The following is a 72,089-nucleotide window of genomic DNA, read 5'->3' on the forward strand; positions in this document are numbered from 1 at the left end:
TCTTTGTTCTTGTACACTGGCATGAGTATGCTTATTCTCCAGTCATCTGGGATATGCCTTTCTCTCCACATTGCTATGAGTACCCTCAAAAGCCATTTCTCCCCAATCTCACCCAACATCTTTATCATATCTACTGTGACCTCAGATGTCAGCGGCTACTGTCGACCAAGGTAGTTCAGGAATCTGGTTTAGCTGAAGTGGTTCCTTCTGTTGCTGTGGCTTTGTATTATTACATACAGATCAAGATGAAAGTACTTTCTCAATATTATGTGACATAGAAGGCCAAAATACTAGTCCTCTCACCCTCCTTTTAGTAGAATCAGTTTCTGGGTGGCCAAAATGCAAGACAGTAATATACTCTTTTTGCACGGACTTTGGAACAATGACTTTTGGACCTTTCATAACAATACCTCTGTCAGACAAAATCTCATCTCTGTAAGGAAAATATGGTTGCACTTCTTGAGGTAAACTAGATTGCTTTGATGGCCATCCTTAATTGATAAAGTGGTTGAGCTTCTGTAAAACAGGATCTGAAGCTGTATGATTTCTAAGCTCATCAAGATGTGTGGAAGAAAAAATTCTCACTTCCATCACTTCAAAATCAAGTTGCTCATTCTCATGCTGTTCAGTGGTATTTCTGAGTGATCTGGATAAAGTGTCAGCAAGATAAAGAAGTTTTTCTTTTGTGTAAACAAGACTGAAATTGTACTTCTGCAATCTCAGCATCATATATTGCAATCTGGCAGGAGCTGTATGCATAGGCTTTCTCAAAACAGTGACTAGAGGTTGGTGATCAGTTTCAGTCTGGATAGGTCTACTATAAATATAATCATAGAACTTTGAACATTCAAACACAATTGCCAAGAGTTCTTTCTCTATCTGAACACATTGCATTTTAGTTTGGGTTAGAGATCTGGATGCATAGGTAACAGGTTGTCCCTCTTGAAGAATGACTGCACTAAGACCAAATTTCAAAGCATCACAGGAAAGAGTAAATGACTTATGAACATCTTAGTATCTGAGAGTTCGTGGACTGGCAATTCTCTGTTTCAGGGCATCAAATGCTCTCTGGTGCTGTTCCAACCATGACCAGGATACATCTTTATGTGTCAACTCTCTAAGTGGTGTTGCCATTTGGCTTAAGTTTGGAATGAACTTGCCTAAATAGTTAACCATGCCAAGAAAGCGTTGAAGGGCTTGAACATTGTCTGGAGCTGGCATCTCAAGAATGGCTATTTGCTTGGAAGGGTCTGGTTGTAAGCCTGAACTGGAAAACAAATAACCAACATAAGTGACTTCTCGTAGCCTGAACTTACACTTCTGAGTATTCAGCTTAAGATTCACTTGACGTGCTCTTTCCAGAACTTTCTTGAGGTTTATGTTATGCTCAGCTTCGCTATTACCTCCTATTAGAATATCATATACTATAACAGCACATGGTTACCCAGAAAAAAATTTGCTCCATTGCACGATGAAAGACTTCATTGGCAGAATTTATCCCAAATGTCATTCTCAAAAATCTGTACCTGCCAAAAGGAGTACTGAACTTGGTTAGCAACGAAGATGTCTTGTCAAGCAAAATTTTCCAGAATGAGCTCTTTGCATCTAAGATAGAAAAACAGAGGTATTTGACATCAGAGCTGCAACATCTTTTACTCAAATCTTGTGGATCAATACATACTCTGATATCATCTGAGCTTTTCTTATGAGCTACCACCATGGAGGATACCCATTCAGCTGGTTCTTCAACTGGACAGATTGCACCTTGTTGCACCATTTTATCTAACTAAGCTTTGACTCTGTTCTGCATAGCTACTGGAACTTTCTGGACTGATCTGACAACTGGGCTGACATCTGACTCTAACTTCATGGAGAACACAACTGGAAGCTTGCCTAGTTTGTCTTCGAAAAGATCAGCATAGGTAGAGTAAATATACTGAGCAAAATTAGAGTAATGGTCTTTCAAGCTAACATGATGGACTTCCTTATTAAATTAAAGCAGTCCCATTTTCAAACTGTTTCTGAGCCCTAATAATGACTGGACATGCCTTTTGACCACAAAAAATAACAAGTTGTAGCTTCTCTCAGCAGTGTAACATAAAAGTACTACTGAGCTTTCAGTCTGAATCTCTTCACCACCATAAGCAACAAGCTTCACACACTTTGTCAAATCAAGCTTTTCACCAGCACATACTCTAGCAAATGTTTCTGCTGACATAACATTGCAGTTTGAATCTGTGTCATCTTTGAGCTCTATGGGTTTCCCATTTATCCAAAATATTTCATTCTTTGCCCATATATCTACAGCATTGACGGTTTCATGAAGCACTGGCACACTATCAACATAAAAAGTAGAGGCACAGCTTTCTAACTGATCAACGTGTTTCTTGGAATGTTCCCTTTTAATAAAATAATTACTGCACTTGTGACATTGCTGACCAAAAGATAAAAATGTTTCCCTTTCAGGCTCATGGCTTCCTCCACAATTATGACAGTTGGCAATAAAACTGGGTGGGGGCCCATTCTTTGAGTTTGCTGACTCACTCTTATGCTACATCAAGACTGTGCATGCTCTGGAATTTGAAAGAAAGCTATGGAGTTTCCCAGGGACTGTTGCAGGGTTTACAGTTGCTGCCATGTGCTTGGGCCTGTGTCTTTTAATCATGTCCTGCATACTATCAACATGGGCTTTAGAAGTTACTGGAAACATAGATCACTCATTTCTAAGCATATTTGTGTGCTTCTCTGTAAGCTCATATATCTGACAAATCTCAGTGGCCTTATTCAAAGTTAAATCACTGTCACAAAGCAAAATCTTTCACAGCATCATCTTTAATACCACACACGTCTGTCTTTTATTAACTCATCTCTCACATCATCAAATCTGCACACTTTTGCATTGTTTCTCAAATCAGTTATATATGCTGCAAAAGTTTCATCCCTTGTGTAAAATAAGTGACTTTCCATTGTAACATTTGTTTGGGGGTTACACATTTCTCTAAATTTACATTTTAAGCAGTCGGGAGCTTCCCTTGACTCAGGTGGTACCACTATATGAAGATTTTCCCCCCTCTCCTGCAAAGACAGCAGGTGCATACACAAATGAGTGCTCCCTTTCTATGGCTTCTGACCCAGCTAAATTAAGCAGAATGAATGGCTTTGTTCAGGCATCTTTATCAGAAAATGCAACCTGTATGAAAATATCATACTCTTGCACAAACACCCTCCTGTTCTCTGCAATACTAATGTCAAACACAAGTGGAGCTGGTCTACAAAATCCTTCAGCCATGCCAAAAAATTATGCCCAAATACACTGAAAAATATGGCCCTTGTAATTATATATGAACAAGCTGCTATATGTAATTGTAATAACATTCAAATGCACAATAAACTCTTTGAAATAGTGTACTTTGCGAAATATGCTCTGAAATGGCTATATTTTGCAAAATAACTGTACTGTAACACAATACAAACATGCAAACACTTCATAAACTTCAGACAACTTGAATAGCTTTAATTAATATGAAAAAGTAGTGCTTAGTGAAAAAATGCAGTCATTTCCCTTATTTTATTCATTTTATGCAAATTCTGACTTTATTTTGAACATTTTCCATAGTTATTTCTAATATATCATAGTATCAGATATTTCTGTAACTTAGGAATCCATTTAGAGAGTTCTGAATACCTCGTTTCATATTTTGCAAATAAGAAATAGTTTGAACAAATTTTAATACCTGAAATTTGTTTCTGACCTGTTTTTGCGAGTTATATGTGCAGTAAGGATGATTCACTCCTCCTGAGTGATTAAGAGCCACTTGAATCAGAAGAATCTGGATCCCATTCTGGCACCATGTCCTTTTAGACATGCCACTTCAGACATGTCACTCGTCCCTCTCTAGTATAGATGAACAAGCGGGGTAGTTTGTTTATATGATTTGTTACATAGAAACACATCAGGATGGATAGCAGCATTAAAAATATAAACAAACTGATTAACAGACTACACAGACATACATGCTTACATCTTAGCAGCTTACTACAAAATGGCAGTCAGGCTCGCGCGTGCTCAGTATTTATGCACTTGTGCAAGCCCCTAGAAAGCTTCTTAAAGGCATACATACATATTGATCTACAATTGCCATCAATAAAGCATTTGTAAAGCAATACATTATTCAGGAAAATAACAGAACAAAAGTAAATGTGTTCAAAATAGGCCAGGAACAGACAGACATAATTTGGAGCCATTCGTGACCCCATAGACTTACTACACAACTGACAAAATATTTTAATTCTCAAAACTAAAAAAAAATGTAATTAGATAAAGTAATTTCATTCATAATAATAATTATTTCTAATGTCCACATGAAGTATTTCTTTTATATACCATACAATTTCTTCTACGTTCAATACTAATAACCTTGAAATGGGTTCTAACGTTACCTGGCTAGAACTGACAAATGTTAACTTGAATGGGTTAGAACTCACAAACTACTACTTCCAATAAAATTGAAGGTCATGCATCAAAGTGTAAAATCAAGCAATACTGTATAATGATGTATGATAAAATTTTAAAGCAATGCAATATGATATAATTTTGTGAAAACATCTTACTGCACTGAAATTTTGGCAATATAATTATACTTAAGTAATGAGGAGTAAAAATATAAGGTGAAAAAATAAGAAGAGTATTCACTACACTACGGAAACTATCGAAAAACCGCTGAGATGTAGGCTGGTAGGCTGACAGCAGGAAAAAGAGGAGGTGAAGTGAAAAAGGTAAGTAAAGAGAAAAATAAAGAAGGTGAGATATGTAAATTAAAATCACTGAGAGGGGAATATGAAAAAATGTAGGTTTGAGACAGTTATTATTCTACGTGAGAAGAGGAGGAGAAAGAAGGATAAGAGGATATAAGGTTGTCTTCTGAAAAAAGTAGAGAAAGAAAAGACCAGAGTAAGATGAGGAAATGGAATGTTGAATTCATGACTCTGCACTGTTTTATAACTTTCAACAAGTGTAATCATTAATTATAAATTGCACTTTTGTACTGGAGCTTTTCTTCACAAGCCTCTGCTCAAAAAGGGTCTTCTTAGGCCAAGTTGAACTAACCCGATAAACAAATCTCAATAAATAAATAAATAAATAAATGCCCCATCCCTGACATTTAAATGTATAATAAATGACTGACACTGGTCCATAGATTTTGTCCTCACATCTTATAACCATCCTTTGTTCTGCATAAAATGGAAATGAATCGAGTATTTGTTAACAAACGTTAAATAAATAAACATTTGATAAATTTGTGCATCTGCATCTCATCTGACAAATGATTTTTCATAACTTTGCAATATCATGGCTCCAGATTGGTAAACCTTCGATGGGGACCACATCATATACTATGTTACTGTAGTATCTTAGAGCTGACTGGCATGGCGGACCTCATAAAACATCTAATTATATTGTATTGTAAGTTAAACTGTGCCTTGAAAATTAGACATTGTCTGAACTCCCAAACAGAAGCTTTAGGAGTTCTCTCACCATAGCTATCTAGAAGTCTGTTTCCTCAAAATAATACTTGAACGTGTATGACTGACTATTTAAAGAGGTACAAGATGTTGATTTGCATGGTGAACCAGGAAGCCATCTGCTAAGGTCTCTTGAGTAATTTCTGTAGTCACTTAATATGCAGTTATTAAACTGGCTGTTGAATAGAAAAAATTCTAAAAATAATTTTGAAAATTAAATATTTGAAATAAAAAGAAAATGAATACAATTCTGAAATCATTTGAAAATTTCACCATGTTTTTCATCAGTTTGGTTTTATCTCCTAATGTGAGTAGACTTGTATTTCTGTGTGGAATTATAAAACAGCAGCCCTTCTAATTACATATGTATTCAACACTGTCATTTATTCAAATCTGAGACAGCTGGTCAAAACAAAGAAAGTCAAGGCCAATGTCAAGGGCCTCTGATCAACCAAATTTGCAGATGATTGCAAATAAATAACTGTCACAGGATCCACCACTAATACTAATATTCTCCAAGAAGGGCTGGCACAGACAAGTAACTGGTTTCAGAGCCATGAAGTAAAACTAAATGCCAAGTAATGCATAACAGTATCCTTCAGGAAGTAAGCCACCCCTGCTAACTGTCATTTTGACAGTACACTCCTTAGAGTCGACCCGATAGTCAGGGACTTGGGGACATATGTAGACTGTAATCTAGCCTTCGACCATCATGTGCTACAGTAGTAAGGAACTAATTTTGTGTTCTGCAACATAGAAATAAAGGTATGTCATCTAGATCCAAGGAAGTCATTGTTCCATTGTATTTGGTATTCATCAGACCTATCACTGAGTACAATGCCTCCTTTTGTATGTACCGGACTAGGCACATCCAACAATTGGAAGGTCCACAGGGGTTTCTCATTAAAGGAATACAAGGTGTAAAATAACCTGTCCTATGCAGACTTCCTCAAAGCCCCATCCCTATATTCTGTTTCCTAGTGGCTGATGAGATGAGATCTATGCCTGGCATACAAAGCATCATCAGATCCCACTATGATGGACCTCCTGCGTATCTGCAAAACAAACAGCATCAGAACTACCTATACTAAAGACTTAAACTTTACGTGTGATATAAATAGGATCTGCTGTAGAGACAGGTATGTATCCCAGAGACTACCCCTACTCTGGGACAGGCTCTCCCTTCATGTGAAGCAGAGTTCTTCCCTAACCAATTCAAATGCAAGTTGGACAATTGGATGGAGAATAGGAAACTCATCCCTGGTACCCATGTCTCTAATGGAACAGTGGAGGATTGGGTATGCAGCTCATCACAAAGGGGGTGTATGGGTCTTGGGCAGCAAGGTGTTTTTTTTTAGGATACCTGCCTCACAGTTACAGGGTCCAGGGTTGAGTACTGATTTCCAATCAATGCTTGTGTGGCATTTTCTATGTTCATGTCTGCATGGGTGTTTTCCAAATACTTAATTTTTTTTTTCCATCTTCCAAATACATGCTGGATGACTGGATATCCTAAATGTTTCATACAAGTGTTATATTTGCCCTGTGGATTAAGTCATAACTGAAAAGGGTCTGAAAAGGATCAGTTAACTAACTTTGTTAACAATAAATAACAGCATATATATATATATATATATATATATATATATATATATATATATGGGTCTACTTGAGATTACCGAAATCTCAGTAGACTGGCATTCAAATTATCGAGCCCTAAACACCGAAATGTCACAAACCCCACACTTCACATACCTGACACACAGAACACCAACAAAAGGAAATCCCGACTTACCTCCTCCAACTTACCAAGAACAACACACACAAGCACTATATAAAGAAGAAATAAAACCATTACAAATAAAACTACGTACTCACACTCACCCAGACCCCACCCACCAACCAATAAAACTAAACCCTTAACAGTTAACACTAAATATTCATGATGGTCTCCATAGCATCAACATGAATATTCATAACAAACACAAAAAAAAAACTGCACTACAAATCTTTAGTTTTAACTTTTTTGCAGGGGGGGGCTATGTCCTCCCTGGGCTCCCCAACCCTCCTGCTACTTAAAGATACCGACTCCAAGATCGCACATGAGTGGATTTCCTGTTCTGCTCAGCTTGGACTGTCAGACATTTGGATGTCGTTATTGTGAAGTTTTGCTGATGTGAAACTTCGTGCTTCTGGGTTCAAAGATTTGAATGTTGGTCTACTGAGATTCCAGTTTCGGTAATCTCAAGTAGACCCATATATATATATATATATATATATATATATGTATATATATATATATATATATATATATATATACACACACACACACACACACACACACACACACACACACACACACACACACACACACACACACACACACACACACACACACACACACACACACACACACACACACACACACACACACACACACACACACACACACACACACACACACACACACACACGCACATATGAGAAGACCCAATGGAAATTTAAGAAGAGAATACAGGAACATTATTACTGAATTAAGTCCAATGATATGAATACTGAATGCCATTTTTATACATTCTGTTGTTTGTGACAATTTTTTATTTTAGATAAATTTTCACTTGATGGGTGGGGATTTGGGCGGCCACGGTGGTGCAGCTGTTAGCGTTGTCACCTCACAGCAAGCGGTTCTCCGGTTCTATCCTCGGCTGGGGTGCCTTCTGTGTGGAGTCTGCATGTCCTCCCCGTGGTTGCGGGGGTTACCTCCGGGTGCTCCGGTTTCCTCCCACATCCCAAAGACATGCTATAGGTTGATTGGACACTCTAAATTGGCCCTAGGTGTGAGTGCATGCATGTGTGTGCCTTCTGTGGAAGGTTGGGCGCCGGGCTGGCAACTCAACACCATAAAATTCTACTGCCAATCATGAGCGGACAGGTGATCTGCTGTGGCGAACCCTAACCGGGAAAAGCCGAAAGAAGAAGAAGAAGTAAGGGGTAGGGGATTTGGAAACAGGCCTGCTATGAAAGGAACTACACTGGCAGAATTCAGTGAATAGTGATGTTGCACCTGGATTGAATGATTATATTTCCATTGCACCATTATTCAGTAAATGATATAAGAGGCCGACCTAATAATTGACAGCTTTTTCCCCGTCCTACTTCCTTTATAAGTTTGGCCTGGCGGGAGATGTTTTTATTCTGAAGAAGTTCATATTCCTGTGAATGAAAACACTCAGTAAATTGATGTACTCGATCCAGTGGTCATTTGATGTTCTTTATTGTTTATTATTCATTGAGTAATCCCCCTATGAAGCACAGATCTGCAATGACACCACCAATGTTCACCATGCAGGTCCCTAAGATGATTATTTTGAAACTGTTGCCTGAAACCATGACATTTACCAGTTATAATTCCACATTTAGTGTGGTAAATGTGTTTGTGAATCATTTGCCATCTGTGTTGTCCTTGCTCAAGAATTATAACTACATTACTGTGCAATAAAATGAGAAATGATAACACGTACCTTTCACTCCACATGAATTCAGTATCTGGGTAAAAATTAAATAGTAAGAAAACCATGCTCATTGTCACAGGGGCATAATAAGATAGTTTTGAAGTGCATTATCAACACTTTATTATTTTGTATTTTTTCTATGTTTTGGATACTTTTGACATTTTTACTATCACAGCCATCCATCATCCTTGATTGCTTTCTCCATCTTTCCACCCCTCTGAGCAGCTCAAATCACCTTAGGTGCTTCTACTTTTTTCAGGTAAGATTAGCATTATTAGTGACTTTTCCTTTTGAGTCAATCTGTGATGATCTGTTATTTTGTTATGTCATACTTTCCAATGATCTAGTAATGCTTGACAAGTCGTTCACATGTTTTCATGTAGCCATATAGCCAATGAGGCAGCATGAATATCTTTTAAGCTATAATTATTCTGTTTAATCTTTCCCACTGATTTTGTATGTGTGGATTCTCACTACTGCACCTTTGGGCCAGATAATTACAACAATGTCATCTTGCTTCCTTAAATGCAGCCCCATGAATTAATATTACCAAAAGCTTTTCTTAATGCTCACATTCCTAAATTTGATTAGATGCATGCATAGTAGTACCAGTAAAGTGGGAATTGTCAAATGTCTTCATTTATGTTTCTAGCAGTTGTAATTTTACTCTTGGTTCCTATACATTTTTTTAGACATTCTTAAATAATTTCATTAAAAAAAAACAGTATCGCTGCCAGCATGTAAGAATCCAAGTAAAAATATTCTGATTTTATTAACAAAAGTTCATCAAAGCAGAAGTTTCTGTTTCCAAATGCTTTGGACTCATATGTCCAGTTTCAATAACACTTGGGGAAAACACAACAGAGTAGCTTTTACGGTTACTACAGTCTTTCTTGTTTTAGATCTTTTTATAGTTACTTTATTAGACTGCTTTCATTTGATGTACAAAATATACTGGATCTCAGCACTAGGAAATGTTATTGATTTTTCTATTTTTGAAATACTGCTTGGAAATCATTTAGATCTTCTGTAGTCCTTTCATGTGTGGAAAATGCTGACCAAAGCATAAAGATGTGGTTTTGTACAAATCAAAAAGATCCTCATCTCATGTAAGGGCCTTTTCATTTCTGAGTTACTTCTGGATACAAAGGAAAGATTACAACAATATATTTCTAAAGAGAAAATGTGTGTGTGTGTGTGTGTGTGTGTGTGTGTGTGTGTGTGTGTGTGTGTGTGTGTTGGGGGTGGTACTATCCATTATTTGCCAGTAAGGTGATATTCAGGAGATTAGGTATCATACAGAATTCAGCTCTTTTGTTTTAAATGCATTCATTCCTTGTTATTGGGAGCCAGATACCAAGAATATAGACTATTTTAATCATATGACTCCAGATGCAACTGGCCCATAATTTAACATAAGACTAAATATAATTTTTTGCCACTTGGATACCTGAAAAAAGCTGTATGCTAGTTTTACATTATTACAAGTGCTATAATATCAGTAGCTTTGTCACTGAGTTCCATCAGTTTGGCTCCTACTCCACAAATCATTGAAAAACTTGATATGTGCGACAAAGGGCTAATCTCAACATCATTAAAATTTTCATAGGGATATTTTTTCATGAGAATCTGCTTTTAAATAATGCTCAGTTATTCAAAACTGCATCATTTTCGGATTTGGTCTCATCCCCAGTCATTTTTATAAATGCTTTTCTCCTTTATATATAGCTGTCTTCCAAAAAGGAACCACCTCCCTCATTTCCTTTCTTACTGAGAAGCCTAAATGCTTAGTTACTTTGTTACTGTTTTAGTATTACCTAATGGAACAACATTCACTAGCTTCCAATCAGCTTCCATGTCAGGGCAGGCTGACATGTTACAGCAGTGATTTAACTGTGAGTCATTTAATGCTCCCAATGAAATCTGCTAACAGTCTTAACAGCTAATGCCAAGAATGCCCTACTTTATTTTTATTTTTATTCTGCCATGCAATAATTTGCTGGAGTTGGTTTATTTATTCAGCAATTCGTAGAAAGTTCCAATAATACATGCATTGTGTGTGTGTGTGTGTGTGTGTGTGTGTGTGTGTGTGTGTGTGTGTGTGTGTGTGTGTGTGTGTGTGTGTGTGTGTGTGTAAATACTGAAGAAGTGATGCTTCTCTACCTTCTCTTCTTCCTATATTTGGAGTTAACTGATTCCTAAAGCAAACTGTTGCAGTAACAAACAATCAAAAACAATCTCTACTTAGGTATATTTTAATGAAAATAAGGAATGAAATGATAAAGTTGATTACTGCTGAGTACCCATATAACAGATGTTGAAATCCATTGACATAAAATCAGACCTATAAAAAACATTAGATGTTATGTAGTCCAATCTCGCCTACATTCTTACCCGTGGGTTCGGAGCCGAATGTTGGCTCCGACTCGGCCATACTTTTTTTTAGCTCGAAGTCTTTCTATTGGCTGGGCTAAGATGGTATCCCATGCTGCACTGCTCTCTATCCCCAGATCTTGTTTGCCGCTAGTTTAGCTCGGATGTGGTCTCACCCTTGGCTGTGGCTAAGTACCCTTTTTCTTCTTTATCAGAGAAGTTTTTTGCAAAAAAGCTATTTTAATAGCTATTGTGTGTATTCTTGTCTGTATTGTGGAAAAGTTGTGTTTTTTTGTGGTATCCCACTAGCTGTTTCCAATGGGCTAGGCCCGTTTCATTTAGAGGACCTAGTCTGTCCCCTTGCTTTCCTTGTGTTATAAAAGTTTCCCGGGACTAAAACCTTTTAAATTAGAGGAATTAGTCCTTCCCCACCTGTGTTTGTGTCTGAGGATCGTTTAACTTAGAGATCTTGTGGTATTCTGTTTGTTGTAGGCTTTTCCCGCCTTGTGAATGTTTGACCGTTGGTCTGTTTATTCAGTGGTTAATTGTTGTTGGTTAACTATGTCCAAAGATACTAAGGAGCACAAGCCCTCGAGCTTCAAGAAATGCTCTAGGTGCAGTTATAAAATGTCCATTACCGATGGACACTCTGTCTGTGTGTATTGTCTGGGAGTGATTCATCTCCAGGAGTCGTGCAGTTTCTGTCATGCCTTTAGTCCGCGAGTTCTTCAGGAAAGGAAGAATAAATTTTTATTTTGAAAGGACTTTTGAAACCCTCTTTTGAGGAGGGTCTGGAGAGTGCGTCCAGCTCTAAGGCAAAATCCTCAAAAACAAAAAAGAGATCTCCGGCTCCATCAGTCTCCTCGGAGCCACAGGAGAAAATAGTAAAGTCTGCTTTGACATCCTCAACTTCATTCTCCTCGGGGCCGCAGGAAGTGTCAGTTGTTATGTTACCTGCTTCGGCTCCAATCTTCTTGGAACCTGTTTGGAGCCGATCACCTAGCATTAGGCCAGTATCCCCTCCTCGCAGGTCCCCTTCAGAGAGGAGGTCTCGATCTCCTTCTCTATCTTCCAAATGTTCCAGGAACTTATCAGATGTGGATGTCGATAGAGTGGTGCAGAGACTTCTTCAGTCACCGGTACTGGCAAAATTGTTCTCGGCTCCAACCCAGTCGGCTCCGGAGCCGGTCCCTCAACCTGCTTCGATTCTTCCTCCTCTGAGCACATCTCAGCTTTCGGAGCCAGAGTGCTCGGCTCCGTGTGATGTCCCTAGGTCGGTTCTGACAGCCCCTCCTGGCTTATCAGTGCCGACATCAGCACCGACCCTGTCGGCGCTGTCCACGGGGTTTAGGACTCAGGAATCTTTGGTCGGACCCGAGGGAGAGGTTTTGGGACACCTCTCAGCTCCTAGTCTCCCTCTTGGTGCTTCGGCGCGGGGAAGTCTGACTCCTGTCTTGGCTTCAGAGGCTGGTCGTTCTTCGGACTCGGGAGGACCAGCCTTCGAAAACCATGCGAGCGCGCTGGCCAGGTCATCAGCAGCATCATGTAGGTCAGTCATTCTGTCCCCTACTACACTGGTGTAGGTCTCTGATCACCATCTATCTCTAGACAGCGGAGCCCCAAGGCCTCAGGGTACCCCACGAGTGCTACCACATTTCTGAGGACCCCTCAGAGTTTTTGCCTGAGGAGCCACCCAGAAAGAAGACATGCAAGAAGAAGCACATAGATTCCCAGGATGAGTCTCTCACATCAGACACCAACCTTGAGGAATCGAAGGGGTCCCCTAAGTCATTCTCTGAGGATGTTTCTTTCTCTGACATCCTAGAGATTTTGAAACAAGTGGTGACTGGCCATCCAAAGCCCCCTCTGAGGAGGAGTCGGTCTTCCTGAAGGCCTTTGGTGCTCAGCCCTCTGCCTCCTGGGTATCTCCACCCTTCAATGAGCTTCTGGATTTGGTTTGTCGAAGGGTGTGGGAAACCCTTGACTCTGTGGAACCAGTACCCAGGAGACCCAATAAATTTTTGTCTGCTCCTCCTGATAAGGAATTTCTGTCCAAGGGAGTCCCTGTGGATGCCATGGTGGTGGCAGCTGCCACCCAGAAGGATTAGCTGAGACTTCTTCCACCATCCATCCCCCTAACAAGGAGTCTAGGACCATGGACCGGTACGGGAAGCGTACCTTTTCTTCAGCGACCTTTACCTTACGGTCACTGAATTATTTATCACACTTTACACGGCTCCATAGAGATCTCCTCAAGGAGCTTGGAGATACTCTCACAGATAACGTTTCTGAGGCGGTGGCCCAGACGGTCAACGCTCAGATGTCTACCCTCAATTCCACTGCAAGTTCCTCCATGAGGCTAATCTCCTAAGCAGCCGAGGGAGCGAGTAGGGCAGCAAGTTCAGGAGTTGCTCTTAGGAGGCAGGCCTGGATGCACCTTTGTCATTTCACAGAGGCCTTCAAGTCTTCATTCACTGACACCCTTTTGATGGTTCCTCTTTGTTCGGAACCAAGGTGAAAGACACTCTCCCTAGGTGCGAGCAGGAGGGAAAAACTCTGTCTGCCATAAGAGTCCATTTTTCCCTTCCCTCTAGGCCTTATCCCAAGGCCCAGAGAGGTGTCAAAATGTGGTTCAGGAAATCACAGAGGTTTTTTCCTGGTGCACAAGGTGAGCCCCCCTCCAGAGGCAGGGAAGGGGGTGGTTATTCAGGGAGACACTGCCCTAGGGGCAGAGGAGGCCCCCGCAACTCGGGAGACCACGATTCCTTTTGTGGTTCTCCCTACAGCTGCTCCTGATGGGAGGCCCGACTGTGCATTTCTGGAGCCAGTCGGGGGTCGAATCTCATTATACCCGGAGGCCTGGCAAGACATCACCCAGGACCAATGGGTTCTACGAATAATTTCCAGAGGATATGTCATCCCCTTCTCATCAAATCCCCCTCCAATCAAGAAAATCCCGGATGTTCCACCCAGTCAAAGGGATTACACAGCTTCAGAAGTTTCAAAGCTGCTAGATAAAGGAGCCATCCAACATGTCCCCCTCAGACCAGATCAGATTAGGGACTTACTCCAGATTCTTTTTGGTGCCGAAAAGGACATGGGACCTGAGACCCATATTGGATCTCAGTCAATTGAACACCCATGTGCAAAAGTCCAAGTTCCGAATGGTCACATTGCAGTCTATTCTCCCATTGTTGGGAAAAGAAGTGTGGATGTGCTCCATCGACCTCAAGGATGCTTACTACCACATAAAGATGGACAGGGCATCCAGAAGTCACCTACGCTTCCAGCTGGGAGCCAGTCATTTTCAGTTTCGAGCCCTGCCCTTTGGTCTCACCACAGCCTCCAGGGTGTTTACCAAATGCTTGGCAGTGGTGACTGCTCACTTGAGATGTCAGGGATTCCAAGTGTTTCCGTATCTGGATGACTGGCTCCTTACTGCCACCACCAGGCATCTACTACTTCAGACCAGGGACGCTACTATCAACTTATGTCAACAGTTGGGCATCACATTGAACTTGGAAAAATCTGCCTTGTTGCCCTCACAGCATGTCACTTTTATAAGCACCGAACTAGACACCATCCTCATGCGGGCATTTCTACCACAGGAAAGAATCAGAGTCCTACAACAACAGGTTTACACCTTGCTCCCTCTGAGAAGAGCGAAGGCAAGATGGGTCCTCCAACTGTTGGGAACAATGGCTGCTACAATTATGTTAGTCCCTCTGGCAAGGTTACATATGAGGCTCCTTCAGTGGCTACTCTTTGCCCAGTGGTCTCTTCAATGTCTTCCACTTTCTCACCCTATTCTACTCACATACAGGTGCAAACAGGATCTCAGTTGGTGGCTTCGCGCCGACAACCTGAATGCGGGAAAGCCCTTCATTCCTGCTCCCCCGGTTGCCGCGGTGACCACGGATGCCTCCCAGATGGGGTGGGGGGGCATTATCTAGGCAGGACAGTCCAAGGCATGTGGCAATAGCATGAGATGCATCTGCATATCAATGTCCTGGAGATGAGAGCTGTGCTACTAGCGTTGCAAGCACTTCAGAGTTTTCTTCCTCTCGGGACTATTGCAATCCACTTAGACAATATGTCAGTGGTGTGGTATCTGAACAAGCAGGGAGGAACCAAGTCTTATCCCCTTTGCAGGGAGGCCATGCGAGTGTGGCAGTGAGCAGTGTCTTCCCAACGTTTTCTGGTGGCAACGCACATTCCGGGGAAGTCCAATGTGATCACAGACAGGCTAAGCAGAGCTATTCTGATGCCTTATGAGTGGTCCCTGAACTGTCAAGTTGCGGAGCAGATCTTCCACAGGTGGGGTCAGCCTTGCTGTGACCTTTTTGCCAGCCCCCTCAGTGCCAAATGCAGCAGCTACTTCACACTGATCCCCCCTCAGGGGGAGTCACCCGGGACGCTCTAGTCCACGATTGGCCCTCCGGTCTACTATATGCCTTCCCCCCGGTCCCCTTGCTGTCAAAGGTTATTCAGAAAGTGCAATCCTTGGGAAACAAAATGATTCTGATTGCCCCACACTGGCCTCGTCAAATTTAGTTCCTCTTTCTCCATCCCTATCTCATGGACGCTCCTTGGATTCTGGACCCACAACCAAACTTACTGACGCACATGTCAGAGCAGCTCCATCCCTCTCTTTGGATCCTCCGGTTGACAGCCTGGCTACTCCACTTCTGTCATTAGTTAGTGTTCAGCAATTTTCACCGGAGGTGGTTCATATTTTATCTTCCTCTCATAAGCCCTCGACCGGGAAGATTTATTACAGCAAATGGAAGAGGTTTTCAATCTGGGCGCATGCCAAAAAGATTGACCCTTACACAGCTCCAATTTCATCTGTATTGGAGTTCTTGTCTATGCTCTTTAACCAGGGCTCAGTGGCCGCAACCATTAAAGTCCAATTGGCGGCGATTTCTACCTTTCATGTCGCAGACGAGCCTAGTCTGATGGCACATAGGCTCTGTAAGGCTTTCCTGAAGGGCACTTTGTTACTTCGTCCTCCGGTATCGGAACCTGTTATGCCTTGGGACTTAAACTTTGTTCTACAGGGTCTTACTTCACCCCCCTTTGAGCCTGCAGCCACTTGAGATTTAAAATTCTTAACTTGGAAGACTGTCTTTTTGGTAGCCATCATGTCAGCCAGACATGTTTCGGAGCTTCAAGCTTTATCAATCAAACCCCCTTATTTGATTTTTCATAAGGACAGGGTTTCTCTCAGACCGAACCCTCCTTTCTTCCAAAGTAGCGTCAGTCAGTAACCTTAACCAATCTATTGAATTGCCAGTGTTTTTTCCCCAGTTCTCAAACAAGGCAGAATTCAAATTTCATCAATTGGATGTGGACAGACAATTACGTTTTTATTTGCACAGAACAAAAGACTTCAGAAAATCTGATCAGTTGTTTGTTTCATTTTCGGAAAACAGAATTTGGTCTCCTGTTTCCAAAGTCACGTTGTCCAGGTGGATTTTCAGTTGTATTTCTTTCATTTATTCCTCAGGGGGAAAAGATTTACCGTTCCAGGTGAAGGCTCACTCTACTCGGTCTGTATCCACATCTACAGCTTTTCAGGCCAGATTGTCTATGGATGATATTTGTGCTGTGGCTACTTGGGCATCTCCTCACACCTTTGTTACTCATTACAAGTTAGATGTGGTATCTAGGGGCAGGTCTTCATTTGGTTCCACAGAGCTCAGGAGTATTTTCCACTAAGCCTCCCAGGATTTAGGTGCTGGGGACGCTGTCCCACGGGTAAGAATGTAGGCAAGATTGGACTACATAACATCAAGAAGTTATGTACTCACCATAACGTTCAATGTATGTAGTCCATCTCGCCTCACATTCTCACTTACTTACTTACCCCCCCTTCCTTCCCCCATCGTGGAGGATCTGGAGGTTAGGTCTAGTTTCAGAGCTCCCTTCATCTTTGGTTTGTTCTTCCTTTCCTTAGGTGTTGTTATGCATGGAAAATGAGTGCTGGTGCTCGCAGCAAACTAGATCTGGGGATAGAAAGCAGTGCAGCATGGGATACCATCTTAGCCCAGCCAATAGAAAGACTTTGAGCTAAAAAAGTATGGCCGAGTCGGAGCCAACATTCGGCTCCGAACCCACGGGTAAGAATGTGAGGTGAGATGGACTACATACATCGAACGTTGTGGTGAGTACATAACTTCTTGTTTTGGAATTCAGTCAATAAAACAAACTGAATCAGTCCATCAATCCACATACAACCATACATATGAATATATATATATATATATATATATATATATATATATATATATATATATATATATATATATATATATATATATATATACATATATATATATATATATATATATATATATATATATATATATATATATATATATACATATATACTAACAAGTTTTTAAGATGTAAATAAAATTATAAAATTGCTATATTTTATAATCAGCAGTCGCAATAATTACATATACGGCATTGTTGGTGTTTTAAAGACATCAGGCTCACAGTTTATTGTGTGTTGAAGTAGGTAGAATTTGTAAGTGTCAGTTTATGACAGATCGAAAGAGTCATACTGCGATACCCTTGCATTGTTTCTGGCATTTCAGTTTCACAGCACTTTGCTTTCCACTTCAGATCACAGCAGGATGCCTTATGTCTAGAGCCTACATCTGTTGCATGTGCCTATGTGGGTTTTCACCAGTTGCTCAAGTTTACACACACGTTCAAAGATTTGCCATAGATAGACGATTCTCCTAACTGCCCATAGCTATTTGTGTTCTTGTGCACTATGTGAAAGTGTGTGTGTGTGTGTGTGTGTGTGTGTGTGTGTGTGTGTGTGTGTGTGTGTGTGTGTGTGTGTGTGTGTGTGTGTATGTGTATGTGTGTGTTCTGCGATGAACTAGTATCCCATCAGGATTTGTTTCTCTGCCTTCTGCCACTGAGTGTAAGTATCCTAGTGCCCTAAGCCGTATTAAGCAAGTAACTGGAATGAATGAATGAACACCCTTTTAAATGCTGCAGGTATTTCTGTTTCATTTTCCATGACATAATTCAAATTTCCTTCAGTTAACAATGGAAGGAATATATTCTTTTTATTTTTATCAAATTGCTGCTGATTTGTGGCCATTTTTTTCTTGTGGCTGTGAATGTGGAAAATTGCTCACTTTAAAGTATCTTTATTAATGAATGTGTTATGTTTTATTGATAGTTTAAATGATTTTGCTGCATATTTTTTTTTACCACTAGAGAGGGATTATGGTCACATCATTTGTGTCAGATTGGGAAAGTATGCCAAAAGTATTGGATCAAGTAGACAGCTGGACAGGAAAACAAAAAAAAACTATGTTGGGAGACCAGCCAGTCTTTGTTTACAAGTCAGGTAGCAATCTGAAGAATCTATGTGAGGAAAAAAAAATCTATCCAAAAATCCAAGACTCCCAGCCACGGGACCCACAAATGTGGGACATGTCCATATTGTCTATATATTTTGGATTTAGACTGCCTGGCTTTGGACAACTATTTAGCTGACCACATTTGTTTCTGTAAAGGAAACTGTAATACAAGTGAGTGGTTTATCTGGCTAAATGTGAATCCTGCCCTGCCTTTTATATAGGCAAAACTGAATGCCCTCTTAGAAATTATATTTACGAATACCTATACGACATTTGATCTAAGAATTCTAAAAATGCTCTGTATAAGCATTCACTGTCCTGTGCTTCTTTTAACAAGTTTGTTTTTACCATCTTGGATATTGTTGAACCCAGCCCAAGGGGTGGAGTGTGGGAAACTCGTTTAGAATACAGGGAATATTATTGGCTGATTAGGCTGGATGCTAATCATCCCCTGGAATTAATGACCAGATTTCTGTTTTACCAGTCCTTAAAGTGAGGGCTGCCAAACTTTGATGGCTGCTTTTTCAGTGTTTAATTTCACTGTTGTTGTTTAGGCACTTCTGTTGACCATAGGGTTATGCTGGATTTACACTGTTATTCTCAACACCTGGCTTTGTTTAACCTGCTTTTAAAATATTTTACTGTCACATTCTTAATAATTTACTTGTTCTGAAAAGGGAACAACACAAACTAAGAACCATGCTTCCTTGAGATAAGAAAGGAGCATAATCCAGAGATATGAGAAGGGTTCTGAAGAAGTTCCAAAAAATAGGTTTTTCTCATTTATTTTGGTTTTATTAGTTGTTAAATTAAAGCTCTACACATTTTTATAAGACGTACCTCCCTGGACTACATGAAAAGAGACATAGAGGAGCTCTCTCTGATTGTGGCCAGCAGGTATGACCTAACCCTAACCCAGTATCCTTCCTTCACAAGCCTTGACCAGAAATATAGAACAGACATGATGCAAGAACTATAATTTTAACAATAATCAATGGTGTCATTCAAGGGTTCCTGTCTGCTGAGTGCTATATATGACAACTTGACAGTATAACTGCTAAAGACTGACTTGCACTCACCCTGACCCACCGGATAGAAGGGCTGGCTCCACCCCCATACTTTGGGCAGGCAAAAACTAAACCAAACCCCCCTAGAAAACAAAAAAAAAAAGAAAACAAGGGTAATGCTGCATGCTGCTAATGCTGAAATGCTAATCTCAAAAATGCCTTCTCAGTATGGAGAACATGGATGTCTGTGCTGTAACTGAAATGTCTGCTGACTGAAAAAACTACCCTCAAAAGGCACCCGGCACTATTATCATATATCATGCGTTCCGACCCCAAAACCGGGACCAACCCCAAAAAGACGGGGTGTATCCATATTTCATAATATATACACCACACCCACACCTCCAGGTTGGCACTGGAAATCTGGCAGCTAGAAACCATGCAGGTGCAACTAACCACCACCAAACTCACTTGCTACCCACGCCTTCACAGGCTCTCACACTCCCTCTCAAACAGCCACCATGATATTGGGTGGCTTCAACTGTATCTCATATCTCCAAATGGTTGGCAGGCTGACTTCAACTACCCTGAACTACATAAATTCAAATGCCCCTCACAGGTAGTCACCCTTTGGGTTCATCCTGTCCTGCCATGATTATTGTCACATGCATCCAAACAATTAGTCACATAGAGAGAGAAATCATTGGGATCTCATTGTCACAAACTGACATCACTGCGAGTATATCCCTCATTGAGTAAACATCAGTCATTGGTGACTGATCCGAAAATCATCTAAACAAACCCCCAAACAAAAGACCATAGTGAAGAACTTCTCTAAAGCAAACTTCACACTACTCAGCTACTACTCAAGACTACTCAATGCGCTGTAGTAGGCTCCAGGACCCCAAAGCTCAGAGCCAAACCTATAAAGCCAAGACTCTTTCCACATGAGACAGCGTGGAGTGCCCAGGACTGCATGGTAACAATAATAGAGCAAGAGGTTCCACTAAGGTGGACCCCAGCCATTAACAAAACAAAAATCAACAACAAAGATTATGATAAAGAAAACAATAGCCATCATAAATCAAAATCCATGATTTGAGAGAAAAAAAACCCATGGATTAAAGAAAAAACGAACAAATAAAATAAAAGGAACCCAATTTTGGAGAAGATATGAAAAGGATTAATTCACAGGAAAATCACTGAACCAAGGACGTGGGAACATACTGGAAAACTGGAGAAAGTGCAAGAAATGATACAAAAAATTAAGAATAATCACACAAGCACAACCCACTGGCACACTCTGGCAGCAGGAGTGGCCTTACTCTCCTCAAACCTCTCCCCACCATCAATGGGACGGATCAACTATCCCCCTGTGTGCTGAGCTCCGACATCTCTTAAACCTACTTGAATCAATGGGATAATCTCAAAAGTACCACGGATCGTGTCCAAGGGAGGCGTATGGCAACTGGTCTACGGCCTAAGGCAAGCCTCCTCTGGGACCCTTACAGCCTTACAGGGAGAGCTTATGGGTCTAGGGCGATCACTCCCACTGTCCTCAAGATGGAGCTCATAAACCCAGATATAGGGGACCATTGGACCCTCTGCCCCCCCATGGAGTCTGGTATGGAGAAGATTGTGCAGCACATCATAATGGAGCTCATGAACAGGACACCAAGGCCATTGAGCTTTTGGACTGATCCATACAACCTACCTTGGGAAGATTTGTCTTCGAAGAATACCCCTTGCCCCAGAAACAAGGCCATTGAAAAGGAAGTCTAGGTCACCAGATGGGTTTGCAAACACACCGACCTTGCACTTAGACGACCTTAGAAAGGCTGGCACGCCATAAACTCAAGCGAAAACTACAAACCCATATAACATTTATGGCAAGAACTGACAGGGGGCTCTGCTTCTGGGGCGGGCAGCATGGGGTCCGGCTGGCACTGTCTTGCGACGACACAGGACCCCCGGGGCTCACAGAGATGCATCCCTCCACCCCTATTGTTCAGAAGGACTAGAGGAAACAAGAGTTGCAGACAAGGACCATGGCCTTTGCATAAGCAGCCCAAAAAGGTATGAGGTACCCTTAGGGAAAAACTGGGGGGACCACATAGCACCATATAGAAGGGAATCCACTCCGCGGAAGGTTATGAAAGGGTAGTCTGACCGTTAAGCAAGTAAAATGTAAAACCACTTGCCCATATGAAAAACAAAAACCAAAGCTACCATATACCACATTCATATAGGGACAGAAGGTATCACAGTAGGTATTGTTGGCTGCCTTTCATTTTTTGGCTTTCCTGATGGTTGCTCCAGGTCACATGGTGTTAGGGAATGGAAATCAAACCAGAAGTAGACAAAATTAGGCAGCTATTAAATGTGCCAAAAACAAAAGAATGAATATAAGGAGAAGGGTCAGATGAGAAATCAAGAAATGTGGGAAAGGCATAAATACTATGTTAAGTAAAAAAAACTCCTGGAACAACTTCACATTGTTCATGATTTGATGCAGTAATGTTTAAGGAGAGGTGAACTTAAACCAAAAGATGAGAAATTAGTATTGGCAGCTCAGGATAATGGTTTATATACATGTTGGTTTGCAAAGTCCATTGAACATCTGGGAGACACAGAAAAATACATGCTTTGTAAAACACAACTGGTACAGTCGCATAGCTTGTTGCTGGGTGTAATACACAAATGGCAGAAGGCCTGTATACTGAAAGGCATAATAATGTGGCAAGACTGTTGAACTGAGAATGGGGTCCCATTATGGTATCAGAAAACCAAAAGACTTGGAGAAGTTAAAAAAAGGTAACTGTGCCAAATGTTTTGGATCGGGTGTACAGCTTCACAGGAAAACAACTTTGTTCTTATCAAATGACATATAAAAGCAGTGTATGGCACTCTTGGTAGTGGCAGCTGGTGACTTCAAATCAAGAAGGCAGGCTGCACAAAGCAACTGAATGTTGAAGCTAGCTGCAATAGGGTGGGGCTGTATTACAGCAGGTGAGTAACCTTTTCCTGTGATTAAACAACATATAGGGTCATTTACTTTCATCCACGGAGTACCTCAGTATATACATGCTCATTATAACAAATGTGCTGACTATATATACCTCAGATGTTTGCTTGCCATCAAGAAGACCAGCCTTAGGTAAAATGCAGCCCTAGAGGAATAACTCCTTGGCCCTCCTGATTTACACTAGTTCCCCATCTGGGGATTTGCAGTGATCCTCCCCCATTTTCCCTGATTCTGGCCCCATACCAACCAGACAGATTACTTTTTTCCTTTTTTTTCACACTTTGTCTTACTTTTTAGCTTCCCCCATTCTTTTAAACACACCCTAATTGGCCAGGACTCTACTGTAATAAGTTTTGAGGAAGGAAGATAACTAAACTAGGGGTCCACAAGTCATAACGTTCTAGATGGTTTAAGGTGCATTTTAGAGCTTTCTTACAACCTTTTGAATTAATAATGGCTAGAATAAATAAATCTTGACTAAGGGAAGAATTTCGGTCTTATTTATTTATTTTTATTATTTATTTTATTTTATTGTCATTTGTTTACCAGGTTGGTCCAGCTGAGCCAAATGGCCCATTTTCAGTGGAGAACCGAGGAGAAAAGCTCCAGTTGCAATTACAACATTCAAAGTCGAAATTACATCACAATAAGAATTTATACAACAAGGATGTTAACACAAATATATGTTTTTTTACAAGTTTTTGTATAAATGTATATACATATGTGTAGTACCAACATTCTAGTGAGGGTACAAGGGAGAAAAAGATTATTTACTAGTAGCGGGAGTAGGTTTGTTTTGCTAAGAAGAGCAAGAAGAGAAGAAGAAGTTTCTAGAAAAAAGTTCTAGTTTGCTGAGAAGAGATGATTGAAGGTTAGTAAGGACTGGGGCTGCATAAAGTAGCCATGGTAATAGGAGAGATGAGGCTAGGGAGGGTTTTGAGGAGGGAGAAAGACATTTTTGATTTCGGTACAAGAGGCCAAGTTTTTTGTGTTTTTTTTTATACAAAGATTGATATGTATGTCAAATTTAAGCTCATCATCAATGGTGACACTAAGCAATTTGGTGTGTGGTTCGGGTCTGATGGTGGTGTTGTTGAGGGAGATAATGAAGAATGAGGATTTATGCTGTACAAGGTTTTTATGAAGGAATATCAAAAGTTTAGTTTTTGGGGGGTTTAATATTAGCTGATTGTCAGTGAGCCAGGTCTCAGTGGAGGTGAAAGTGTTCTGGGTACGAGAAAGAAGTTCAGGGATGGTGTGAGCAGTGGTTATAAGGGTAGAGTAATCAGTATATTGTAGAAGGGTTAAGAGGTTAGTAGCAGAGTTTAAGTTGTTAGCAAAGATATTGAACAAGAGAGGACCAAGGATAGAAGCTTGGGGAATGCCAGTGGTGATAGGCAGAAAAGGAGAGGTAATGGTTTGCCAGAGTATAGATCATAGTCTGTTAGATAACTAACTAGAGAACCAGGATATAGAGAGTGAAGAAAGATGAAGGTGTGAAAGTTTAGATAACAGTTCAGAGTGGGAGATTGGATCAAAGTTCTTGGAGAGATCCAGGAGTAGACAGGAGAGAAATAGGTTGTTATCACAGGCTTCTGCCACTGTTTGGGTGAATTAGAGAAATGAGGTAGAGGTGCTGTGATGGGGTCTAAATCCGTGCTGGGTGGGAGTTAGGAAATTATGTTCAAGAAGTTTTTAAGTAGCTGGGAGTGAACACAGTTTTCAAGTATCTTGGAAAGTGAGGATAGTATAGCTATTGGGTGAAAGTTACAGGGGTCAGTGGAGTTACCTCCCTTGTGGAGAGGAATTGTGTAAAAGGATTTCCATATGTTGGGAATGAGAGCCTTGGTGATAGAGCAATTAATAAGGATATAAGCATGGTAGGCAATAGAGCTGGCTGCAATTTTAAGGAAGTGAGGAGGTAGATTGTCAGCAGAAGATGAGCAAGGTTTGAGTTTATTCAATTGGGATTTAATAAAGGAAGTGGGAACAGGTTGTAAGGAGAAAGTAATAGAGGAAGATGGATTGTGAGGTGGGGGCAGAGAAGAGGCAGTTGGACTAAGCTGGGTAAGTCTTTGAATTGTGTCTATGAAATAGCTGTTTAAAAGGGTAGCAGTTTCTGTGGCAGTATTAAGAGGGAAGGGGTTGGGGGTAGGAGGGGTACTAGGGTGAAGGATATTTTTAACAGTGGACCAAAATTTTGTATGGTTAGTATGTGTGCTGTTGTGGTTGGAAGGAAAGAAAGATTTTTTTATCTTTGATGATAAGTTTTTTTACACCTATTTTTAATTTCTTTGTGATGTTGGAGTAGAGTCAGAGTTTTATTTTTGGACCAGGTTTTCCAAGTAGCATCCCTCTGATGCATAATAGAGCATGTTTGCTTGGTGAGCCAGGGAGGGCAGTTAGATTTTATCATGATTTTTTTGGATGGAGCCATGTTGCTTAGTATATCAAGGAATGTCCTGTTCAATGCATCATTAAGGGGGGGGTTATAGAGGAAGGTCCAATTGATGTTGGCCAGTGCGTAGTTAAATTTGTTTGGATCAAATCAGGTCAGATTGTGATGTTCTCTATAAAGGTGTTGTTTGGGTGATTGTTGAGAGTATATATGGATGCAGATAGGGGAATGGTCATGTAGAGAATTGGGAAGTATGCCAGGGTTGTGAAAGACACAAGGGTCAGAAATAAGGATCCAGTCTAAGATGGAGCTTATTTTTGATTGCAAATAAAAATAAGTTGTGTCTAAAGTTTAATGTTCAAAGCTTACAAAGTAGTAGTTCCCAATAAACTGAGAATAGAAATACTTATAAGAATATATATGTTACATCCAGGAGCAGTGCATGTCTTCCTACGCCTCGAAAAAAACTTGTCACCTTCTGTATACTCCTCTGGTGTTAGGCTGTAAAAGATGGCCAGAGACATATATTATGCACCTGAGGGTGTTGGGCAAGAAACCAAAGCACATTGATAAAACTCACACAGGGAAACAGAGACAGGGAGTACATGTAGACTTAACACAGAAGGAATTACAACTAAAAACTAAACCAGAGAACCAAGCTTTGTTAAATGCAACACTACTTGATGTAAAATTCTGCCAATGATCAGCTGTTGTCACACACCTCCTGCTGAAACCACCACTGATGGCCACTTACTGTTTGCAATGCTGATGTTATATTGTAATAGAAAGTGGAAAAATTATGTCCAGCTTGTTATTTTTAGTTATATAGCACCTCCCTACATGAACACACACACACTCAGAGTAATTTTCATTACAGACCACACCGATACTCATAAATTACAGCCAATTATTGGCTATGTACACTTCAGGAATCTGATTGTGTTAAAGGAAAACTCCACCTTAGAACTAAAAAAAATCTATTTTTTTACTCTACCTCTGTTTTCTGAGTTATTTTAACACCTCAAAATCACTCTGACTGCTTCATATAGAATTTTAAATATGTATTTAGAAAATGGCAGTCAATGGGGCTTGGCATATCAATGTGATCTTATTTTTCTTCAAGCCTTTCTCTTTCCCATAATCCTTTTCAAGTTTGCTTTATATAAGTAATGCTAGAAATAAGGATGTAGTGGTGTATTCCCATGCCATTGACATATAATGGAATTAGTGTCTGCCACTGTCGTCTTATATACTGTATGCAAAAAGGACTGTTTTTTTTATTTATTGAATGACCCTCATTTGTGTGTGTCTCAGGGCTTTTTTACATAATGCTAAGTAATTATACAGCTGAAACCAAAACAGTTGCTAAATTGCAAGGCTTTTGTTCAAAGTATCTTTTTGTAGTCCAAAATGAGCTGACAGCCCCTCCCCCTACACTTTGGTAAATGTGCTGATACTTTACAACAATTACAAGAAAAAATATTATATGACTTTTCTGAAAATGCCACACACATCTTTAATACTACATTCAAGTCATCTTAAAATGTAAAGTTGTATAAACAACAAACATTTAAAGTTTAAAGCTTAGCATTTCAATACTGTGATGCTGCTTATGTAAACTTGTCTAAAGAGGTGACAACTGCCTTTGAACCACTGACTGATCTAATTGCTCTGTTTTGCTATGAAAGGCTTGGCTAGATTGGAAGCAACTGTGAATCAGTTAAGTTCTCTTCTTCTGTGCAATAAAGACAATGGAGAGCAGCTTCACACCTTTCTGTCTTGTTTACAGCAGCCTGAGCTGCTGACTACAAATTTCCATGTGCCTGTGGTATGTCATGCAAGTATATACAAATTTCTATGCAACTTATATGAGAAATTAAGCTTAAAAAAGTGGGTGGTCTATCCCTTTCTTTGATACCAAAGTGAAGAAATGAAAGTTTTATAAAGTACAATCTGGTTTCAGCTACCTACACAATAGTGGAATCAGATTGTAGGGAGAAAAGTAAGCAAAACGTTGAGTTAAACTGTAGGAGACGGTGGAGTTTTCCTTTAAAAGTACACAATGTATTGCAGCCAGCTTCATACAAATGAGCACTACATCTGTAAAACTGCAATAACGACTGCAGTCACTTTCATCCACAGACAGCCCCTGTACCCAGCAGTTAAAATCAGCTGTATACATCTTGGATATGAGGATGTTATAAAACAAAAATAATAACTCACCACAGAAATGTATTTTATACTCCCCTCACAAAACATATACACAGATGTGACCATCAATTACATTCACTTGCATAACTGTGATGTACACCTGAACATAGTGTGTAACTCGCCCTCTCCCACATCTCTTAAGGTCTTAGCTCAAGAATTAATGAGAAAGCTAACAATAATGCTGGACAAAGGACCAAAATCAGTCGCAGGTACTGTGTTTATAGAATTAGAAACTTAACAGAATAACAGGTTTTGCATTGGCATGCTTTTTTGAAGGTGTTAGTCTGAAACTCAAAGGTCTGTCATAATTTACTGACTGCAATCTCCATTGATTTGTCAGGAAAAAACACAAAGTTTGAGGAACAGACCAAAATATGAGTAAAAGAAAATCAATAACAGTATACAAAAGCAGGGACAATTGACAGCCTCTTCATCCCTCCCCACATACAACTTAGACCATCAGTTACAGCCACTTGAATAACTATGACTGTACACTCAGATGTTTGATTGTACCAAATGAATGAATAAATGCAAAAATGTCACATAGGGACTCGTCCTCTACAAGACTGTGCATTGATGGAATAAGTAATGAGCTAGCAGACTACTCTGTCAGAAATACTGGGTGAGCAAGTTGGTATGACTAAGGAAATTATTGTTTTGAGCTATGACACAGAATCAGAATTGCCTAGACATAGTAAGGCCTTGCTGGATCTAATTATGGTGGCTGTCAAAAAAAGCAATTACTAGGAAATAGAAATCAAAATCTAAACCAGTTGTACTAGAAGTAGTGAATATAGTAACAGAGATAAAATAACTGGAAATGGGATCTTTAGAAACAGGAGCAAATTACATAGGAAAGAATGGGAAGTGTGGGAACAATACATGCAGAGGAGGAACAAGTTTTAAAAGAAGTCAGGATTTGAATGAGCTATGTAATGTTTGACTGAGTGACTGGGATAGATTATAAGTGATGTATAATGTTTGCAACTAAATTATGTCAATATGGTTTATTTTCATTTATATAAATGTATGATTACCTATTTCATAAGTGATTATTTAATAAAAACATTTCTTGTTTAACACAAAAAGTTTAATATACTCCTTTGTTGATTTTTTCAAAATACTCCAACAAGTGAATTAAGCCAATTTGTTTTTTTTGCAATTTCTTTTTTTTTTTTTTTTTTGTTGCTCATTTGCTTAAATTGGTGGTGGGGGTTGCAGTCCAGCAACCAGTACCTCAATCCATCCTTACTTCTTAGTTTGAAGGAAGTATGTGCCTCCTTGAAACTGACTATATGTATTGGTCTGCAATCATGCACTGTATACATATTTTCTGAAGTCACTAGATTCAAACATCATGAAAGCTCAAAACCTTGAATAAAGCAAGTATAAGATGGTGCCATTGCTCAGATTAGCAGAAACAAGGAGCAGGTATGGAAATTAAACCAGCAGAAGACAAAAACAGGTTGCAATAGAAAGTGCTAAAACAACAAAAATAATATAAATATCATACCCAGAAGAAAGGGAAGAAAAACTGAAAAAATCAGCTATAATGGCAAGTATAAAGGCTCCTAGAATAACCGCATGTTGATTAAGATTTCACACATGAATGACTAAGGAGAGATGAATTTAAACTGAAAGATCAAACTTTAATAATGACAGCATAAGAAAATGGACTATGTACACATTGGTTTACGTCTGTAGAAAAAGTGGGAGATACAGACAACTGTGTATTCTGTAGTCCAGAACGAGAAACAATTGTTCATCTTGTTGATAGCTATGATATTCTCATGCCTGAGTTTATGTACAATGAAAGGCACAGTAATGTGGGAAAATGTAAGACTGAGATTGTGAAAACACTACAACATACAGGCAACCGAGGACGTTTGGAAACAAGAACGTCTGAGAATTACTGAAAAAAAAGAATGTACTGATCACATGGGATTATTCAGTACGCACAGTCAAGAAAGCAGAAGCAAGAAAGACCAATGTTATTTTTGAATAAAAAAAGGACAAAAGTAGCATTAATTATTGAAATAACTGCACCTTGCCAGTATAATCATACCTCTCAACTGCTCTAATTTAGGCGTGCTGCTATGATTTTTACCCCCAAATTTGCCGTTGCTCCTCCTAAATTTACTGATGTCCCTCTTCAGTCAGACTTGCCCATGGGTGCTTATCGGTAACATTGTTAAATAACTAAACTAAGCATTTACAAAGATTGATTCTCTCTAACTATATGGGGCCTAGTATACAAAGACCTTATTTAAATGAAAGATAAGTGCACTTCTTTTTCACCCCCTGCTGATTGTTAAAGACAAGTACTATCATTTTTAATGCTCAGAGGTTGAGAAGTATGAATATAATGTCCTAGATACTGAGACAAATAAAGTCATAAAATACCAATATATGTGAGCTGAAACTAGAGCAGCATGGAACAAAGTACCCAGATACTTCCAGTAGCAGTAGCAGCATCAAGGCTAACTAAAAAGTAATTTTCAAGCCCAATTAAACATGCTACAAATACAGGTTAATCAATGTTACCTACAGAAGGAGGCAGTTCTTGCTACACTGATGGTGCTGAGAAGAGCACTCTTGTCTAACATCAAAGAATGAAGAATGCTAATTTTGTTAACTTTAATTGTGCCCTGAATTGGGAATGAGAAACTCTAAACATTTGGAGAAATTAAAGAGAGGAAACTGGTTATTTAATTATATTCACTTGTTAGCTAGGTAAAGTGACTAGGCATGGGCCTCCTTTCAGGAGTGATTTGGGAGTACTGCTAGTTAAGTAACTTAGTCAAGAGTTACACAGCTGGTAAATGGGTGGTGTAAAAATCAAACTGTGGACTTGAAGATGAAGCTTGTTAAGAAATGGTAGCCTTATTCATCTGTGCTAAGTTTACAAGGTTTGTACCACATTTACTGCCTTTTCTCTTATTGTAATCTCAAATAAGAACATGTATGTTCAGGATATTTATATTCTGTCTCTTCCCACAGCATAGCAGGCCAAACCATGTGACTTTCTGGACTTTTCTTAACTAGGGTTGCCACCTTTTCAAATGGCCAAAGTGGGACATTTTTGGTAAAAACATCAGATTTTACAGGCCGACACATACCCACGGTCAGTACAAAGGTTAGAACTTAACTTTTTTGTCTAAATAAAAACTTATTCTTGTAGCATTTTAGTTGCTTATTCTGTTTCTTATAACATTTAGGTATTTTAGATACAGAATAACTGTTTTATGCAACTATTACATAAAATATAGCAAATAATTTTGTCCTAAAATCTCAGGACATTTGCCATTTTTACAATTTTTTGTCAGGACACAACTGCCCAAAGAGGGACTGCCCCTCACAAAGTGGGACAGGTGGTAACCCTATTCTTAACTTTTTTCACTTTTGACAACTAAAGTACATGCTATTTTCTCTGCTCCACAGCAAGTTTTGTATAATTTGATAAAATTTTAATCAGTGGCGGATTTAGGCATGGGCGCAGGGGCACGTGCCGCCCCCTTTTTGTCCATTAGAACCTTTGTTCTTCATTTTTTTTTTTAATCTGAAAAATGTACCCTTTTGGTACATTCCATTTTCAAGTTACGTTTTTTTTTTTGAGCTGTCATGGAGACAAAATAAATTATCATATGGTACCGTATATGAGAAACATCTTCTTCTGTCCGCATACAACGGGGGTGGGAGTCTTATTACATAAATAGAAAAAAAAAAATCCCTTCCCCCACCTCTCAGGCGTAGGCCCTAAACAAGCGCACCATACTGCAGTCTCGCCTGAGTTTATGTCACATGCACAAGTTTGGGTCTGGAGGTCTGCCTACTCAGCACAGTTATTGGCTATGCCAAACACAACATGGTCTACCTTATTCTGTAATTGGACGAAGGTAAACGCCAATCAATACTTAGGCGACATAACCAATACTAACTTACTATGACACAGCACAGTCTGGAGAAACTGTTACTTATTTTAGAAAACATCTGAAGTAGTTACAAATGCACCATCGCATTATTTATAGTTCAAACTGTTTAACAAATCAAAGCATCTGCTAATTATATTTTCACACGTACTTCCATGTTGATCAATATAACTTTGTTAAAGCTGATCCGCTGCGCATTCCCCTAAACCACCACCTGCACCAAGGTGAGAGAGGGGGAGGGGAGGCACAGCCAACTACAGTCAGAAAGCTACAATTCCATGTTTAAAAAACACCCCGCCTGCAAGTTTAAGATGCATCAGGCAACACTCGTTAATCAGTACGAACCGCACTGGGTGGTATTAAACTGCCACTGTAATATCTAATGTTAAATGGTAAACAAGCTGATGCGTTCGTGACGCGTGTCATTTAGGGGAAAAAGTTGAGAGACCAGACAAGTCTGTCTGGATTATTACTGCTGGTAATGTACGATGTCAAAAAGTTTATCTGTACATGCGGCAATCATAATTACAAAAGTGGGTTGATAAAACAATTGGTAAAAATCACTGGCCCTTGCTTATAATTGTATACGCACCCACAGATCAGAGAATACAGTATTAGTGAATGGCAACAGACAGTTAATCGATGCAACATATATTTTTTTCAGTTGGGGTTCCTTTTCCTCACAACCAATCAATGCTGTTAAAATTTTGCGCCTAACTCAAATACATCGGAGAAGCAATTGGAGGTTGTAGAGTCAGGTGATTTTATAATCTCCTCAATTGCTCCTCCAAATATATCGCTATTGTAGTTGAGTTAGGCCCGTTTTGGTAAAAACGTCAGGGCATCATGTTGTGAGAAACTTGTGGAATAAATTAATTCTATTCAAGAAGTCAATGTGCAGAGTTTTGAACTCCAGCACCAAACTAGTTGACCAGTGTGAGACTGAGGTATATATTTTTCTTTTTTTTATTACTTTTTGTGCCAAAGACTAGAGCCCCAATTACTCAATTGTATTTATTGTAAGTCCTGCTTTTTGTCGGGGTATGCCATAATGCCTTTAGGAGTAGAAAAGAAAGGTTTAGAGCCTACCTACACTCTCGGCTAGTAAGTTGTTCAGCTCAAGTTTCTGTTATTTATTCTGGGTGAGAAGTAGAACTGGAAAATGATCGATTTATTTGCTTGCTTAGTGGTTTAGGTTCATTTACTTGATGCAAATGAAGTACTGTCTTCGTTTTACGCACCTTTGGTGCTTAATCTCCTCCTCAGAATTTAAAAGCGGGAACTTTATGTTCACCCTTTAATATAGTGAGTCCTTCACTTTGCGATCAGCCTACGCATGATGATTGGTCGATCATATACTCTAATTCAGTTAAAAACATTTTTTGTCTGAAAGTGTTGTATACAGGAGTACTATGCTAATGAAATAATAATCAAATAATTTGATTATTCTTTAATTTAATAATTGACTCATTATTAGGCTCTTTTCGGTATATGACTTGAATCTTGCCTTGGTATCAAGCCTATAAACAAAGGATAGTAACAGCCCCAACTTCACCGTCCTTCAGAAAATATGGAACACTTATGGAGCATCTAGCAATCTATTATATAAATAGCAGCACTTTTTTTCTGTCCAGTTTTTGTTCGAAGTGACTGTGGAAAACCAAACACCTTTCAGGGAAAGGTTCGCAAAACGCAGTGGATGCCCATGAAGAAAAAAATCTGGAGCTTCCAAATCATCCTCTCTAAACCCCACTCCAAGTTCACATAACTGCCAAGAACTTGCACACCTACCCGGTTGTAAGTCAGTACTTTTTTTCTGGTGAAACGACGCCTCACCTACCAAAAGTATTGGGAGGCCATGGAGAATCCAGGCTCACCTCTTTAACTGTTCAGATTTTTGCCTCATATTTTTGGTCTAGTCCTCATAAAATTTGTGGTTTTCTGGCAAATTATTGATGATGATAAAAAACACTAAATTTGGGCATATATTTGAGTTTCAGACTTCATATCCTTCAGGAAATTCACGATAACACAGCCTATTTATTATTATAGCAGCCTTCTATGTTTATTAAGAGCAATATTTAAAATCTCTCTCTAGTTTTGGACCTTTGCCCCTCCCCCATTATTTTAGAGTCTGTCCAGATTTATTGCAGTAATAGGTTGAGACTGAGGTATGTGCCAAGCTTATAGGGCACACCAACTCCGCACAGTAGATACTCTGGCCACAAAGAAACCAGAGAAACAGATAAGCACTGTGTGAGGGTCAGTAAATAGTAATTCTTCCCTTAATAATAGTAATCCCTTGCTTAACGCACCGTCTCGGCAAGGTACCAGAATACTTCATTATAAGGAATTTTGAGTCTTAAAAAGTCAATGCTCTTTGCAGTTCCTCACAGGAAGGGTCTGCCGTGCATTTAGTGTTATGACTGAGATTACATAGGAAAGAATGGGAAGTGTGGGAACAATACATGCAGAGGAGGAACAAGTTTTAAAAGAAGTCAGGATTTGAATGAGCTATGTAATGTTTGACTGAGTGACTGGATAGATTATAAGTGATGCATAATGTTTGCAACTAAATTATGTCAATATGGTTTATTTTCATTTATATAAATGTATGATTACCTATTTCATAAGTGATTATTTAATAAAAATATTTCTTGTTTAACACAAAAAGTTTAATATACTCCTTTGTTGATTTTTTCAAAATACCCCAACAAGTGAAGCAATTTCTTTTTTTTTTTTTTTTGTTGTTGTTGATTTGCTTAAATTGGTGGTGGGGGGTTGCAGTCCAGCAACCAGTACCTCAATCCATCCCTACTTCTTAGTTTGAAGGAAGTATGTGCCTCCTTGAAACTGACTATATGTATAGGTCTGCAATCATGCACTGTATACATATTTTCTGAAGTCACTAGATTCAAACATCATGAAAGCTCAAAACCTTGAATAAAGCAAGTATAAGATGGCGCCATTGCTCAGATTAGCAGAAACATTTCACAAAGGAGCAGGTATGGAAATTAAACCAGCAGAAGACAAAAACAGGTTGCAATAGAAAGTGCTAAAATAACAAAAATAATATTAATATCATACCCAGAAGAAAGGGAAGAAAACTGAAAAAATCAACTATAATGACAAGTATAAAGGCTCCTAGAACAACCGCATGTTGATTAAGATTTCACACATGAATGACTAAGGAGAGATGAATTTAAACTGAAAGATCAAACTTTAATAATGACAGCATTAGAAAATGGACTATGTACACATTGGTTTACGTCTGTAGAAAAAGTGGGAGATACAGACAGCTGTGTATTCTGTAGTCCAGAACTAGAAACAATTGTTCATCTTGTTGATAGCTATGATATTCTCATGCCTGAGTTTATGTACAATGAAAGGCACAATAATGTGGCAAAATGTAAGACTGAGATTGTGAAAACACTACAACATACAGGCAACTGAGGACGTTTGGAAACAAGAACGTCTGAGAATTACTGAAAAAAAAGAATGTACTGATCACATGGGATTATTCAGTACCCACAGTCAAGAAAGCAGAAGCAAGAAAGACCAATATTATTTTTGAATAAAAAAAGGACAAAAGTAGCATTAATTATTGAAATAACTGCACCTTGCCAGTATAATCATACCTCTCAACTGCTCTAATTTAGGCATGCTGCTATGATTTTTACCCCTAAATTTGCCGTTGCTCCTCCTAAATTTACTGATGTCCCTCTTCAGTCAGACTTGCCCATGGGTGCTTATGGGTAACATTGTTAAATAACTAAACTAAGCATTTACAAAGATTCATTCTCTCTAACTATATGGGGCCTAGTATACAAAGACCTTATTTAAATGAAAGATAAGTGCACTTCTTTTTCACCCCCTGCTGATTGTTAAAGACAAGTACTATCATTTTTAATGCTCAGAGGTTGAGAAGTATGAATATAATGTCCTAGATACTGAGACAAATAAAGTCATAAAATACCAATATATGTGGGTTGAAACTAGAGCAGCATGGAACAAAGTACCCAGATACTTCCAGTAGCAGTAGCAGCATCAAGGCTAACTAAAAAGTAATTTTCAAGCCCAGTTAAACATGCTACAAATACAGGTTAATCAATGTTACCTACAGAAGGAGGCAGTTCTTGCTACATTGATGGTGCTGAGAAGAGCACTCTTGTCTAACATCAAAGAATGAAGAATGCTAATTTTGTTAACTTTAATTGTGCCCTGAATTGGGAATGAGAAACTCTAAACATTTGGAGAAATTAAAGAGAGGAAATCGGTTATTTAATTATATTCACTTGTTAGCTAGGTAAAGTGACTAGGCATGGGCCTCTTTTCAGGAGTGATTTGGGAGTACTGCTAGTTAAGTAACTTAGTCAAGAGTTACACAGCTGGTAAATGGGTAGTGCAAAAATCAAACTGTGGACTTGAAGATGAAGCTTGTTAAGAAATGGTAGCCTTATTCATCTGTGCTAAGTTTACAAGGTTTGTACCACATTTACTGCCTTTTCTCTTATTGTAATCTCAAATAAGAACATGTATGTTCAGGATATTTATATTCTGTCTCTTCCCACAGCATAGCAGGCCAAACCATGTGACTTTCTGGACTTTTCTTAACTTTCTTCACTTTTGACAACTAAAGTACATGCCATTTTCTCTGCTCCACAGCAAGTTTTGTATAATTTGATAAAATTGTAATGTTAGTCTTTGGAAGCATCTTTTGTTTTTTGCTGCTTGCTGCAGACAGAATGGCCTGTCAGTCTTTGTAATGTAACATTATGACAATAATATGACTGAGATTTTCTGGATTGGTGAGGTAAAGACCTAAAGCCATGTGTGCTCTTTCTATGTTAATGGGTGAAGTAATTTTCAAAACTGTAGCTACAGGAAGATGATTCTCCAAGAACTTAACCATATTCTTATTTTTAAGATACTGTTTAATACCCCAAAATGTTAACATTGTGACTCTTTTCTATTAATATCGTATATTTCTTGATATAAAATAAAATAAGTTCAGACTATTTCTTGTTATAAGCAAGGGTTTCTTATGTGGTAGAACCATTAACATTCAAAGAGGTATTGTATTAGTTTTTAATGTAAATGCTCTTTTTATTTTTTTAGCTATTTCACTTTCCAAAGTTTACATATATTCTATATGTTTTGTAGTATGGGTTGTTAGCTAATCAGTTATGTCTTACATCACATCAAAGTGAGGTATTTCTGGTATGTTCTATGATTTGTCGTAGCTTCATGCATCACTAAAATTCTTCAGAGTTTATAAAAAAATAGTGAATTTCAACTTTAAACAGATTTTTTACTCCACACATTTGAATTTTAGGCAAAACTACATATAAACATTTTACTTTTTAGATGCTTGACAGGGTGTACATTTCTCTCACTGATCTATGTAAACACAAACAGTTCCATGAGTATGACAAATACTGAAAAAATTATATTTCCAGTTTCTCATAAATGAAAAAAAAAACTGTGTTTCTACAAAATATACCAGCACCTTTGGAAGTATTTTTTACTCAACAATTTCAAGTTTGATTGATTTAAACTATTTTAAAATAATTAAAAATTTCAACAGCAGGTCCTCAGTAACAATGATAGTCTTCATAAGCTGAGTAATCAGTTGCCATCTATTACAATGAATCTTACCTCAAACTTTTTTTTTCACCTTTTACCTTCATTTTTCTTTAGGATGTTGGTAGCTATAATAATGAAAATAGAAATGTAAAAAAATGATATTACTGCAATATATTCCATATGATCTGAAGAGTGTTAGTAATGAATTTGATGGCTAATGTAAAATATAAAACAATGCTGTTGTCACATAACTTATTTCTTATGAACTGTATACTGTTAGAAATAAATAGTGATGCATAATGTAAAACATATCAAACAAATAGAAATATCCTAGTGTTTTTTACAAACACTGGAAGTATTCTCCCTTTATTCAATATATATACTCCTGAGGGTTGATCTATGCATTACCTTCCATGCCATTAAGGACCTAGTGTTCCTGGATCTCTTGTTTCTCTATAAATCAAATAGTCTTACTAATACCACAACCATGGATCTAAATCTTCGTCAACAGATAAATAAGACATGGTGGGGAGACAGCGAGATTGAGAATGGGAGAATATGTTCATCATACAGTGCCTCCTCACCTCTGCAGAGCCCCCTATAAATTAAGCATGTGATATAGTATCATACTTCAAGCACGATCTGGATATTTTGGTGGATATTCACAAATTCACCCTGGCTTTGGCTGTCCTAACCCTTCTCGAGAGTGGGATTGTGGTTTAAAGGCAGGTACAGGCAAGGAATAAATGATCACAAGTCTCAGTTGCCTTGAATTTCCTTTGATTCTGTTATTCTAATCTGGGATTAACTATATTATGTAATATCTCTGTAATGCTATGTGTGTTACTGCCAAATGTACTCTTGTAGCATAAATCAAAGATTCTGCTTGTGGGTATAATGACTTACATTGCAATATCAAAAAATCTATGCTGTAAACATGGTCACCACTGGTGTTGGCAAAGGCCAATTACTTGCAAGATGAAAACAAAGAAACACTTCAATATCTAATTTTTAAAAGTTATATTTGTCTTTTTCCGTATATCAATATGCTGAATTACTGCATGACTGATTCTTCCTCCTGAGTCTGTACTGTAAATGAATTGCTGTCCTATAGGACCATACCTTTCAACCGTATAGAATTCTTTGGTGTTTATCAGTTTGGGGATCAAAATAATAGGGTGCCATGAATTCCCAAATTCCCAAGTGGCTCCTTTAAATCCCAATTTAATTTTTATTTTCATTTTTTTAAGTGCACGCTGACATCATAATGCACCACCAATATATCCAGTGGAGCTATCAGTATGCAGGGGTGTGTGTGTGATAATTTCAGATCTGAAAGACAGTGTTAACCTGCCCTGTGAGCTTGAGCATTCTGGATGGTAGGAAGGGAACTGCTTAACACACAGTACAGTACTCTACTCTGCTCTGTACTACTGTGTTGGAGGGAGAGCCTTGGTGAGGAGGAAGGAAGAAGTAAAGTTAAGCAAATAAAAAAAAAAAAAACATAAGTTATGTTACTCGAGCTGGGCAGCTACCAAACGTAGACAAGACAAGTAGAGAAATTTAGATGACTGACTTAGAGCAGTCGTAGTGTGCACAGCACACACACACTTATTTTTGTTTTGGATTTGGAGTCAGACTTGCTGCAGTCAACTGGGATTTTGGAAGGATGATCCACAGATGGCAAAACTGATTAGCAGCACAAGAGGAAGAACACGTGTAAGAGAAACTGGACCCTAGGATGAGGAAATTATCATTTAATTCCTCCTTGAGGTAAGTGAATTTAATTTTGTTAGTGGAAATGGAAAGTGAAAAAAAAAAGTAAGTACAAGTGCAATGTCAGGGACAAATCTTAACAGAATCAGACGGAGACTTTTAAAATTGTATCTGCACACACACACACACACACACACACACACACACACACACACACACACATATATATATATATATATATATTTTTTTTTTTTAACTTGAGACATTGATTGATTAACAGAATAAAATCCTATGAATTAATATACACTTTCTGAAGTAAAAGTAGTCTATAACAAAGATTATTGTCATTATGTATTGTGTGATTCACCACATTTTCTCCAAAAGTAACCAGTTTTAGGAGGTAACTGGGATTAAGTAGGAGGATCCAGAGAGATAAAATGAGTCAAAATCATGGACATCCCTGAAGTTCAGGGACAGTTAGAGATATGAATCAGCACCCAGCATCAGCAGCTACCAGATTTGTTTACATAGTGTTATTTACTTAACTACAAGAGCAGAAGTTTTATCAGATTCAGACTTATTTCATCCACTGATCAGAATGACATGTGATGCTCCGTATATTGACAACTACAACAGTGGATTGCTATACCATTAACTATTATGACAAACTTTAGTTTTGTATTAAAATTAATAAATAGTTCTTATATATGATGTTACAGTTACTGATGTATGCTATTTTACTGAATTTATGTAAGGGTGCAGCTAACAGGATGTCAGTGTGTACATGCCAGAAATGTAGTATGGTAGAAAGTTGAATGCAAAGTGTTTTACATGTCTATTATTTATTACTTGCATTAAGATTTTTTTGTTAGTATTATAAAGGGAGTTTAACTGGGAGGTTGGCATAATGGTTAAGGTATTTTACCTTACAAACACAAGGTGCAGGATTTGATTCTCATATGGGGTAATTGTCTAGGCTTAAAATGGCCCAAAACGGTAGTTAGCCTAGTACTAATTTATGAACCTATGAACTGGTGTTTCCTTGAGGAATGTGTATTTTTAGAGTTAATGTGTAATTGGGGACATTTTTACAAATATTATTTGAAAGTTGGTATTACGCTATTCCATTGGAGTGAGCAGAGTTGCATTTTGTCTGCAAATTGCATGTTAATTAGCATCCAGATTTTTGGCCAGTTGTATCTACCCTTTTTTCATGGGCCTTTATCCAGATGTTTGATGTATCTTGGTTTAGAGGTATATATAGGACTAATCTAGCTATCAAAGTAATAAATAAAATGGCTCCATGTTAAAATTCTGAGGACTTAAAAAGTAACCCTCAGAATATAGAAACTTAAGTGCAGATGTGAGTGAATATACCTAAGCCAAAGACTGTGCTATCTGAGTATTTCCTCTAAGTCTAGGTATAGCAATAACAGAGTTAATACACACATACAAACACACATATAAATACATATATATATATATATATATATATATATATATATATATATATATATATATATATTTGTGCGTGTGCATATACTGGATGTAGAGAGTGCAGACCCAACCCTCTTTGCTGAATACAAGGTGGCAAGACATCCTTGCAAATTGCTTTACTCTTGTAGCAATTAATTCTAAAATCTGTTTTTTTTTTTTTAATCACAGTCTAGTTTTTGGACATTTGGGACTTCAGTTTTTGAATCCTGCACTTGTGTTAGACAGCCAAATAAAATTATATTGGTAACTTCAAACAAGATGACTCCAGGTGGTTGGCATAAAGCACACCTGAACAGATTAATACTTTATTTATGCAAGCAGGCAAACTGTTTTACCACAGACTGTTAATGGTGGAAGTAACAATTAAACATTTGTGGCATATTTGCATACATGTGTAGCAAAACTAGAGCTATGATCATGAATTAGTCATTAAAAAGTTGTTCCATTAACATGGAGGAAGTGTGCCCTCTTACTGAACCTAAACGTAAATAACAGAATGCATAGGAGTTGGGGGGGGGTGGAGTAAATAACAATGTGGAAAAACTTGCATCAGTAGCATCTTGGGGATACTTTCCAGTACCTTCTATTACTTCAATATCAATAATTTTAAACTAACTCTATGTGTGGAAGAGCCCCATGGGATAAACTGGCCCCCTGCTGGAGGCAGACTTTTACAACTGTCACAGGTTTTATGACTCTTTGAATAGCAAATACTATTACAAACACTGATGGAAACTATTTTTCACGCCACGCAAGACATTATATTTACATACACTATGCAATTATATAATAAATAAGATGCACAAATATATTTACATATTTCTTTCAAAATCAATGAACGACAGTGTTTTCTGTGAGAAAGACTCCTACACACACACACACACACACACACACACACACACACACACACACACACACACACACACGCACACAGGTCTACTCCAAAACCTAACTGTCAAGATACTGAGTAACCACATAGTCAAACACAAATGTCCAAAATACCAAAAGGGCAAAAGCATAAACTGTAAGTGCTTTTTGCAGGGAGGGTAAACCCCACTGAACACCCTCATGGGACTGGCAAGTGCCCCGCACCCCTGCCCAACTCATATATGTACCACCTCTACTGTTACACAAACACAGTGTGTCAGTGGTTTCCTTTTTATTGAAATTTTGGGAAACAATAGAAACTGAAAGTAAAGAAACACCCCACCCTGGTGGGACTGCTGCATATCTGCAAGTTAAGCTCCACTCGAGTAACCCACATGCAGGACCTCAACCTGGTCTGTGAAATCAATAGGACTCATTGATGGGACAGATTTGTGTCCCAGAGACTCCCCCTTTTGTGGAATAGACTCCCTCTCCACGTAAAGCAGAGTACCTCATTAAACCTTTTTAAGTGCAACCCGGATAACTAGATGGGGAACAGAAAAAAACCCTGGGATTCCACCTGTGTCCCTGCTTGACAGTGGCATAGGGTGCTGACTTGTTGGAACATGAGCTAAATTCTTGGCCAGGCTTGTAAGGGCCTCAGGGCCAATAGCTTAGTAACTTCCTATGATCTTATGAAACAAAACATATTTGTAGAAAATGATGAGAGTGTGAAGATGAATAAAAGTGTATCCGAAACTAAATGAGTAATGAAATCTAAGATGAACCATTTACTCATGTAGCATGCTTCATGGAAAAACACATATATGCACCTCATGAAAACTCACCAAATATAATTTGACTAATGTTATTTGGGGGATAAATCTTCACTTATTTTAAACTTTGGTGAATGGTAGGGAAACCAAAATACACATATAGTAAAACAATATGAATATTTTTTCTCATGCTTCTGGGCATCACCCTGCAAGAGTACCATTATCACTCATGCACATGGTTTATTAAATATTTATTAATTATGTTACAATGTTTTATAACATGATCCTGAAATATTATTAATATTCTTCTGTATCTTTTTCTTCCTTCCACCAGTTTAAATTTGACCAAGGAGTTTATATGTTCAAAAGGAAGTCTCTGGAGCTCAGCTGAGGTTTATTTAATGTCAGGTACTTTGAGTATCTTCTCTGAACTGAGTGAGTGACCAGTCCAGATTCAACAGGCTAGGCAACAATCTTGCTGCAGTCACTTGCCTAAGACTCAGTATCATTGGGGTCGGGGTTGGTATAATGGTTAAGGTATTTACCTTACAAGCACAAGCTTTGATTCTCACCAATGAAGGGGGTGGCCCACAAGGACAGCTTGCTTAGTACTTTCCTATGAACCTATTGACATAACACACAGCTGATATCAGTGCATTGATACACATAATGTTAGGCCATGTAAAACAGTACATAGTAATTGCCACACATCTGGAAGTTTTTTCATGGACATCTAACCTGGTCGTTTCTCATACAGCAATCTCCATATTGTCATTCAAGTCACAATCTTCTGTGGATGTTGGTTACTTATCAATCCATGCACATGGGCATGATCTGAGTCATTCACCTACTTATGACTGGTGGTTAGATCACCCTTCCACTTGTGCTGGGTCTTATGGACCTGTTCATTTCAGATGGCTACTGTGGTCATCCATTCCTCATTGGTGATGGTTGTGATCAACACTGCATTTGTCACAGGTGCTGTGGTTATCGATCCTTTATTGGTGAGTATTGTGTATCATCATGAGTTTAGTTTTCATAAAATAATTTGAGGACAATGTTGATAAATATATCCACATCTGAAACAATAAAAATGTGTTGAATGTCCTGCAAGAAAATCCCTTTGTTTTTCAACTTTCTCCAACATGTCTTATTTGGATGTTTTTACACTTTGAAAACATCTGTGTTGGGTAACTGCATAAACTGTATGAATCCTTTATGAGGGAAAGGTTAGTTTGTTTTTCTTCTAGTGCTTTCTTGCATTTGTTTTGCTTCACTGCATTCTTCTATTTTGTATATTGTGGTGTATTTTCATTACACTGTGTTTTAATTGTATTCTGCTTTCAATTGCATATTTAAACTAGGAAAGAGAAGACAGCTGTGGCTCTTGTGAGTCACACAGAAATTAGATCAGGTCAAGTAAGATTAATTACCTGTGAAATGAGGGAGGAGCTAGAAACTAAACCTTGTATTTAAGGGGTAAAATAAAACATTTCAAGGCTTTACTGGAAAAGTTCAGTCTCTGCCATAGACTGCTGTGAGGGAAATGTTAGTTTGCTTTCCTTATATTGCTTTCTTGTATTTTTTTTCCTTTACTGCCTTTTCCTATTTTGTGTATTGTAGTGTAATTTCAATTCACTGTGTTTTAATTGTATTCTGCTTTCAATTGCACATTTAAACTAGGAAAGTGATCGTTGTTGTGTCTCTTCTGAGTCACAAAGAAATTAAAACCCTCCCACCCTGTTATGTTTTTAAACTCAATTGTCTCCCTAGTTGCTCACTCCTTATGCTAACATAGTTCATTCCCTCTCCTCTTTCATTGGCTACTGTCAGTAAACACAAAATTATTTTGTGAAGTCACTCCCATTCAGCTATTTAAATTTCCTGGCCATCCCACTGCATTCCATACAGTCAAAATATTTAGTACTCACCCCCATCTAATCTATCTTGCTCTTTTAAAATTAGTGGCTCTCCCCTTAGATTGCTAAAGCTTGAATTACTCTCTCTCTTTCATATCTAGCTGTTTAGTGCACACTTCAACTCTTAGGATATAATCACATTTATTCCATATTACTTTTGAAATCTGCAACATCTGGCCCAAGACCACCAATTATTGGAAAGCCCACATTCTGCCTCTCAGTAGTCATCTTGGGATTAGTGCTTCTGTTTTGTTTATGGTGACAGAAGGAGCACAGGAACATTATTTTCTGCAGACTGCTGATCATCAGAAAGCATAATAACTGCTTCATATGTGCCAGCTTAGAATTTGTGCTTATATTTTGCTCCTGGTGAAAGAATGATCAGAGGGCATTGTTTGGTTTCTATTCAAGGCAACTACCAGAAAAAGGCTTCTGCAAACCTACAGACCCCTGCATCATCTGGGACAAGATTGTTGATCACCAAATAGCCTGTGGCCTGCTTCTTATCTTGGGATTGGTACTACTGTTTTGCTTCTGATGAGAGAAGATACATAGGGGCATTGTATCATCCCAGCAGTGTGAAGCCATGGTGAGACCAGTATCAGCAGTAGCCAGTTAGGTGTATCTTCATTATTCATCATTCTTGACAAAGCTAATTCTTTCTTTTCAATAAGTGCTGCTCGATTAGCTGCTGTCTAATCTAACTTCAAAATATCTTCCTAAATACTTCATCCATAAATCATCAGGGTCTACTTCAGTAGTTTCCCCTCAAGTGTTTGACAGTGTCCCATATAGATGCAGGCATCTTGAGCTGACATTTTTCCTGTAAAAGCACCCCTGAAATTTCACCCATACCTAGTTGCACACGGCAACTAGTTTGCAGTGACAAATACTGTCCCAGAGTTGCAAACCAGGTACTCTTGACATTACTTTATATTCTTACTGCATCTGGATAATCAACAAAAAAGGTCTGTTGCCATGGATATGAACTCACCCACTATTTCTATTACTAGATTGGTGGTATAAATTGTCTCATATTTACCAACACCCAGCTCATTCTCAAACAGACTGACAAGGTCTGTGAGAGATGTATTTACACAATATCACTGGAGGCAAATCTCTGACATAAAAGTACTCCTAATGTCAATCAGGTTGCCAGTAGTATACACAGTGCACCTATCAGACACAGTACAAAGCAGACATATAGACCCACATATGCTGAAGCACTTAAATGTTACCTTCCTAAACCCTAAAGACCTCCTCGATGAAATACACATAAAAGCTCTCAGCAGCCACAATGCACTCTTTCAAAACAACACCCACATCAACACATATGACCACATCTCATGGAGCCTCTACTTCTAAGCCCATAAGGTAAGCCACCACACAATCCAACATTCTGGTCATTGGAGACTCCATTGTGAGATACAATGATGTCCCACTCACCAAGCTGAGTAAGGAGAAAGTCACAGTCAGTTGCTTATCAGGGGCCAGGAACTGGAACAATAAACATACAAGCACTCAGGTCATTGGACTACAAGTACCAGTATGACTCAGTCATAGTCCATTTGACTGTAAATTACCTGACATGTACCTCCCTAGATTATATGAAGAGACGCATCATGGAGCTTTTGGAATAGGTGTCCAGGCTGATATTATCCTACTACTGAGCAGCATTTTACCTTCTCCAAGAATGATGCCACAATATGAACAGGAGATGACTGACTTTAATAATTGGCTTAGTTGCTGGTGTTATTCTAAGGTGGTGTAATATTCCTCTGCATGGAAAGAGATAGTCAAAAGACCATGCCGCTTTGGCAGGGATGGCCTGCACCTCTCCCCTCTAAGTTTTGTAATATTAGCTAAGCATTGTCCTCCCCATGGTACTTTTTTTAGACAATGCCAACCTGAAAGTACTTCCAATGTAGCAAATCAAAACAAAGAATATTTAAAGGTGTTATTGCTCAATGCTAGGAGTCTAAACAAGAAACTTCACTCCCTACAAGCTTTCCTCATCATTGAGAATGCTGGCATCTGTGCAGTCACTGTGATATGGTTTAAAGACATGGAGAGCACACTGGCAGTGCAAGGCTATAGTGCCTTCCACACATTTAGATCAGCTATGATACAGACAGGGACTAAAGGTGGAAGTGTATGATCTACATCAAAAATAAATATATCTCAAGGCCAGTCTAGCAGGACGATGCACTTGAGCTTGTCTATGTTCAAATCACCATAGGCAAAATCCCATACCACTTCCTTATAAGCTATAGGTCCCCCTCTAAGAGCCAGAAAACCCATAACACGTATTTAAACTTACCGGAAACACTTACCATCCAACCTAATACCATATTCGCGTGAGACTTTAATTACCCCACTATTAACTGGGAGTCATATACAGTACCAAATATGCAGGCACAGTGATTCCTGTATTTTATAAATACAAACTCCCTGGACCAGATTGTCAATAAGCCAATCAGGGGGCAAACATACTGGATGTGGTCCTCACTAATATGGGAGAGTGCTGCACACCCCCTAGTATAATGTCCTCACTGGTAAGGTAGACTACAAAACAGTTTCCTTTGAAGTAAAAGTAAAGCTCAGACCACCAGCTCACCATGGTGGAATTACACCCTGGTGGAGTCACATCAGTAGGCTGTATAAAAGAAGGAAGAAAATTATGGCAAAAATTAGGAGGTGTAGCAGCTGGTCAGATAAAACACTCTTATCAAGCTAAACAAACAACTAAAAGGACAAATAAAGTCTTCCAAAGCAAAATTTGAGGTAAATTTGGCCTTTCAGGCCAAGGACAACCTCAAGGCCATTATTTAGTGTAACGTCAAAGGCAATACATAATTTTGTGCAGAGCTCATTGTTATTGGAACCACCTATACCAGTGATGGCGAACCTTTTGGGTTTGGGGTGTCAAAATCTCCTGGCACAAAATAATTCAGTGCACTTCACATGAACAAAGAATGCAGAAGCGGCGTCTTTGTTAACTCGGGTGTTGGTGATTGCTGGTGTGTCACCCAAAACGTCATGACATGTTTCACCTTTGACACTCATGTCATAGGTTTACCTTCACTGACCTATACTGAGCTAGAAGATATAGCAGACAGATTCAGCTCTAACTTTACCCCTGTCTCCCTCTCAGCATCACCTTGGGAAATAGCATCAAATATAACACCTCCTACTATCACTAGAGAAGAGATCCTTAGTGCAAAGATGGTCCCAGACAATATCCAAGGCTGCCTTCTAAATAGCATGAAACATGACCTATCAGGCCCTCTGGAATTGCCATTTAAGTGCAGCCTCCAAACAGGCTTCATACCTAACAAATGGAGAACAGCAACAATCATCCCTCTACACAAAGGTTGGCAATCTATAGACCCTAGAAACTACAGACCCATAAGTTTCATTAGTCTCATATGCAAAGCCATGGAAAAAAATTATCATGGAAATGATCAGTAATGACACAGGAAACCTCCAGACTCTGGAACCAACCCAGTTTGGTTTCGTCAGGGGAAGATCATGCCTACTCAGCCTAGTGAAGTTCTTTGAGAAGATCACCTTAACAATGGATGAGGGCAAAATGGTTCACACTACCTTCCTTGACCTGTCCAAAGCATCTGACACAATACCCTATTTAGGATTGTTGATAAACTCAAGATGTTGGGTATAAACACTTATGTAACCCAGTGATAGCCACAGGCTCACTGACAGGACCCAAGAAGTTAGAATTGGGGAGCCCACCTCTGCCAGTCATGAGTGGAATCCTTCAGTGATCAGTCTTGGGACCACTTCTTTTTAGCATTTAATTCTTTGAAGTCAAGGCCAATGTCAAGGGCCTCCCACTGACCAGCTCTGCAGATGAATGCAAATTAAGAGCAGTCATAGAATCCTCTATCTTCACTAATGTTCTCCATGAAGGACTGCCACAGACAAAAAGCTTGTGTCAGAGCCATGGAAAATGGAAATAAATGCATAATAATATCATTCAGAAAGTTATTCACCCCTGATAACTACCATATTGACAACATACCCCTAAGAATTGACCCAGTAGTCAGAGATTTAGGGACACACATAGACAGTAATGTAGTCTTTGACCATCTAATGTCTACAGTACTGAGGAAATCATTCTATGTTGAGAAACTTATTAATAAAGGTATGCCATCTAGGTCCAAGGAGGTCAATGTTCCACTATATTCAGCATTTATCAGACCTGTCATTTAGTACAATGCCCCCTTGGTATGTACCTAACCAGGCACATCCAACAACTGGAACATCCTCAGAGGTCCCTCACTAAAAGAATATAGGGAGTAAGTAACATGTCCTATGCAGACCACCTCAAAGCCCTATCCCTGTATTCTGCCTCCTACAGGCTGTTAAGAGAAGATCTATGCCTGGCATACAAGGCATTGTCAGACCTCACCCTGATGGACCTCCTGCATATCCAGAGAACAAACAGCACCAGAATTACCCATTCTAAAGACTTAAACCTTTCCTGTGATATAAATAGGACCTACTAAAGCGACAGGTAAGCATACCAGAGACTACCCCTTCTCTGGAATATGCTCCCCATGCATGTGAAGGAGAGTTCCTCCCAAATCCAATTCAAGTGTAACTTGGATAATTGGAAGGGGAACAGGAAGTTTATCTCTGGATTGGCATTTATGTCTCTAATGGACTAAAGCAGCCTGTAAATGGTTCATCTCCCAGGCCTTTGCTTGTATATGTTTCATCTCCCAAGCCCCTGTTTACAATTATCAAGGGTACCGGAACTTGTCAGAGATTTGAGACATTTGGCTAGGCTTAAAAAGGCCTGAGTGGTCATTAGCCTAGCACACAGCTATGAATGTATGAACCAAATGAATGGTGCCATTGCTGCAGCAAGAAAAGTCTACCTTTGCTCAGCTGCAGCTATCCAGAAGGCAGCCTAATTATTAGGTGCCCCAACTCTTTGTTCTGCATTTGTGTTACTGGGGACCCTTAAAAAAGTTGTGCAGGCTCAATGGGTCAGCTTTTACTGCAGCAACAAATGCACTCACAACCTCTGTTTTGAGTTCTGCTGAGAATTTGGAATGTCATCCTAAGCTTCCAATTTGTACACATAGTTACAAGTTATACTTTGAGGATACACATTGCAGAAGTGAATTAAAAATGGAGTTATACTGACCAAGTTTAGTAAGGCTGCAAAGCTACTGAGCTTAAAGGTACCCTCCATTTACCTTACTGAAAAAAAGCTTTAAAAGAAATAGAAACTTTCTAAAAAGGAAGCCTTTCCAAATATAAGAATTCTTCCAAGAAAAAAAATAAACGGAATAAACAAGACAAAATGAGTGCAAAAGGTAACTTAGAAGGGGACAGGTTCTGAAAAAAGTCACAGGTCTTCTTTGAGTGCAATTAATCAAACAACATCTCCCATGACAAAATCACAAAGGCTGGTTACAAAGGGGCACCAAAAAGAATCCCACCATAAGTAAAGGCTATGTATAAAATCAGGTAACATATACAAATACCACTGTCTGCAGTGGAACCACACAAAATTATTTTACTTGTGCAGATGTTTCAGTGTCAGCAAAAGGATTCTGAATGTTTCTTCATGTAAATGAGTTGCTGATGGAAAAGTACATTTCAGTATCACTAGCATCAGTACCTACAATCTGTCAACCTATTTTCCCCCATAACTTTTGCTGGAAAACAGTTTGCCAAGGAATTTTTTTTTCAGTACTGGAGTCAACTATTTTTAGCAGTCCATACAGTCACCTTCAGAGAACTGGTATAGCTACTTTGCTTTTAAAGATCATAAGGAACCCCAGAATGTACCAGCAATGATAGGAGAGGGTATGTATTCAGTGGACCTTCTATGTTCAGAGGAGGATGAACAATTTTAGGTAAAACAGATATATACTCACCCATTAAACTAGACATCAACAATGATGATACCGTATTACAATTTTCTGGTAATCCCTCTGGAGACATAACCTTTGAAGAGATTTTAAACTGTATGCAAGAAGGGAGGAGTAGTTTGTACTGTATATGGATGGCATTTCTTCTCCACAAACAAAATTCATAGAGGTGTTACAAATGGCATGGTCTGCCCCTCCATTGTTTTATGCATTTAAGAACATATTAGACACTAATTCACAGCATCATGAACCACAAGCTCAGTACAAAAAGTGATGATAGACTTTACAGGGCAGCCAAAGATAGGATAGATTAATACAATGATTTAAACAATGCCGTTGCTTCAACCTTTTGGCTTCAAAGCAACAAAAGAAAAATACTCTTGCCTTAGCTTCTCTTCCTTTGCCAAGAGTTCTAGATGGGTATGTGAAGAGAGTTTTTAAGTCATAAACTATTTTATTTTTATTTATGCATTCTTTCCTGATTGGGTTAGTCCCACTAGGTTAATGTCCTCTTTTCAGGGGGTGGCCTAAAGTGATATTTATACCGACTAGGGGAAATTAGGCCTGGATACTGGGAATCTTTCCCTACTGTTTGGAGGAAAGAATGTGAAGCACCCCAGAGCTGCTTGGTGGCACTGCAAGGCTGCTACTACAGTTCCAATAATTCCAAAATGGAGGAGAGTGCAGCAGAGATAGACAGAGCAGCAAGAGAAAAAAATGAATAAAGGAAGGAGAAAGAGATCAAATAATTGTTATAGAGTTGGGATCTGGAGGATTGGAGAAACCAGTACTGGTAGATTTGATGAACCGGGCACAGCCAAAGGAAAGGGTGAAGCACAACAGATTGACATGGTGGACAGAGTAATGCAGGAGGATGAATGTGAGTGGTTGGAAACAGAAGTAACAGCAGGTGGAGATAAACACTGAAGGTATTCCCATTTGGTGGCGTAGCCAGTTTTAAATGTTTACTTCTGCAACAGGGTTTTTTTTTGTTACAAGAAAGAAGTTATGCAGTTGCAGCAAGGCAAGGAAGAATCGAAGAAGGGAATGAGAGGGGACAAAGATTTGTAGTTTCTCAGCAGCCACAGACAAGATGTCTAATGGTAAGAATGAAAAGTAAAAACAATAATAGTGTGAACGGGTATGACATTATGGATAGTATTATTTTGCCACGAGGGTCTGATGTTAATGACATAAGAGCCTTAATTCATTTGGGAGCTGATGAATACTTCTTGTGAAGTGACATTTGAAAGCTTTAATTTGCTGGCAAATGTATGACTGATGCTGAACAAATACAGTAGCATCATGGAAAGACTATTTCAGATCTTGAGACTACAACTAAAAAAGAAAATAAATGTGTAATTTAGGATCTCAGATGTGGATGAGCATGAGATAAATCTGTTTAGTTTCTCTGCGTACTGAAGTACACAGTGTTAAAAATCTGTGAAGAAAGAAATTTGTGGACTGAGGGTTGTGAAATATGGGTAACAATGGATGTTAAGGATGGGAAAATTCAACATATTCTAATACAATAATGCTGAATGATTAAAGAGGATCTGTTAGGTACTGAAGATAACCTAAGGCATGTTATTTCTGTGGGATGAAAATCATTTAGTACAAGAATACATCATCAAAATAATCTCTTCAATATGTGTAGAGAAAAGTCTCATTTTAACAGGAAAAAAACTCTTTAATAAAAAAATCAAAGTAAAAGACTACATAAGTGCTTTCATATATCTTTCAAGTACAAAGACTGGAGACTTCATCAGACTGTTTTATTAAGACCATACCAGCAACTTATATACATTATTGGTCACATAACCTTAATTAAACATTCCTTTAAACTTTAACTAACATTTTAAATTAATCACTTGATTCAACCCAAAATTAATATACGAGTACAATTCATACTTATTTTTATCACATAGATATATTCATTAATTCTACTTTTTAGCTGCATATTGGTCTTTCGTACATAGAATTTGTCACAGATCATACAAACATCACTCTAAACAATAAAAACTGATTTACACACACAAACATTGTTTGTATTAGCGCAAAACACTGCATTACCATCAGTAATAAGATGACACTTTAGAATCATAACACATATAAGCACCTAACTTTTAGGCCATAGGAGTTGTAAATTTGTCTTTATTCCCCACCAATATGAATTTTATATCACATTGTTTTTATTTACAAAATGGGAGCATCATCTAATACCTTTAATAAGTCACTGTTAGCAGAAAGCACTTTTCACTTAGAAGTTATTATAATTTTATGGCATTACTATCAATTTTATAAGTGAGGCACACTACACTATCCCATTTGTTTGCCTTAAGACTATTAGCTACTTCCTTCTTCTCTTCCTTTTCAGTCATACTTAATTTTTTTTCTGAAAAATTTATTGGGTAACCTCTAAATACTTTCAATAAGTTCAAGGTGTGGCTATGTGAACAAATTGTTTGGTCAGTAGGAAATGAGACCTGTTATGGAATAGGAATTCTTATAAAAATGAAGAAATCCAAATTCTATATGTAACAGTAGTAGTAGTAGTAGTAGTACCAGGAAGGGTATTAATATCTGATATGAGAATGAAACTCAAATTTATAGGATTACTTATAGGAGAATGAAACACAAATATATACAATTAATAGTGGTTTGTGCTTATACTAATATGATGGAGAGAAAACAATTGTTTGAAGAAATTAAAATTGGGCTAATAAATATGTTAGCAGTGATGGTAAGAGAGTTTAACTATAATATGAGGGAAAAATAATACATGATAATAAGTTGTTAAGGGAACTGATAAAATGTGAAGATTTGAAAGTTGGAAAGAGTAAAGAATGGACATATAAAATGAGATTTGTAAGTCAGAAATCAATGTATTTAGAGTAAATTATATAATCAAAGAAATGACAGATGGCAGAGTTCTCAGATCTTAGAACAGTATGTGCTAGAATAGGTCAAGACAGAAATAAATAACGAGAAAGCGATAAAGAGATTAAGTGCAAACTTTAAAAAGAATGACAAAATGACAAGAGAAATAAATATTATGGAAAGGCCATATGACAATGAGACCATTTTATAAAAAGATGACACAGTAGTGGGCAATGTATCAGGAGAAATATAAAAAAGTATATTTAGAAGTGGTAAGAATAAAAAAAATAAATAAGATGAAATATAAATAAACTTTACAGAATTATGAGAAAGAGATAAAATAATAAAGCAAGGAAGTATTGAAATAATGGAACTAGAAACACAGATGTATGAAAAGAAAAGAAAAATAACATTTATTTTAGTTAAAAGTTATATCATTTAGGAAAAGATAAGTAAAATTTTAGTAAAATGAAGTTCTATAGGCAAAGATTATTTTTTGGAAAGAAGAAGAGGATATTTCCCCTTATTAGGGAAAATAAGCAAAAATGACAGAAAGAAGGATAGATGTTACCTTAGATGGCAAACGAGAAGTAAAATATAAAGAAAACATTATGGAAGTGGCAGAGAATTTTGAAGATAATTTATATAAAAAAAGGGAACTGAATGAACAAGAAGAAAAGAAAGTGAACAGATATCTGAAAAAATAAATGCATTTTTAGAAGATTATATAATAGTTGTTTCTTGTTTTGTTTTGTATTATTGGTCTCACCGAGGTTGCCATTTGTTTTGGCTCAGTTGTTCACTTTACATGTATTTTTGAAGATTATATAATAAGATAAATAGAGAAGGTGATAAAAGAGGGTAAGAATAAATCAACACCAGGACTGATGGTATAAAATGAATAAATATGAAAGAGAATTTTTTAAATATTAAATGAATGGATACAGTTCGGTATAATGGAAGAAGACATCCTGTGGAGTGGTACAATTTATATGGAAAAAGGATAGATTAAAATATATAAACAATTGGAGGCCTTTAACTCTATGGAATACTGACTATAAAATATGTATGAAAGGATGGAGAGTGTATTGGATGAGGTAGTTGAAGATGAGACTGGAATCTATGGTATGAAAGGAAGAGGTTGAACAAAAGGTTAATTATTGTGAAAGTAGTAGAGACAATGCTGAAAGAACATAAAGAAAAAAGTAAGACTGTGACACAGCTAAAGTCTTTGATAAGGTGAGTCATGAAACAATGAGGCAGATTTTAGAGATATATGGTATAGGAGAAAAATATTACTGTAATCGATGTTATGAAAATGCATTGATATAAGTAATGATAAATGGATTGATGGGGCAGAAATAAATATTAAAGAAGGAGTAAAACAGGGATGACACTGAGCACATGCTTATTTGTCTTAGTAAGGAATTCAGCAGTACAGGCATGTATGTATGAAATGATGTGAGCTGGGAGTTGGAAGGAAATGCTATATTATCAATATGTATGAGATATGCAGATGATTTACTTCTAATAACAAAAAAGAGATGGATTTGTGAGGTTGTAATAAGGACTAAGAAGATGTTAAAAAGGTGATTTGCAGTTAAAATGAAGGGTAAGGAATTAGGTAAGATAAAAATATATGGAATATATTTCACAAGAAATAAAATAAACATTTTGGGAGTGACATTTGGTGAGTAAGATAGTTTAATAAGTCGATAGAGAGATCTAACAGAACAAATAAAATGTTAGCTTCACTGAAAAGTTAGTTATTTATTTCTGAAAAAAAGGCATTTATTTCAAATAGTTATGTATTAGGGAAAATAGCATATTTAGGGGGAAATATATATTCCCACCCAAATGGAAAAAGTTATTACAATTTATTATCTTCATTTGAGGCTCAAGGTTGAACCAGGTGAGCATTTATTTTGTGTAATGAAAAAGGCAAAAGAAGGACAAAAAGAAATGATAGGCAAGACACTATAATAGGAAAAAGGAAAGAAAAAAGGAAGTACAGAAGGAAAGCAATATGAGAATAACATTAAATTATGCAAGTTAAAAGTAAGGGAGGATGATGGGAAAAGAAAAGAAGGGTATACCATGATTTTTAGAAAAAAAATGTTTTTGGTGTACCCATGGAAGAAATTAAAAGAAGATTAAAAAAGCAACAAAAGCCAGAATGAAAAGGTAATTTTATTAGACAAGTTGCTGTTGAAAGGGAGTATAAAATATAAGGTGATAGAGGAAGAAATGTATTGACTGTAGTGAAGAAGCAGCAAAACATTGTTGAGCTACAAAAACACCTCAAATGCTAAGCCTTCACTGTCATGTTCCTGTATCATACAGTAGTACTAGTCTACCAGTGTTTTGTATACCTTATGTTTCAGCTTCTCTGGCATTCTGATGCATACTGCCTCTGACACTCTGGGCCAGTTAGATGCAGCCCCTTTGATTCCAGCTTTGACCTTCTCATTCAGCCTTACCTTCTCCTCAAACACCCCTCATTGATACTTGAAGCTATTAACTAGTTGCCCTATTTTCCTTTCTACCTTGATTTACAGCTTCTTCTGATTTACCCCATTACAACTGCCTTATCTGTTCTCAATTTCATCCCATGTGCCTTCAGTTTTGCATTTCATTTCCCTATCATTTGCTGATGTTCTTATTCAGAGTCTACCTATAATGCTACATCATCTGCATATGGCAACTTATGTATTTATCCCCTACAACCTTTTTGCTAATGTAGTCCATCAACTGTATGAACAGTCGTGGTCTCAGAGCTGAACCCTGATGCACACCCACTTCCACTGGAACCCTTCTGTGAGTCAGAACACTCTTCTTAATTGTGTTATTGGGTCATTGTACATAGCCTGCATTAAATCTACCAGTGCTTCTTGGACTTTTAACCACGATGGGACTGCTCAAATCAGCTTTCTTGGGACCTTATCATATGCTTTCTCTAAGTCTAGGAATTCCCAGTTGGACTATTTCCTCATCTCTACCTTATTTTCAACTATCTGTCTCACAGCAATCATTTGGCCAGTTGTGCTGCAACCTGATAATAATCTGAACTCCTCTCCCATCTTACTGTCTACTACAATTAATTTATCAATTACCCTTTCCAGAACTTTCATGCAGTCTGACAGTAGTCTGATACCTCTGTACTGCCTACAGTTGTGAATGTCCCCTTTGTTCTTGGACACTGGCACTAGTATGCTTATTCTCCAGTCTTCTGGGATATGCCTCTCTCTCCATACTGCTGTGAGGTCCCTCAGGAGCCATTTCTCCCCTATCTCACCCAACATGTTGGTCATATCTGCCCTGACCTCATCTGAGCCGAATGCTTTCCCCAACTTCATTTTCTTAGTGTTATTCATACTTCTTTTAGAATGGGCTCCTCTTCTTTTTTCATCACTGCCTGTGTCTGGGGCGGTATAGCTTCTGTGTTTTATCCACAGGTTCATAGGTAAGCATTAGGTTAGTTGCCTTTGCAAACCATTTTAAGCCTAGCCAAGTTCCCTTTTAGTGCTCAAAATAACCTACCCCATTTAATATAGATTGGCCTTACCCATTCCATAGTCGATTATTTATTACCCCTAATGAGAATAAGTGGGATCATACCATAGATAATTTGAGGAGACCTATGCATGGGATAATGCATTTAGGAAAGTCATTCAGAAGATGCCTTCCATCTATCTTTGACATTTTGTTGACTGGTGCACAGGTTTTATTGGCATCCAGTATGATGGGTGTTTGATGACTATCTACTTTATCTTTCCGTCTTTGCCTTACAATCTGATAAGAGTTTTTGATGCCATCTACTGTATCACTTTCCAGAAGCTGGTAGAGTGCCTTTGTTGTCATGTTCTATGCTATTGCAACTGTTGTCTTACCTTCTTTGCTTGCCAACAAGTGTTCCTTCTTAACCTGGTCCATCTTTTATATCACTCACTTTTCCTACACTCATTCTTTCTGTTGATGACTTCCTTGCCTTCTGCATTCAAGCAACTTTTGTTATGTACCTTATTTCCATACCAGGCTTGGCTGCATAAGTCTTACATAGTCTTCACACATGCTCTTTTGAGGTGATGCTATTCTTCTACAACTCCACCTATTTCCTCCTCTTCCTCAGTAATTCCTTGAACTCCTGTGCTTTGCTTCCAGTTAACTTCCAGTTCTTCAGCCTAGTCTCTGTTGACCTCAGAGCTTTCTCTGTCCACTGCTTGCAGCCGATTGTCGTAACCAGTAATTTATGCTGTGGACTTACTGTTTCACTGGGGATGACTCTACAATTGCTGATTTAGTTAGGCTGGTAAGTTTATGAGGTTGGCATTGCCTAAAAAATGCACTATGGGAATAGGAACATTATTTGCCAGTATCTGAAAGCCTAGAGGGGATAAGTGCAGACTGTCCCTATCAAAGCAGCATGGTCTGTCAACCATGTCCTCCCAGGGCATCAAATATTGTAACCCCTTGGACTGACACCACAAGCCAAGCCAATTGTTAAAGTCAATCATTTTCTGTAGGTAATGTGACATCATCCTTGGGGAAGGTAGTTTGCTGTTCAGTGCTAGGTCCATACCAGCCACAGACACATAATCAGCAAGCTGAATCTTGTCTCACTTCAAATAGTCAAAGGAGGTATGTTTCAGGTCATTAATATCCAACATGGACCACGACCGAATCATAATGGTACCTGTAGTTCAATGACTTGAGTGCCTCTGTGACTTGATGAATCCTAGTCCTGGAAAGGCAGCTAACCGTGACTCTCTCCTTACTCAGTCTGTTGAGGGGGACATCAGTGTGCCTCACTATAGAATCACCAATGACCAGGAAATGTGGCTGTGCACTGGTTTGCCTTAAGGGCTTAGCAATGGAGGCATTGGGTACAGTGTTACTACTATGCGTAACTGTGAGTGGTGTTTTATTGGAATGTTTATGTGATTCACCAAAACAGTACCTATACATGTATAGCCTAATGTCATAACATGAATGACATATATGTTGATTTCAAAAGTACACTTGAAACATTTAATTAAAGCAAATTTCTTAGGAAGATGGCCAAATTAAGATTATCAAGAAGCCTACACAGGTGGACTACTACTTGTTTTGATAAGAGGTAATTGTGTCTGGCAGCTGAAATTATATTTTTATTTGTCACTGCTGAGAACTATGCTGATTTAATGTTTATATCATGATTCCTGAGGATGGTAAGCTGATACTGACTGCTTTGTCAGCATCTGAAATAGTTTTCTTAATGCTTATTTTTGACAAACCCATGAAAGCTTTTTATTTCTATATGCTATGGAAGGTGTCATATGTTTTGCTACTTAAAATGTTGATTTTGCTCGTTTTTTGTTATTATTTTAGACTTTGTACATTTTACACAAATATGCACTGAAGAAGCTACTGTAATGTAAAAACTGCAGTCTGCTGTTTACTCTGTTGGGCTAATAAAGTGTTGTGGAGATTACACTTTTGCTTTTTTTACTAGTGTGTGTGTGCATGTGTGTGCTTTTGTGTGCGTGTGTGTGTGTGTGTGTGTGTGTGTGTGTGTGTGTGTGTGTATACTTCCTGTGATTACTCTGTGTTTATGAATTAGTTCTGTTTTATTTTTTTGTGAATTTCTTCACCCGAGCTGTGTCTGCAAATGGCCTTTTGTGATCAGTGTACAAGCCCAGTAAACAAAATAAATAAATAAATGAAACACACACACACACACACACACACACACACACACACACACACACACACACACATGCACACACATGCGCACACATGCACACACACGCGCACACACGCACACACACACACACACACACACACACACACACACAGATATTTATAAAATAGGCATAGGAAAAAGGGTTGTGCAGGGCACCTAGTCCTCACATTCATGCACCTATTTCTACTTCTCAAAGACTTCAAAATCCTATAAACTGGCACCTTTTGAAAGGTTATCAGCATACAATATCAAGCACAGAAATACTCCATAAAAAAACAAACAGAAAAGTAATTCAATAAATAAGCAGCACCAAACACTAGAAAAATGCAGCCACAACTCAAATACATTACTAAGACTGTGTTACTAACAAATGAAGTAAAACAAAACAGGGATTAGGCTTGCGACACACATACACATTTAACTGTAATAAAAGCAATAAAAGAAAGACATCCAGATAGGTAAAAAATACTGATAAAATTGAAAACATGAACTACACAAACAGGTGATGAAGCAGTTAGGATGACTCAGGAAGTAAAACTGCATGAGTGCAAATGTATATTAAAATAGAAAAAAGCATGCAGACAAGGTAAAATCCAAGTTAAATAATTCAACAAGCATACAATCAGCTAAACAAACAATAAAAATGAGTGGGGAGGGAATCATTACTACTTACGCACACACACACACACACACACACACACACACACACACACACACACACACACACACACACACACACACACACACATATTACAGTCCTTTGGAGATGCCATGAAAATGATACTTTTAGGTTGCAGCAAGCAAATCATAGCTAAACTAACTTAAATGATGGAGACATTACTGTTTGAATGTGCATGTGTTTCAGTTCTTGGAGTTGTCATGAGAATTATTACTCTATTTGACAATGAATTACATGTAAAATAGTATACATGTTTGTGGAACACCATGTTACTGTTATACAAGTCTCCTTACCTGGATTAATTCACCTGCTATAAATCATTTTGAGGTGTTACAGTGTTAGTACATGTTTTAAAATAGACTCTGCAACAGCACACAACAGTTTGTCAATGGTGTCCCTTAAAAGACTACTCTATAAAACCCATTCCAAAATTCCATACAGTTAAAAACATAACTGCACAAAATAGTTACATTGAATGGGGGGAACTATTTTGCATTAAAATATACTACTAAACATATAATTATGCAGAAAATACTAAACACAAAGCTTAAAACTGCAGATAATACTTTATAAGTGCAATAAAGCATGGGGAGTATGGTATATGTTGCAGATATTACAACATACCAGATTCTCTTAGGCAATAAGGCAACTCCTGTCTTGGTGGACTTGGCACATGCAGCAAACCATTGTTCCTTCCATTCTGACAAAACAAAAAAACATCAGCATGCCTTTTTGGATTGCACCTTGAGTTCTTGCTGAAATACAAAATCAAAATCAAAATCAAAATTATTCTGACCTAAATGCTGCCTGATGGCTTTAGTACATCACACTGTAGACATGTCTTTCCATTCCGGATGACCCCTAAAAGTCCTCCTGTCAATTTCCCCAATTGTGGCATGCATGTATTGGTGTCTCCATTGTGGCTTTGCAATTCTGCAGTGCCCCATTACTCACAAACTGTGTAACATTGACCTCAAACTGGCTAGGTACAGATGGAGTAAGCAGTTAGCTTAGTATTACACTAGCAATAAATACAAATAAAAATAAAATGAACCTTGTTTAACAGTTGCTAGAACTATTGTCCAGCTAGTGTTTTTAGACTATGAGAGTTAACTCTTAATGCATGAGAAGAGCTCATCCTATGGGGGGGGATTGTAATAGTTCCATTAGAAAGAGAAAGACAGGTAATGTTTAATTTTCATTTAACAGTCTGTATCTGCTTTAGCTAAGGTCTTTAAGTCTGTATTAGTAATAATTGCAGTGCGTTTTGCTAGTTACGTAGCCTAATTGTTGTTGTTAAGCACTGATTTCATTCATTTTTACTGAATGTATGTCAGGCTAGTTCAGGACTTGTCTTTACATTGGGGCAGTTCCAAGTCAGTCAGTTCAGAGCTAATGGTCTGTTATTCTTTCCCATCCACCCTGTTGCAGTTCTGTTGTTCAGCCCAGTGTATATTTTGTTGCCTGTCCCATTATTTTATTTTTTTAGCTAGAAATATCTCTATTTACCTGGAGTGTTTGTTTGACCTACTTGCTCTACTCTGCCTGAATATTGCTGATCTCTGTCTGCATTTTATTTTGAATTGAAGTTTTTCATTTAAGGTTTGGCTACTTCTATTTTGTATCTTATTCTTGTATTACATTTGTTTGTTTTAAGTTTTCTGTTCTGTTGGAGTTTTAAGAGGTCTTGGCTAGGGTCAGTTAGAAAAGGTAGCAAAGAATTATTTTGCAAACAGTGAATAATATCAGATAATTAGTGGGAGGAGCTGAGAAATAGCATTTCTCATTTAGATAGAAATATCTCTATTTAGTTGGAGTGCATGTTTGGCTTGCTTGCTCTACTCTGCCTGAATATTGCTGATCAATGTCTGCATTTTATTTTTTCTACCCACCTGCCCAACTGTTGTAGTCTTAAACTTGGTGGCTTTTGAGTAGCCCACCCCTACTATAAATCTGATTATGGATACTCCTCCCAGTCTCACCTCATCAGCTCATTCTACTGAGTAACTTAAAATAATTGCACTTTATTCAGCTGCTTTTACTGTATTTGTGCTTCTTTATACTTTATTACTTTACTTTGCTTTTGCTACTTGTTCTTAAAAGTGTTCAACTGCAATTATTCTGCTGCATTTATTACTGCTGTTAGTTGCCTGATTAAATTTTAACTGTTATTCTAGGCCTCTTAGTTTTGGTTTAAGCTCTTGGGCTTCTTGCCAGTTATTTTACATTAAGAAGGCTTGTAGTCTACATTCTTGTGGCAGGAGAAGTAGCTTACACCCTTCTAAGTTGAGAATTGCTGGTTGAAAGCTTAGTGTATCTGTTATTCTAAAATTGTCTTAGTTCAGGCCAGTTATTTTTACATTAAGAAGGTTGTGGTTTACATTCTTGTGGGAGGAGAGCATAGCTTTTGCCCTTCTAAGCTGGGAGTTGCTGGTTGAAGGCTTATTGTACATGATTATTTGAAGTATTTTTTCAGAAATTGTTGTACTTTGCTTGTAGTAGCATGGACTAGCTTCAGACCTGCTGAATCTAGTTTTGTTTGCATAACTTGAGCACTAACCCAGGCCATCTTTTGTTGGAGAGGGTTTCCCTACACCCTAGTGGCAGGAGTGTGCAGTTAGAACTCAACTGATTGAAGGTAGCTGGAACAGGACTCAGTTTTGAGCTTTTTATTGGTTCATTTTTTAAAACAGTTTTCTCTCATTTGCTACATAAGCACCGTGTTTGCCCGGTTTTGTGCATTACTCACTGATGAGCAGAAGTGGGCACCATTGGTGGTTATAGATGCAAATACTTCTGCCTGTAGATTTTCCCTTAGTTCTCTGCTAGTACTCCATTGGTGAGTTCTAACGACTGTCCTTCAGTGACAGGTTATATATTTAGCAAAGCTCCTGAGGGACCAACACAGATTCTACCCACTAGACCTTCATATTTTTGTCCACTTCTCCTGTCCTCTACTTTACCTGGTCCTTTCTGTTCTCTGCCAGTCTTCTGAGCACATCAACTTACCTATCATTATGAATAGACAATTTCCCATAGTTTCTCCAGCCAGCCTGGTTGACAAGGGCATCCTGAGGCAATGTACCAATTGCCTCATGTACACCGACTACCCACTTCTTTTAGTCCACAAAATTCATTATGTGAGAACTGCATCCATATCAAGAACCTAGAATCCAGGCTGTCTCACTCACCAGTCAGTTCATCTGATACTAAGCAAGTTATCAGCATGTACACCTCAACTCCTGCGTCTACCAAACCAACAACACATAAACCTACATATGCAGATGTCCTTTCCAGTAGCTTACCTAAACATCAGTGACTTCCCAAAGACAAACACAAGTACGATTCACGTAATACATCCTCTGCACAACACAGTACACATAATATATCACACACCAGTGTCTCACCAGTCAAGCCCCTAAGGCATAACACAAAAACAAACATCTTAGTCATAGGTGACTCAGTCATGAGACTCACAGATGTCCCTGTCACTAGGTAGGAAAAAGTCACAGTCAGCTGTCTGTCAGGTACCAGGATCTATGACATCATAAACACATTCAAGTCTCTCAACAACAGGCACTGTTATGACTCCATCATAGTCAATGTTGATGTGAATGACTTGAGACATACCTCAATAGACTATATGAAGACACACCTGACTGAGCTCTCTGATTATGTGCCTCAGGCAGGTATGTTCCCTAGCCTTAAGCAGCATTTTACCTTCACCTAGGATGATACCTCAATACACACAAAAAATCATTGGCTTCAACAATTGGCTTAGTTTCTGGTGTCATTCAAAGGGGATCTAGTATCTGTCAGCCTGGTATGAAATGGTCGATGGACCTCGATGCTTTGCTAGAGATGGTCTTCATCTATCACCCCTGAGATTTCAGTTACTGGCTAAGGCTGTTGTCACCCCATACTGCCTTTTTCAGGCAATGTCACAAGAACAAAATTCCTGACATAAAAATGCACTCTGAAAACAACCTCATGGTTATGCTGCTAAATGCTAGAAGTCTAAACCAGAAACTACACTCATTGGAAGCAGTCCTCACCTTGGAAGATGCTGACATTTGTGCAGTCACTAAGAACTGATTTAAGGCTGCAGACAGTACCCCAGCTATACCAGGCTACATTTTCTCCACATGTTCAGACCACAAACTGAAGGTGTGAGAATTAAAGGAGGTGGATTATCAATATTCATTGAAGATAAATACACCTCTATATTGATTAAACAGCACAATTCCCTTGAATTACTTCAGGTGCAATTGACTGTAGGTAAGACTCCTCTTCAGGTCATTGCCAGCTATAGGACCCCTCTATGAATTAGGACATCCACTCAGCCTACTTGGATCTACTTGAGTCAATCAATATACAACCAAACACCCTGGTGTTGGGTGACTTTAATTACCTATCCATTGACTGGGTATATTATAAATGTTCTAACTCACTTGTCCAAAGGGTCCTGGACATCATTAAATCCAGTGCTCTGGACCAGCTGGTTGACACACCCACAAGGGGCTCAGACATCCTGGATTTGGTGCTCATCAACATGTGGGACTGGTGCACCCCCCCCCCCAGTGTGTGGCCATCCCTGGTGAGATCTGACTACAAATCAATCTTGATAGAAATAACTATAACACAAGACCCCTCCTTAGCAAGAACTAGACTAAAAAATCCTTCAAGGCCAATTATAGCCTCTTTTGTGACAGCATAAATAGCTTCATAGCCCCTCCCCCAACTGGTGGAACAAACACCTATGCTGAATTATATGCCAAAGCTTCATATGAGTACCTGTACAATTGTATTGACTCTGCCGTACCTGATAGAACCAAAGCAAGATCTTCAAGGAAAAACAAACCTGCCTGGTGGACAACTGCTATTAATAAGCTATACAACAGGAGAAAGAAATTGCTGTCTAAGAGTAGGAAGGAACGGTCTCAAAACTGTGAACACTCCCTCTTCAACTTAAACAAACAAATAAGACTCCTAATGAAGTCCTCCAAAACTAACTACGTATCTAAATTAGCTTCCGTAACTAAGGACAACCACAAGGCATTCTTTAGTTGCATCTGTAACCTCAAAGGTAAGACCCAGACTTGCGCTGAACTCATAGTTAATGGTGCTACATATACAGAACCTGTGAATATAGCTAACCTGCTAGCTGACAGGTTCAGTGAAAACTTCACTCCCCTGTCCCTGCTGCATATACCCCAAAGCATACCTAACACCTGTCCTCCAGTTAGTATCTCCAAGGAGCAGATCTTAAAAGCCTTCTTCAAGGCCAAAAATACAGCTTCTATGGGACCAGTCAACATTCCAGGCTGTGTTCTACACAGGTTGAAACTGGAATTAGTATCACCACTGGGCGCGCTTTTCAATCACAGCCTAAACATTTGCTTTGTCCCAATGGAATGGAAAACAGCTATCATTATCCCTTTGCACAAAAGGGGTGCATCCATGGACCCTGGGAACTATAGACCCATTAGCCTGATCAGCCTTATCTGCAAAGCCATGGAATGAATCATTATGGATCTTATTAACCACCTAGTTTGGCTTTGTGAGGGGGAAATCCTGTCTGTTAAACATGGTGGACTTCTTTGAAACAGTCACCAAAGCCCTAGATGAGGGTAAATCTGTGCATATGGCCTACCTAGACTTAGCCAAGGCCTTCGACACAATCTCCCACTCGGACATCATTGATAAAGTCAGCCAGCTGGGTATCAACCCATATATTGTCAGGTGTGCTGCAAACTGGTTCACTGATAGAACTCATACGATCAAAATAGGGCACTCCACCTCCTCCAGCAGACCCGTAACCAGTATGTTCCACAGGGATCAGTTCTGGGACCCCTATTGTTCAGAATTTACTTCTCCGAAATACAGGCTAAACTAAAGGACTTTGGCTGACAAAGTTTGCTGACTGCAAACTGGGAGCAATCATTGAAACCCCTAGTGATGTCAACATCCTGCAAGAAGGTCTTACACAGACTAATGACTGGTGCCAAAGTCATAGTCTAAAACGTAATGCAAAAGATGCATTATTATTCCCTTCCGCAAGGGTGATGCTCCTCCAAACTACCACATTAATAGTAATACCCTAAGCACATAGTCAGTGGTGAGAAATTTGGGCACACAGGTCGACAGCAACCTTAACTTTCATCACCGTGTCTCCACAGTAGTAAGAAGGGCATTTTATACTGCTCACCTCATAAGTAAGAGCATTGCTTCCAGAAAAAAAGAGGTTATAACCCCCGTGTACACTTCACCTATCAGGCCAGTAATAGAGTACAATGCTCCCTTTGGTAGGTTCATTTCCAAACACCTGCAGCAATTGGAGAGACCACAAAGTATCCTTACAAAGAAAATTCAGGGTGTTCAAGATCTGTCTTATATGGACAGACTGAAATCATTATCATTTTACTCAGTGTCATACGGACTGCTCAGAAGCAACCTGTGCCTTGCATATAAAACAATCTCTGACCCAGCTTTAATGGAAATGCTGCACCTTCGCAAGTCAAATGGCACATGGGCCACTTGCCCAAAGGACCTTATCTTGGTATGTGACATCAACAGAACTTGCTGGAGACACAGATTTTTCTCACAGAGGTTGCCTCATCTTTGGAACAAGCTTCCTATTCATGTTCATTGGCCCTATCTAAGTGTAATTTGGATGATTGGATATGTAACCAGAAATTCATCCCGGGAGTTCCTCCTGTGTCCCTCTTGGACAAGGGCAATAGGTGCTGATTTTAGCATCTGCTTGAACCAGACACTGTTGGGAACATGGGTTGAGGTTGGCTAGGCTTGTAAGGGCACTGGGGCCATTAGCCTAGTAACCTCCTATGGTCTGCTGATCCTATGATCCTGTCACAACTATCCAGGTTAACCCCAAGTGACATTAAAGAACCATACTGTGGATTGCCATATAGTAAACATACATCTATCGTCTTATAGTCCTTACACAATCTACCACAGATAGCATAAAGTCCTTAATAGCAACACAAGTGCTAATCACCACTAGTACATTTCATGGACCCACTTCCATACTGTGCAGGATGCCATGGTGGGTTATCTTCAGTGCTGGCAACATTGACCCATGATTCTTCCATGGTAGCCTCTTCCTCAAGCTGTATTTCTGGGTTTGAGAAGGATAATTCCTCCAAAATCCCCTGAGGTTTACTGTCATCAGAATAGGGAAATCTATTCATTATGAGATGTCGAAGATTCAGAAGAATAACAATACTTTCACAGTGTTAATGTTCAGGCTTTTACCAGGTTGTGCGTCATCCTTTCCTTTCTTCATATTTGGAGATTTACTTGGGTAGTTGTTGACTGAATGGTCCCTCTTTTTGGAGGATGATTTAGTTGCATCCATTATTTTATCACTTCTGGATAACAGGAGTGAAATCCTTATGTATTTTGTTCAAGGACCTGATCCACATCAGCCAGTTCTAGGAATCTACCAGTATTGCCCTGGTAAATATGGGGCCGTAGGATACTTTAACTGAACCTGCAAGTCCTGCTGTCATCCCCAGTGAAGACAGGCTGCTAGGCCTTTATGTCATAGATACAATGATGTTTTGGAGTTCAGGGTTGCACAAACTGCATGACCAGCAATCTTGAAGTTTCTAGCCAGCTCATGAGCTTTTTGCAAGACAGCCTGTCATTAAAATCTACACGTGATTATGAAACCTCTATTATTATTTTTGTATTTGGAATGAGATGAAATTCAATGTGCTCATTCTATTATGAGATGGTTTATTCTATTTAATAAGATGACCAGTTCCATTTTAATGAACTGCAAAGGTTCCAGTCCCTTCACATTTTCAGTCAGTCCAGTGAAGGAAATATTGTTCCTGTGGGATTGATTCTCTAAATCTTAAATCTTGGACTCCAACTTTGTTGTTTACTTGTGCATTGTCTGCATATTGCAAGTATGGGAGGACATAATAGTGTGTTACTCCACCTTCTGTTTCAGCTGCTGTAATAGCAAGTTCTTAATTGCCAAAAGTTGGGTTTCATGCAAGGCGGTTATGTTTTAATATGCTTATATCTGCCACAAGCTAGAAAGAGCCTCAGCTGAAACCTATGTGCCACAAAGTTCTTCCATAACTGCAAGCCCCTGTGCTGCCATATTTTCTTATTACATTCTGCAGTGAGTCAGAGCTTTCCTTTTTGAACCTATTAGTACACATCTAACCTGTTCCTCACAAAATGAGTTTTGGAGTTGATTTTCCTTTTAAAATATGCCAAAAGAATGGAAGAATAATGACCAAAGGTATGCATGCATCTCCATGAGCAAACTCATTCACGCATTCTTTTTTGCATGGGTTGATACAGTAGCTTTTGCCCATGTGTAGCTTTGCATGTGCACAAGTCAGTCTATCCTTCTAAATGCTGAATGCTGTGTGTCAATCATGCAGTAGATTAGGCTGCACTGCTCCCTCAGGATTGGTGAGCTGACATTAATCCTTGACTGTCACCCTCACTGGCTAGCTCTTTTAGAGTCCATATTACAACTCCACCCTGGATGTCTGGGTTGCAATCATACTTTTTTCCTCCCCGCTGCAGAATTGGCTTAGAAAGTATACACATTAATTTATTTGGATAGCAGCTGAGGATGGTATCATGGTAATACAGTCTGATCCTGGCCTCTGCATATTTTCTGTTGGACCTCAAACTCTTCAACATAGAAAGATGACTTTCACAAATGTGTATGATCCCAGTGTGGACATTATATTTAACCCACCTCTAATTAGACATAGTGTTTTCTGGAATGAACTCAGCTGAATAAATGAACTAATTCAAAAATATATTTAATTTGTTAAATATTTACAAGGCTAAATAGAAAAGGAATATAGTTCCTGTTATCAGACCCAATCCAAGAGAACAAGAGAATAACACAACAAAATGCAATCAAACAGGCCATGCAGCATTATTCCTTAATCTGGCTAGATTTTACATTCGAGATGTAAGTTTTCCTAGACCTCACCCAGTTTCCTGAATGCTATTTTTTTCCTTTTACATGACAACTTTTGGTTTAGGGTTCCCATATCTAAAATGCACTACTTTATATTTCTTTTCATTTTATAAAAGCAATCATGACAGGAGATAGGAATGTGACTAACTCACTCAAGTCTTACCTACAAATTCTCATCTATATTTTAAACTTATACATGTGAAAAATAGACTGACTTTCATTATAATTTAATCTAAGAACACTCAGAAAATGTTACATTTTAACAACAACAAAAAGCTATGGTAACACCACTCAAAAACCCAGATGTAAAAATCAAATGTGCCATTTTGTACGTTTAGAACTTAAGCTCAACTGAACTATACACAGGTAATCACTAATGAAAAACAAAACAAGCAGCATGCAAACAGCGCAGAATATGCATTCTCAAAAGACAAATGAATTTTTATGCCAGTTTTATGTCCTCAGCATTAACAGAACTCCATTTAAAACACATCTAAGTTACATTGTAGCTGACACATTTATATTATATTGAATGATTGTTGTTAGTAATAATAATAATAATAATTTTTCTTTGTCATGTTTGCACACATTTTTCTGCAATGCTGATAAAATAGGTTTTGCATTTTAGTCCTAACAGGAACTACTGTTTTGGCAAAGAATATGCACCCTGTTCTTAGCAGAGCATAAGTTGGTCATATCCTTCCTTCACTATGGTTTGTGATGCTGTAGCTACAGATGTTTGCTTCCATGTACTATATATCTTTTACTTCACATTACCGCATGACTGCATTATGGGGAAAAAATCATTGGACATGTCTAATACAAAAATACAGGTCATTGAATAGTATTAATGGGGTTTTGTGGTTCTTTATGCAACATTTTGCAGCTTTGTTCTTCTCAGGTCCTACCAAAAACCTAGCAAAGGTATATCTCTCTGGTAAAAGAATGAAAAATGGAAGTAAAGGCTGCTAACTTCTAACTTAATTTATGCACATTTGTACATATGTATATACCTCATGGGAAAAAAAAAGAAAGTTTGTTGCTTAAAAGTAATCTTTCTAAAGTGAAAACCTGTACAGATGAAGGCATTAAAAGCTAATACGATCTTAGGAATATTTTGAATGACCTGTGTTCTGCAAACACACAATCAGAATGCTGCATAGAAATAATATTTCTTATAGCTTTATTAAAGTATAGAGGTGGTTCTCTGACAAAATGAACTACATTCACCACAGGTGCTCTGTACATTCCAAAGGAGGTTTTTAATTACATAATTACAAAACAGACTGCCTTAGGTTAAATTCATTAATGTTCCTGATTGTGGCACAGCATTCTATGCTTTAATAAAACTGCAGGCAGATTACTCCAATCAGCTATCCGTGCGATTGCTTAGGTGTTCTTGTGACTTCTGAGTGTGACACATGAAAGACAAAGCCCAAATCAACAAATCTGCCAGCCAGCCATTGTTGCTTTGAAGAAACTGTTTCAATCACTTTATTTTGTCTTTATGTCAGTTTGCCAGATGGCTTGGGTCTTTCAGAGGTCCTGTACCAACGGGGTTTACAGAGAACTGTTGAAGCTTCAAAGCTCTTTTTTAATCTTCAGGAACATCACAGGGGCTGCGAAAGTGACTGGCTCCCTGAAGTCTTACCCACAAAAGAGGCCAAGCAGGCTGTAATGAAAGCCAGATAAAGGGATTGCTGGAATAAGAAACAGAGGGAAAAGGAGCAGTTCTTAGTCTTTCTTGTAGCTTTTCAAAAGAAATTCTAAGACAAGCAATAGCTTTGGGTGTTTTTGCAAAACAATTGAAGCCAGAAGAGATGCTGAGGTAGAATATTTTGACCCATGCAGCAGTTTTGCTGTTTGCAGTAAAGACAAACATAGTTTTAATGCATTTCCTGCACAACAGTGCACACTATTATGTACTGAATGGGTTAAATTTAGTTAGCCAACAGTAAATAGAACTGAATTGTTTAGGGATGATTTCCTTGTGCAACATACACTATGTTCTAGTCCAACATAACTCTAAGAAGCTGTGCATGCTGTCAATATTTCCACTGAACAATGCAGTCTGAATTTGTTAATCCTTTGTCACAGGAATGTGGGACAGCGTCGGAGGAAAAATGAAGCATATGTTAGACACCTGAATGAATCACAGGCTGTCAGATTTTGAACACCTTCAAACTTAAGAGATAGTGTTACTCAGGTATGAGATGCTGGGATCATCACAGATTTCATGGCACACCTCTGCTTTATCATGAGCTGTATCACATTGCAAAAAAAGTGTGTATTGTCAACTTGTTCATAAATGCAGAGGATGCCATGTAATAAAAAAGAGATGCTTTTCCTAATGTGGAGCAGCAAGTTTAAAAAGTGAACCACCTTCATGTCTTCACCATCTGTCAGATGATTATATTCATTATTCTTTGCATTTTTAAGAATATGTGGTATCTATGTTACTAAGTATTGTAATCAGACATATGGGATAGTTGCTGCTCATAGAAATTGACCTGTATAGTCATGAGTATTATGTTTTGTAGTTGCTGGCTTTTTTAACTGCTACTCTGATTACTGAGCCTATTTTTTATTTCTAAGACTATTTAGTATTATAGAACAAAATCCATAACATAAGTAAAGCATACTTCATGGACTGGTGAATGCAAAGACAGTGTATTTTATGTTGTAAAACAAAAACTATATTACTATATATATGGAAAATGAAAGACAATTACAATCTAGGACTCCTTCTTCAGGATAGACATAATATTGATGGAATTACTTAATCCAGGTACAATTGTTTACTTTCAAACATGATTAAAAACAGAGCTCTTTAAATGAAAACTCCAGCCTTTCCAACAGTTTAACTCAATCCATCTTTTCTCCCTACAGTATGGTTCCAGTATTGTGTAAGTACAAGAAACCTGTTTACACTTTTTAAAACTTTCATTTCCCTGCATTTTAATCAAAGAAGGGAAAACCACCTACTTTTTTAACTTCTCACATACTTTGCAGAAGAATTTGTCTCTGCCTGCATGATACACACAGATAAACCTGTAGTTAACCCTGTCAGGTACAGTTGTCAATCTTAGATGTGCAATTAATCCTGCTAATGTCAGGAACACAGCAGTTGATATCAAAAAGACAGATAGCTGTGGAACTGTTTTCCTCTGCTTTTATTGCAGAGAGGAGGAGAACTTAACACTCCCTTTCATAGCAAAACAAACCAGTTAGATCAGTCAGGGGTTTAAAGGCAGTTGTCACCCCTTCTGTGAAATGTACATATCAGCAACACAGTAGTGAAATGCTAAGCTTTAAATGTTGCTTATTTATAATAGTTTATATATTAAGAAAAGTTAAATGCAGTATCAAAGATTTTTGTAACATTTAGAGAAAAGTTATAAAACATTTTTTTTGTAAAGTATCAATGCATTTACCATTTTCAACCCCCCCCCCCCACACACACACATAGGACAGAACTGCAGAAAGGGAGACTAGTGGCATCCCTATCAACTAAGTGCACTGATACTGTTCATAAAAAAGTCTTTATGCATTTTTGTGACATCCTTCCAGAGGAGGATGCATATCCAAGGTAAGAGACTCCCACTGACTTTAGTCAGTCCTTATATAGTTATACTGCATGAGGATTTTGTAGTCTACAAAGGAAATGTGGTCATTGATGGCAACCATAATATACAGCTGAATTTACTTTAACGTATGTTTACTATGTGCTCTTGCATTAAAAACATTAAGAAAAGGAAATAAGAAGTACTTAACTGTGTTTGAATGCACACACGCACACACACACACACACACACACACACACACACACACACACACACACACACACACACACACACAGTCAGACATGCATTTAAACACAGTCCTGCATCACACATATAGTATTCCACATGCTACATACATTTTTATACAGACACACACACACACACAGTCAGACGTGCATTTAAACACAGTCCTGCATCACACATATAGATGTAATGGGATCCTATCTCGCCTACATTCATAACAGATGGGTTCGGAGCCGATCCATCAGCTCCGACTCGGCAACTAATACACTAGCACGAAGTCTCTCATTGGCTGGGCTACTCCCTATCCCAGGATGCACTACACCTGCTTCCCCAGATCTTGTTTGCCGCTTTACAAGCTGGACGTGGTCTCGACTTGGCTG

Source organism: Protopterus annectens, chromosome 8.part1 (assembly GCF_019279795.1).
Source record: "Protopterus annectens isolate FY-2018-M chromosome 8.part1, PAN1.0, whole genome shotgun sequence".
Classification (NCBI taxonomy): domain Eukaryota; kingdom Metazoa; phylum Chordata; order Ceratodontiformes; family Protopteridae; genus Protopterus; species Protopterus annectens.